Source organism: Phocoena sinus, chromosome 1, assembly GCF_008692025.1.
Source record: "Phocoena sinus isolate mPhoSin1 chromosome 1, mPhoSin1.pri, whole genome shotgun sequence".
In the NCBI taxonomy this organism is placed as follows: domain Eukaryota; kingdom Metazoa; phylum Chordata; class Mammalia; order Artiodactyla; family Phocoenidae; genus Phocoena; species Phocoena sinus.
In genome coordinates, this window is record NC_045763.1 from 24,196,719 (window position 1) to 24,268,571 (window position 71,853).

Below are 71,853 nucleotides of genomic sequence, written 5' to 3' on the forward strand. Positions count from 1 at the left end.
CTTTGGCCAACATGGGTGTTTCTTGATCACCTGATGACCATCTGGTGGCCATTTTTATCACCAAAGTTGAGGGGAACCAGGATCCCTTGGTGTGTTGGGGCCATTGGGCGGGGTATTGGAGGCCTGTGTCCTAGTCCTAGGTCTCCTGTGGACCAGCTATGGTTGTAGGGCAGGTCCCCTCCTCCCTGGGGGTGGGAGGTGGGGGGAAGGGTGACTGTGGTAGAGGAATGTTGTCCCACCTGGAAAATGGGATTAGCCTAGATCTCCATTGTTCCCTTCAGATTTAACAAATCATTTTTTTTAATGAGCTGCCACCAAATCACCACCCCCACCCCCTCCACCTCCCCACCTTCCCCATTTCCTAAACAAACCCTCAAAGGTCACTGTTGGTCCCCATGAGTTAATGGGCACGAACCTGCCTCCTAATCTGATGTAAATCTAAGCCCACCTTATTGTGCGGGAGTTACAGTTCATTTGTACTTTCTTGGTGACGCAGTTCATCTCTGTCTCCAGTGGAGTCTGTAATCCCTGCAATTTCCATGGTGCTAGTAATTATGAAAAAAAAAGTCTGAAGCACAGAAATTCTGCATCCTGTCTATGAGATCACACACTTTAATGGAGTTTATTAAATGTATTCTGCAGTTACTGAGGAGATTAAACTCACTGTGAGGCTCTGGAAGGCAAAACAAGGACCAACTGACAGACTCTTCCAGGAGTCAGGTAGGAATTCAAAAGGAAGAAGCACTTTCTGCTTTCAGAGCTGGTCAGCATCAAATGAGCCCCAGGAGGCTGGGAGAGAGGCCAGCAGGGTCGGGAACCTGGTGTGGTCACTGTAGGGGGCAGTGAAGAGCGAGGGCTGAGGGTCATACCTGGGTCCATTTTCCAATTCTCACCTCCAAACCCCTGGAAAGTGAGTTGATTTTTCTAAACCTCTGTTCTCCTATTTCTTCCTCTGTAAGATGATGACCACCCTGCTTAGCACAGAACGATGTTCCATGAGTGGTCCTCCTATTATTTCGTTATTTAGAGCTGGGAGGGGGCTTCCTCCCACTCCTAGTGTCCTCCGGGAGGGGTGTCCCACAGACGCTCTGGCCTCCCCTTCCTACAGAGCTGGGGAGTTTGAGGAGGAGCAGGACCGATTCACAGGGCCCAACCCTTCTTGCTCTCTCTTTGGGAGCCTGGCTGTCTTCAGGGAGTTTGCCATCTGCCCTGCTTTCCCACTGCCGGAGGTTTTATAGCAATGGGCCCCAAAGCCTGGACCTTGAGGAAGCCTTTGGGGGTCCAGTGGTGCCTCTGATGGTGGGGTGAACACCGTCTAATCCTGGAACTTGCAGTAGGGGTCCACAGGCTCGCAGGTATGAGCCCCATCCTCTAGCAACAGCTTTATCAGTGATAAAGGGAGACCACTTCTCCATCCACCGTGCCCTGGATCCTCTGGTGGCTTTAGAATCAGGGCAGCAGATGCCTCTGTGAGGCCCCCTAAAGCCCCAGCATTATTATCAGAAGGGCTGAGAGCTTAAGACGCCACTGACAAAGCAGCTGAGAAATCTGTTTCTAGAGCTTCCACTCCCCAAAGGCAGGAACCATGACCCATGTCTTTATCACTAAGTCCAGCCGCAGCACAGTGCCCAGCACATAGGACGTGTTCAGTAAATAATGCTGAGTTAATTTTACCACAACGTCAGGGATATGCAGTCTCTTTAAGAAAATAAAGAATGTCTGCGCAACACGTACATATAACTTACTTAATGGTGAAACACTGAATGCTTTCTGACCAAGATTAGGAACAAGGCAAGGATGTCTGCTCTTCTCTCTCCTATTTAACAAAGTACTGAAATTTATATCCACTGCAATAAGGTAAGAAAAAGACATACAGTTTGGAGAAGAAGAAATAAAACTATCTCTATTTGCATATGACAAGTTTCCTGTGTAGAAAATTCGAAAGAATCTGCAAAATACCTCCCAGAACTAAGTGTGTTCAGCAAGGTCTTGGGATACAAAATCAATGCACAAAAACCAATTATATTTCTATAAGCTAACAAAACACGCAGACACAAAAATTAAAAATACAATACTATTTACCATTGTATCAAAGAAAATGAAACATATAGCTATGCACTTAACAAAACGTGTCCTGAATCTGTATGCTGAAAATTATAAATTACTGATAAAAGAAATTTTAGAAGACCTAAATACATAAATGGAGAAACAGACTGTGCTCGTGGATTTGAATACTCAACATAGTAAAGATATCAATTCTCACCAAACTGATACACAGGTTTAACACAGTTGTTATCAAAATCCTAGCAAGGCTTTTTGTAAACATAGAAAGCTTATTCTAAAATTTATATAGAAAAACACAGACCCTAGAACAGCTAAAACAATCTTGACAAGGAAGAAAATGGGAGAAATCACTCTACATAACATTAAGGTGTACTATACAGCTACATTAATCAAGGCACTTAGGTTGTGGTAGAGGGATAGACACATAGATCAATGGAACAGAAAAGAGAACCCAGAAATAGACCCACCCAAATGTGCTCAATTGATTTTTGACAACAGTACAAAAGCAATTCCATGGAGGAAGGATAGCCCACTCAACAAGCAGACCTGCAGCAATTGCACATCTATAAACAACAAAATTAACCTCGATACATTTCATACAGAACTCAAAATGGATCATATACATAAAGGTAAGACATAAAACTTTTAGAAGAACTTTTAGGAGAAAGTCTTCATGATCTAAGCCTAGGCAAAGAATTCTTAGACTTGACACCAAAAGTGTGAACCATCAAAAGAAAACATTGATTAAGCTGAACCTTACTGGAATTTAAAAACTTTGCTTTTGTGAAAGCCCATGTGAGGAGGATTCAAGGAAACAAACTCAGGAGACATAAGAGTGGGAGCAGGGGAGCAGGACTCTCCAGGAAAGTGTCCATGGAACTTGGACCAGGCAAGACAGAGAAAGGCAGAAAATGTTTTCAAGCCACACCTGGATGAAGGTTTTTCTTTCAATTGCTTAATGAAGAGAAATTGGAAATTTATGTAGAAACTTCAGTATTTCATGCATTCCTTCATCTGCTCATGCATCCTGGATTTATTGAATACCTTCTATGTACCTCCTACTTTTCTGTGTACTGGGACCAGAAATGGACAATGTAGACAAGGTCTATCTTTCCCATCTGGGACCCTGTGGTCGCCACTGCAAAGGAAGAGAGGAATGCAGGCATCACACCCACTCTTAACTACCTCAATCCGGGAATAAGTATATTACTTCTGCTCTCAGTCCATTGGCCAGAACTCATCACATGGTGATAACCTAACTGCAAAGGATCCTGGGAAATACAGGAATACTTAGAGTCTCCTATCTTGAGCACAAGCTCCATTATTTTTCAAAGCTTATTACACTAAATTACCCATATGATCAATTGCCTATAGTTTTCATCTCAGAGGCTGACTTGACTTCATCTTTCTCAAGGAATTCAATGCATTTCCTAAATCTATGAATCAAGAAGCTGCTGCAGCTCATGCCACACACAGCCACATGGATGGGGAAGGCACCACACGATGACCACGGTTATGATTCCCTCAGAAAGCGCCACACTAGAAAGACAGCCCCTAGAGAATGTCAGCTCAGCAAGGCACCACTTTTCCTCTGGCTGACAGACGAACACCACCTTTTTCCTGGATGTGACAGAAAGGGCAAAGAGAAAAAAGATTGGGGTAAGGACTGAGTCTCCGAGAAGCGCCTCATTAGTGAGAAGGACCCAGGTGCTAGCTCTGGAATGTTCCATGACAGTGACTGAGTGGCCAGGCTTGGAGCCTGCATTAAGCGTGACAGCAGGAGAATCAGGAGACACGGCCAATGCATCGCATCTCCTCACCTGAGCGGTGCTAACGTTTCTGAGTGACCAGGGCCCCCTTCTCAGGAGGCTGCAGGAAGCAGGAAATCAAAGAACACAGAGTCATGGGCCCGGCAGGGACCCCAGAACAGTCGCCAGTCCAGGCTCCTCATCTTATCAGTGACCCACGATTGTGCTATGCTCTCACATTCATTTCCTAATTATCTCAAAAATCCAGATAAGTGGTATTTGGGTTTGTGTCCCTCAAAAAGGTAGAGGGAAGCCCTAAGCCCAGTACCTATGAATGAGACTTATTTGGAAATAGGGTCTTTACAGACGTAATCAGATTAAGATGAGGTCATTAGGGTAGGCTTAATCCAACAGGACTGATGTCCTTGTAAGAAGAGGGAAATTTGGACACAGAGATGCCCAGGATGAATGCCATGTAAAGATGGAGGCAAAGACTGGAGTGAGGCATCTACAAGCCAAGGAATGCCCAGGCTACAGAAGTTGGAAGAGGCAAGGATGACTGCTCCCCAGAGGCTTCGGGGGGAGCATGGCTTTGCTGACACCTTGATTTTGGACCTCTAGCCTCCAGAACTGTGAGACAATAAGTTTCTGTTGTTTTTAGTCACCCAGTTTGTGGCACTTTGTTACAGCAACCCTAGGAAACTAATACAGCAGGTTGTCACCCCCACTTGTCAGAAGGGTAAACTGAGCCACAGACAGGGCAATGCCTTGCCTAAGATCACACGGCCGTAAGCGGAAGAGCAGGCTGAGGAAGCCGGGCTCTGGCCACCCTCCCTCCAGGGCTGCTCAGCAAAAACATGGCCTCCTCCAAGTGCCCAGGAGAGATTTTGTCCTTGCCAGAGTTCTCTTCACTGTGAGGAGTGGCTCTGTTTTCCCCTCCCAGATGCAAAAGAGAATTGTAACCCAGTTTTGAGGCTGACATCTCATGGGCTACTCAAGGGTGGATAGCAGGTGGGTGACTGAGAGTTCAAGGCTGAGCAAGGTGGGACCACCTCACCGGTCAGTCAGTCCTCAGATTCCTGGAGCAGAGCCTGAGCTCGCAGAGGGAGGGAGTGGCTGGGATGACCTCACCTTTCTCGCTGGATGTGTCTTGTTTCAGTCTCCCTCCCCCCACCCGCCCCCGCCACTAACCAGTTCAAGCCCTAATCCTCTGCCTTCTGAACATGTGCCAGAACCTCTGCACTCCCCACTAACCATTTCCTCCTTCAGCAAACATTTATTGAGCACCTACTGTGTACCTGAGCCTGTGCTGAGGGCCAGTGGTGGGCAACACTGAGCTCCTACCTTCAATTTCATCACATTTACAGAGAATCAGCACATAAATCCATAATGATCCCATGATACATGCCAAGAGAGAACGCAACAGGGACTCAGAGCAGGGGAGCCCGAAGCAGATTGGGGGATGGGGTGGGGCAAGCATCCATGAGGAGGGGGGCTGACCTTGGTTTTGGTGATTAGGAGATGCAGATGGGAAGATGAAGGAGAATGGCGCTCCAGGTGACAGGAACAGCACATGCAAATGAGCAGAGTGCAGAGTCATGGTCAACATGGGAACCAAGCCACAGTAATTGGTTGAAGGGTAGACACATGACTCAGCCTTGACTAATGAGACTCCATCCTGGGACTCTGTGGGAATACTGAGTAAGCAGAGTGCTCTTTTCTCCTGAAGCTGCTGGGAACCTCCAGGAGGAGAGGGGCTATCTGGGAATGAAGCCTACTCAGAGGAAAGCAGAGCCAAAAAATGGGGTGTAATGGATGCCTGAAAGCCTTAGCTGAGCACCTTGATCCAGCTATACCTGAATTCCCTTAAACTGCTCAGTTACATGAGTTTATAAATTCCTTTTTTTTTTTTTTGAGCTTTAAGTTTAAGCCAGTTTGGATGTGTGTTTCTTGTAACAGAAATGGAATGGACCCAATTAAAACAATTATTATTCCCATTTTCCTGCACCACCATTAACCTGCTGGCAGTGGCACACCAGTTACCACCTGGATATTCAAGCCCAGACCTGCTGTCTCTAGTGGTGATGGTCTTGGAGAGAGCTGTAGGAGCTGAAGTCTGAGAGAAGCACAGTGACAGGCCTGCTGCGAGTCAGGGCAAGAAGAGCTCAAGATGCAATTTGCAGAGTCTGAAATCACTCACTGAGCCAGTCTGATTTGAGAAGGGCTGCATGGCAGACAATCTCCACGATTTCCTGGACTCCTCACTGTTCACCTCCCACGGCTGGTCTGACCGTGGCAGTTCCACTGTCAGGTCTGACAGGACTGAGGTGTCCCAGTGCCCACCTGCTACATCAAACAAGGAGGTGGGAGAGAAGTAATTTCACTGCCTTAACATCCGGAGCAGCTCCTCGGCTGCCATCAGGACCGCCTGGTGGGGGATGGGAGAGTCCCTGGGAGACCAGAGGCTCAAATGAACCTTGACAGGTAATCATTCCCCAGAGCAGCGGGTGAGTAGTGATTAGCGCTCCCAGGGAGAGAGAGCGGTGGCCGTGCCTCCGCCAGTTCCCTAAGACACCAGCCTGGAAGTTGCTGAAACCAGTGCAAGGGAGAGGAGGCCCCCAGGTGCTGTGGGATCATCTTTCTGTGACAGCCCAGAATCCACCACCAATAGGCCCTTCTAGATTGATCTTTGCTCAGCGGTTGAGGGTTAGAGGTCAAGGTGAAACAGATGTCTCTCCTTCTACACCAAGGGCTCCTAAGGGCAGGAACCAGATCTCATTCGTGTTGGATCCCCATGACTTAGTACAATGCTGGCACACCATAGGGTCTCATTCCATGTTCCTCGTGTGACTGGATAAATTATGTATATAAGTGTAACTAATGAAGGGATAAGGTGGCACATGGATCGTGGAGGCCCATTCAAGGTTTGGGAGTGCAGAATGGGGAGAGGCCACCCACCCAGGGTGGGCTGTGAGTAGGATCCTCCAGAAAAGCCAGTGCTCTAGCTAGTCTTGAGACACCCTGAAGAAGGAGGATCTGAGCTGGGCCCCTGGAGGATGGGGAGGATTGGGGAACCAAAGGGGGAATGCATTCTGTGGCTGCATACATACATGCCTGGGGTGTGTGCATGCGTGCGTGCATGTGTTTGCTCAGAGGCTGATGGGATTGACCTTGTGGGGGCAGGAATGAGATTCTGATTTCAAGGGACCCACTAGGTTTTCCTAACAGTCCTGGGAGAAAGATGCAATTATACTCACTCTGCAGATGAGGGAACAGAGGCTCAGGGAGGTGGGGTGACCTGCTCTAAGTCACACAGTGGCAGAGCCATGATCTGAGCCAGGTCTGACCAAAGGCTGCCCACAGTCAGCCCAGCTCATCCAGGGAAGTCGGGTCCCTTCTCTGCAGAGGCCTGGAGTTGTCAGCTGCTGTGCACCGTGAGGGGGCAGGAGGGTCTGAAGATGGAGCCCTGGGGGGCACAGACCTCTCCCAAGGGCATTTCTACTTCTGTCGCAAAGGGCCAAGAACAGCAGCTTTCAGGATCAGCTCATGGTGGAGGGGTGGAAGGCTGGGGTCCAGCAGGTGTATGCCCATGTTCCATCCCTGAGTGGCAAGGTTGGATGGTCTGTCAGAATCTGAGTCCTGACTGGTTTCCACAGCCCCGGCCCACCCCACGTGAAACCGTGCACCTCAGATTGGGACTTGAACCCACGTGGCCGGGACTCAAACCCGCCAAAACCCTGAGTCTTCCAACTGAGATCACACACCTGGTTTCAGGACTTAATGAAGCTCAGGTTCTTGATGTCTCATCGCAGAAAGAATTCAGTGAGAGGCAAAGCGATAGGTAAGAAGTGGATTTATTGGGACTTCCCTGGTGGCACAGTGGTTAAGAATCTGCCAGTGGACCCGGGTTTGAGCCCTAGTCCGGGAAGATCCCATGAGCCGTGGAGCAACCAGGCCCGTGCACCACAACTACTGAGCCTGCGCTCTAGAGCCCGCAAGCCACAACTACTGAGCCCACATGCCACAACTACTGAACCCCTTGTGCCTAGAGCCTGTGCTCCACAATGAGAGAAGCCACCACAATGAGAAGCCTGTGCACCGCAACAAAGAGTAGCACCTGCTCACTGCAACTAGAGAAAGCCGGCATGCGGCAACAAAGACCCAATGCAGCCACAAAATAAATAAATAAATAAATAAATAAATAATTTTTTTAAAGTGGATTTATTTAGAGAGAAACACAGACAGAGTGTGGGCCATCTCAGAAGGTGAGAAAGGCACCAGGGTATGGGGTTGTCAGTTTTTATAGGGGTGGGTAATTTCATAGGCTATTGAGTGGGAGGAGTATTCCAGCTATTTCAGGAAGGGGTGGGGATTTCCAGGAATTGGGCCACCACCCACTTTTTGATCCTGTGGTCGGCCTTGGAACTGTCATGGTGCCTGTGGGTGTGTCATTTAGCCTTCTGATGTGTCACAGTGAGTGGAAGTTGACTTGTCCGCCATCTTGGACCCATTTGGTTCTAATCAATTTATGTCATGTCCTCGGGCTCTGTCATTCTTTCAGAGGTTGTGCCCTGCCCCCTTCTCTCCCGTTTCACAGGGACTCACCCACCAGGGCCAGGAGGCAGCTTGTGCTCTGCGGATGGGCATGGGGCCTTCCTATCCACATCCCCACCCTGCCCTTCCCCACGGAGATGAGAGGGAGGGAGCAGAGGCATCAGAGTCTGTGATAAGGGTAGGGCAGCCACAAATCCCACTTGGCCTGGGACAGTCCCAGTTTATGCCTGTTGTCTGGGTGTGATTCATAGCAGTATCCCCTTGCTCTCTCAAATGTCCTGGCTTGGACAGTCATTAAAGGGTCACCTAAGGTGGGGTATTCTCTAAAGAAAAAGAGAACAAACACCAACTGGGTTCCTATCAGTGCCCAGGGGCCCTGACACAATTTCCTTCATTTAATCCTCACAAGCATCCTAGAGCCTATAGGGCTCTTCCCACCCCAGCCACTGTCAGAGGATAGGTAATAGATGTTCCAGGAAAGATCATTTCCTGGGCCAAATACACCTTTCATGGGGTGGGAGAAAACACTGCACACTGTCTGGGGGCTGCTCCAGCAGGGCAGGAGGAGATGGATCTTTGTGGAGCTTTCTCTGGCTCACCCAGGCAGGTGGGGGAAAGCAGTGCATCCTGTTTGAGGCAAAACAACAACAATAAGAATAACAATAATAAATCTTCAATCATGTATTGTGATGCTGAAAATAGAAACTCAAAATAGATGGCCCTTTGTTTTGCCAGGCAGGAGAGAGGGTTTGGAGAATTCCAGCTTGGGCCCCAAGCTCAGTGTAGGGCAGGATGGAGAGAGACCTGCAGAGGGAGGAGAGGGGTAACATTGAGCAGAATCGGGAAACAGAGGAAGCAGGGTCACAGGACCCTAAGCCCTGGGAGACTGGCCATCCCACAGTGCCCGAGAGACGGCTCAAGCCATCTCACCTAATACGGGAGGACTTGGGGACCCCATAGAGACCCATGAGGCCTAGGGGCTCCCTGACTCTACACGAGGGGCCTAAGTCTGCAGTGTTAAGGTGGCAGATGGGATTCATTCCCAGTTCCCCCCTCCCTCCCTCAGCCACATGACCCTGGAGTGGGCAAAGCACATCTCCTGTTCCTTTGATGTTCCGTGTGGCCATGGAACTCACGATGGCCAATGGAATGTGACACTTGCCAGTTCCGAGTCTCAGCGTTAAGAGACACTGTTCGCTCATGCGCTCACCCTCCTCGCATGTTGGCCATGGGCCCCAAGAGGACGGGGAGCCCCTGGGTCCAGGAGAGGCCGAGGAACAGCCCTGGAGCTCACCCAAAGCCTGAAGCAAACCCCACCCCAGGCAGCCTACTGACTCACAAGCAAGAAAGATAAATGTTTGCAGCCTTCAGCTCCTGAGGTTTTGAGGTTGTTATAGAAAAGAAACATAGGCAAAAACAAAACACTAATGTAGTTACTCTCGCAGATTTCACAATGGAGCCCTTTTCCTAGAAGCACCTGCTAGCATCTCTCAGCACATCGCATCCCTCAGAAGGTTATTCTCCTGGAAGGTTATCCTCCTGGCAACCAGGATGCCTCAGCCTTCCCCACCTGCAAAAAATAAAGGGGGCCTGTTAACCAACAACCGCAGAACCTCACTTCCTGCTTGGGTCTCCCCTATTGGCTCTGGGCATCCACAGTGGGCAGGCTCAAGGCTCCGTCCATCCTCAGCGTCCACCTGGCCTCCTCCTGGACTGCTGACCCCTGCAGGCCCTCGGCGGGCACCCCGACTTCTGCCACCAGTGTTGGTATCTCCGGGAGCCTGCACCTCTGCTGAGGGCTGAGGTCTTTCCCTGCTCCAATAGGCAGTGACCCCAGAAGGCCCAGGAGGTGCTGGGCGGGTGGCCTGCTCTGGGGAGAATGCCCCATCTCCTGTCTCTGGATGCTACCTGGCCCCTGAGCTGCACTACGCAGAAGCTGAGGCTCACACAGCATGTCATGAATATAGTCAAGCTCTGGCCTTCGCCTGTCTCCCCATGAAACTGGAAACCTGTCCCTGAGGCTGGGAAGGGAAAGAACACGACGCAGGCAGCACCTCCCACCCCACATCATTACTTCCCTCTTTATCCCCAGGCACCCAGCTCCGGAAACAAATTCTTCTCTTTTCCTTTAATCCAATGTATTTGGGTTCTACCTGCCAGGAGAACTTGGGCCCCAGTTCCTATTCATCCAAAGCACCTCTGCCCATTTAACAGATGAAGAAACTGAGGCCCAGGGAGGCAACACAAGTTACCCAAGTTTGTACGACTGCTAACCTGTAATGATGGGGATGAGCCCATAGCCCTGTGCTTCCAAAGATCTTTTCTCACGCTTCTTAACTTTTCCTAGGAAAAAACTCTTGAAGTCTTGTGTTTACCTTTAAAATTCATGTGACTTGCAATCTACTCCATGATATTTCTATCTTTATTCTAATTCAAAAATATATTTTACATTCCTTGTCACCTGAAACAAAAAAAAAAAGTGCAGCTGCTTCTTCTGTAGTTTCATGTACCCTCTGGTGCAGTGCAAATCCCCAGGGATGAGGCACAGAACACACTGCCTAGAGGTGCGGGGGGAATGTGCCAGGGACGGGGGTGAGCCTGATTGACCTGCTATTAGACACTAAGGAGAACTAGGCTAAGGGGTGTCAACTTAAAAAAATTCACAGCATTAGAGTTGTGAGTTAAGCTTCATTGGGGGCAAAGTGAGGACTGCAACCCGGGAGAGAGCACTTCAGATAGCTCTGAGAAACTGCTCCAAAGAGGTAGAGGGGGAAGTTCAATATATATGTGATTTCGGTGAAGGGGGAATACATACAATCAAGCACATATTTTTGCAGAAGGTCTCATGAGGGTTACTGCTAGTCACGAGGAACAGATGTCACCATGAAGGAATTTAATGCTTTTCTAGATATAAAAAGATGCAAGAATTGGGCTCATAAAATCAGCTCCTGAAAATATCTAATTATCTGAAGACCCGTTCTGCCAGTTTTTCTCAGAGCACAGAGTGCCTCATTCCTGATCTCCACCCTGAATTCCTTTCAGGGAGTGTTGAAGGTCAGCAGCCTCGGTGGCACCTGATTTAATCCTTGTAGAGGTAGATGGCAAGTGCCAATCTGTAGTTGACAGGGGGAAGGAGGAGTGTCTGGGTGTCATCCGCCAGCACCAGGGGCAGAAACCAGGGAATTCAACCTGGAAAACTAATGAACAGTCCTGGACTCTGATGTCTCCATTTTACAGATGTGTTTCCCCTCCTCCCCAGCTCTGACCAGCTGTGGCCAGAGGACTGCATCCCCAGGCCCTGTTCCCTCCTCTAAAGAATGAGGTGCTGGTCCGAGCCTCTTCTCCCTGGGCTGTGCTCCAGGGCCCCCAGGGGCCAGGAAGCAGTGCTTCTTTGTCTGATCCTCCATGAGAGCCCGGCTCTGCCCTGCCAAGTTGGCCCCAATTTCCTGGCCAAGCAATGTCATCCCAAACACCAGCTGCAGGCCTAGGGAGCTGCAGTCCAGCTAAGAGGCGGTCACCACTGGGCACATGTTACCTCAGCGAGTGGATAGGACCTCAGGCCAGCCTGGCAACCCCCTGCGGGGGTCCCAACACAGGTCCCTTCCCATAGCCCTGCCAGCAGCGAGGGCGGGGCGGGTATGGGAGGGGCAGCGCTCATTCCTGGAGGGGCGTTTGGGGGAGCATCACCAGGTTCATCACTTTCCTTAGCATCTTCAAGCCTCAGTTACACGTCTGTAAAATGGGATGAACATTTGTACCAATTCCACTGGGTAGTTGTAAGAATTAAATAGGAAACTAGCATAAGTGCCTGGCACTCAGTAGTGAGTGCTTAGTATACGGTGTCTGATATTAGCAGTAGTAGTAATAGTAGTGGTAGTATTCTCTGCCCCTCCTCTACGTTCACCCATTCACCCTGGTTCGGGCTCCATCTCTCCTCTGTCCTTGCCTAATGAGATGGCCTCCTCCCCAGGTCCCCTGCCTGAGGTGTCCCCTCCCACCCCGCCTCTCCTCGTCCATCTTGCTCACTGCTGCTGACCTTCCTCTCCTTCAAGACCTTCAGGGGCCCCCACGGCAGGGTCGTAACCTGGCACTCGAGGCTCTGCCTCTTGACCCCATCGGCCACCACCTGCATTGCAGCCTCAGCTCCCACCACTTCCCTTCTGGTGACCAGTGCACCAGGCCAACAAAGCTCGTCCTCAGGATCCCTGACCAAGGTGCCCCATTGCCAGCCCCTTGCTCAGACCCTTCCCTGGGCTAAGTGAGCCCTTGTGCTTATCTCCACATTCCACCAAACGTCAGGACCCAGCTTCAGTGCCTCCTCCTCCAAGAAGTTGGCCCTGATTCCTCAAAGTCCTCTTGGCCCTGCCCCATGCTGGCTGGGTTAGGCCTCCCTCTGCCCCCACTTCCATAGCAGTCCAGGACTTTCTTCTCTTTGACTCTCCAATCAGAGTGAATCCACACAATCAGTTTTCACACAGGCTGTTCCCGCAGCTTGGAGGCTCTCGTCCACACTTCCGGCAGGTCTGCTCCTTCCCACCCAGCAGGCTCTGTGTGCTCATCATACCATGCTCCTCCATGACGGGGCAGAGATAGAGAGACAGAGGGAGACAGAGACAGAGACCAATGGAAAGAGGAAGCAAGTACAAGGAGAGATGAGGGAGAAAGAGAGGGCAACAAGCCGTGGGGAGAGAAAAACAAAAGAGATTCACACAGAGAGGGGAAAACAAAAAAAGAAAGAAAGAAAGAAAGAAAGAAAGAAAGAAAGAAAGAAAGAAAGAAAGAAGGAAGGAAGGAAGGAAAGAAGGAAGGAAGGAAAGAAAGAAAGAGAAAGAAGGAAGGAAGGAAGGAAAGAAAGAAAGAAAGAAAGAAGGAAAGAAAGAAAGAAAGAAAGAAAGAAAGAAAGAAAGAAAGAAAGAAAGAAAGAAAGAAAGAAAGAAAAAGAAAGAAAGAAAGAAAGAAAGAAAAAGACACCTCGAGGGAGGTAAAGGCAGAAAAGTACATAAAAAGAGAAAGATACAGAAACACATACATGCAAAGGCACACAGAGAGGAAGAAAGAGAGCCTTTGGGAACAGGTATAAAAATAAGAGTGTAACAGAGGCATAAAGAGAATGAGAAATATATTCACAGCCCCCCACCTCTGCCCTAGCGCACACATCCAGACAGAGATGGAGAGAGAGATACAATTCACACAGGCAGGGAGAACAAATGGAGTGTGGAGGCAGAGGAAAAAAAGGGCACAGATAGCAATACAGAAAAAAGATAGGGAGAGATTAATATGCACAGAGAGAGAGAGAGAGAGTGATGGGGAGAGGCCGTGAGAGAAGCTGGAGGGGACGGAGCTGGAGAGAGGCAGGAGCCAGTAGCGCCCAGAGTATCAGACACTCGGAGTTCACCCCTCTCCTCCGCTGCCCACAGCCCTCTTTCCTCCACTACCTCCTGACTGGTTCACAGGAGCCTGAACTGTCAGTGGACTTCCAAAGGGGTAATACTTATTGGATTTGATTTCAGTAATAAAACACTTGCTGGCCCAGCCATTCGGGTGGGAGAGCTGGGAACAGTGGGGCCGGCTGCAGACACACGCATCAGTCTTGCTGCTGTCCCAACATGAGACCCCAGAGGTGCTGACTGGGGGCTTGGGGCTAGCGGCCCTGAGGGTGGACCCTCTACTTCCAGGCTGCCTAGGGACGTCTCTTCACCCCTGGGAGCCTCAGCTTGTTTCCATGTAAAGTGGGGCACCACCATGTACCCCGCAGGGGTTGTCGTGAGGACTGGAGATGCTGAGAAGTCAAGCACCGCATGTGAATCAGCGTCTTCCCGGGCCTGGGGGTTACACTGTGGCAGCAGCTGCCCTGGTGCCGGCACGTGGTTGGCCATGAGGTCGTGAGACTGACTCAGCTTTGAAGGCCAGAGTCCCGGCAGCAGCCACAGCCAGAGGGTGAAATGATCTGATTTTTCATTTTTAAAGACCCCCCCCGCATAAACTCAGCCTCCCCTTGCCCTACAGTGAGCCCTGACCTGGGGATCAGGGTGGGAGAGGCTCAGACCCCACTAAAGAGGTGAGAGTAGGGCCTGGCAATAAAAAAATGCTGTGTGGCCTTGGGTAACCTCCTGAGCTTTCCTGAGCCTCAGCTCCCACCTCAGGGAGACTCCCTACTTTACAGGGCTTGGGTCAGGCAGCCCAGGCTCTCTGGGCCTCAGTCTCCTCATCTGTACAAAAGGGCTGTTCTCATGTGACCACATGTATGGGGCTGTTGTGAGAACTGTAGGAAATGGTGTGGGTAAGGGGACCTTCCTTGCACCTTCATTTCATGCTCGGTAAATGGTAACTGTGGTGCTGGAATCTGGGACTTTCCCAGCCTGTCAGAGGCTCGGAGTGACCAAAACCACCCCATGTGTGAGCCCAGGACTGGGAAGAAGCACTTGCTGTTCCCTCTGCCAGGAACATGCTTCCCTTTGCTGTAACCAGGGCTTGTCCCTTCGCTTCATTCAGGTCTATGCTCAGATGTCCCCAAAAGTATCACCCACCCCAGCCTATCACTGTCTGCCCCGATCCTGCTTCATTTTTCTGTAAAGCACTTATCCGCCCTGACATTATTTAGATATGTCTTTGTTTAGTGTTTGTCCCCTCCCCATCCCATACAGAAGAAGCTCCATGAGGCAGAGACTTGGCCTGTTCTGGTCCCAGCCCTGTCCCCAGGCCACAGGACAGTGCCTGGTGCATAGTAAATCCTCAGTAAATGAAGAGGTTGGGGCCAAGATCCCTGAGTTCAAGCCCCTTCACTCCCTCCTGCTGTGACCTTGAAAACAATCTTTGATATCTCTGAGCCCAATGTGTCTCCTGTGTAAAACAGACCTAATAATCATGCCAAACCCAGAAGGGTGTGTGACACGATGGTGGATAAGGGCCAGCTGGGGCTGGGTCTTGAGGGGTAAGAGCCTGCCAGGCCATCAGGGAGGAAAAATCATGCAGGCAGAGGAAAAGGCAGGTGCAAAAGCAGGGGCAGGTCCCTGCCTGGTGTGTACCTGGCTGATGTCCGTGCCTCTGTGTGGCTGGCGCAGAGCCAAGGAGTTTGGACCGTGACCCGGGGACACTGTGGAGCCTGGGAAGGGTTTCCAGCAGGAGGTACCCAGTTGGTTTCGTGCAGCTGAGGATCACTCTGGGGCAGAGTGGAGGGTTGGATGAGTTTGAGGTCCAAGAGGCTGTCAGTGTGTGGAAGTGTGGCATGAGGGGGACTTGGCCAGAGGACCAGTGAAGCCGAATGCAGCCTCTGCACCCCAACAACGAATGAAATCTAGGAGACAGAGTTTTGGGTGAAGTAGAAAAGAATAGCTTTATTGCTTTGCCAGGCAAAGGGTGCCACAGCAGGCTAATGCCCTCAAAACTGCGTGACCCAACTTGGAGAGGGTAGTGAGAAGTTTTATAATAATGGTTCAAAGAGGGCATGATCAGCTCGTGGACATTCTTCTGATTGGTTGGTGGTGAGGCAATTGGAAGTCAGCATCATCAACCTTTTGGTTCCAGCTGGTCTGGGGTCTACGTGCTTGTGGGCAGCATACCATCGTTAACCATTAATTTCTTCCATCTAGTGGGGGTTTCAGTATCTGAAAAACAGCTCAAAGATACTGTTGCGTGTATCCCTTGATGGGGAACCAGGACCCTGCCCCAAGGCTGACTATTGTTTCTCTTGACTGTTTCTCCCTTGTCTCCACATCCCTTCCCTTCCCTGATTAACAACCCCTTGAATCTGCCCGTTGGAACTCAGGGAAGGTCATGGAGGCTGAATGAAGCCTATTTCCTGTAATCGAAGAAAATGGGGGACACAGAAAGGCTTTTGTGCCCTGGAGCTCCACAGGGCCCTACTCACCAGGGAGGAGCCTGGGGATCAGGACAGGCCCCAGGTCAGCTCAGAAGCAGCAGCCAGGCCAGAGACATTGATGTGGAAATGTCTAAGCGACAGAACAAGGCTTCTTCCAACTCCCAACCAGCTTTGGGATCTCCCCAGCAGGCAGAGCAGCACTGATGTTTGGGCTTGAAAAGCTGGAATAAAGGAAAGGTCAGCAGGGCATTACCATGAGGCAGCGAGGAAAGGATGTGAGGCAGAAATGTTCGGTCAACAAGAACCAGCTCAAGGAAACCTGACAGGACTGGAGAGAAGTCTCCTCCCACCAGAAAGTCAAAGGGGAAACACATTTGTTTCCACTACACACATGTTTTCAGGAGACCATGTGACTGTTTTTGCACTGGAAAGCCATGAATGGAAAATTCCACCTGCTGAGACAGCCGCTTCTTCCTCCAGGCACCAAACAATGGAAGAAGCTTCTGTCCTGAGTTTACTGGTGCCTGAAATTCAACCACTGGAACCTTATTCCTATGGCTTTAGGCTTTGTCTTTTGTCAAAATGCAAACAACTTCACAGAAGTATTCAACGCAGGCTTATTTTCATTAACTCAATAAATACTTTTTGACTTCCTGCTCTAAACCACGCAGTCCCTAGAGGCTGGGAATAGAAAGATTAAGGCTTGTCCACGTCCAAGCCTTCAAGGAACTGGCAATTTCTGTGAGTAGATACTGAGCAGACCCTGTGGGGCTCCTGGGCACAAAATCCTTTCTGTGCCCCCCATTTCTTGATTATAGGATATAGGCTTCATTCAGCCTCTATGACCTTCCCTGAGTTCCAAAGAGCAGTTTCAAACAACTGCAAACTAGGGAAGGGATGTAACTAGGGAAGAGATGTAACTAGGGAAGGGATGTAACTAGGGAAGGGATGTAACTAGGGAAGGGAAGGGATGTGGAGACAAGGGAGGAACTGTCAAAAGAAACAACAGTGCAGCCTTGGGGCAGGGTCCTGGTTCCCCCTCAAGGGATATACAGAACAATATTTTTGAGCTGTTTTGCAGAAACTGAAACTCCCACCTGGTGGGAGAAGTTAACGGTACGCTGCCCACAAGCACCCAACGTAGACCCCAGACCTGTTGGAACCAAAAGGTTGATGATGCTGACTCCCACTTACCTCACCACCAATCAATCAGAAGAATGTCCACGAGCTGATCATGCCCTCTTTGAACTATTACTATAAAACTTCTCACTACCGTCTCCACATTGGGACACACAGTTTTGAGGGCATTAGCCTGCTGTGGCACCCTTTGCCTGGCAAAGCAATAAAGCTATTCTTTTCTACTTCACCCAAAACTCTGTCTCTGAGATTCAATTCAGCACTGGTGCACAGAGGCCAAGTGTTCAGCATCACTCCCACCAGGCAGGTTTGTATCCTGCCTCTGTCTCATACTAGCTGTGTGATCTCAGGCAAAGGACTCAACCTTTCTGAGCATTTTTCCCCATATGTGAACTAGACTTACTCATAAGAACATACAGAGCCTATGCTATTGAGTGTGGCATAGTGGATTTCTTTCCCCCTTTACTCTCAACTAGACCCTATGAAGAGTGATTTTTTCCATTTCTGCCCTTCCACTGAGGCACTCTAGAAAAAGCCCCAGCCATGGCTAGTCAAAGCAATCAACTGAATCCAGGCTGAACTAAAACTAACTGGAGAGTGGTAAGTGTTTCCATGGCAATGAGCACATAGCAGGTTGTCCTGGGAACTTGCATGGATGCTCTTGGAGACATGAGAGGCTCACTCCCAGTGTGGCCCAGGGGACACAAGTGACCTCCTCAGTTTGGGCTAAAGCAGGGGTGGGGGCAGAACAGACAGACAAGTCAAGAAAGGACAGATGGGGAGATTAGTTGAATGCCGTGTTCAGAGTCCGAGCTGGACAGGCCTTCCATCCCGGCTCAAACTCCATTGTAAGATGGAAAAAATGAGGCTCTGTAGGGGGAAGGGACCCACACCAGCCATACTCCCATCGGGGCAGAGTGGCAGCAGCCACTGGCTGTCCTCCCTGTCTACTGCACCATCCTAAGAGTGGAGCTACATCCCAGCTGATGATAGTAAGGTCCCGTCTTCTGAGCACTTTCTAGGCAGCCAGCCCTGCCCCAGACATTTTGTGAGCAGTCACTCATGTGGTCCTCTACTAACTCCAGGAAGACGGTAATATTATCACCAGGTGAAGGGTGGACGACTGGATGTCTGAGGTGAGTGACCAGTGGACATGGAGTCCTCTGGCCAGAACGGGGTGTTGGAGATGAAGCTCACGACCCACCACATGGACTAATAGGCAGGGGCCAGGAGTTCAGGTGCTTCTCAGACCTCATCTCATCCATCCTCACGCCAGTCTCCAAAGGTGGGGAGTGTTCTCTCCACTGTGAGGAGACTGAGGTTCATGACACTTAGGGGACTTACCTGGGGTTCATGATGCTTAGATGACGTACCTGAGGATACACAGCTTATGACCACATCTGGACCTCACAGGTGCTTACCTCAGGCCCGGCTCTCTTCCAAGTATGATTTGCATGTGTTAACTCAGTCCTCACAACCACCTAATGAGAGAAGGGCCATCGTGATCCCCATTTTACAGATGCGCAAACACCAGCACAGAGAGGTTAAGCAACTTGCCCAAGGTCACAGAGCTTTCCAATGGCAAAGCCAGCAATCAACCAACCCCAGGCCATCTGACATCAGAGCCCATGCTGTAAGTCCAGGGCAGCAGCTGCCTCATAAGCTGGTAAATGATGGAGCAGGACCCAGACCTGGTCAGCCCAACTCCAGAGCTCATGCTCTCTCCACCACCAAGGGCTGGGGCTGAGGAGAGAAGCCCAGGCCCAGGCACCAGCCAGAGCCAGTCAGGCTGTGGTCGGCACCCTGTACAGACTCAGCACAGACCTCAGAGGAAGGCTGGAGGCAGGGAGGCCCCAAGGGGAGGGCCTTCCCAGAGCTGGCACCCCCAGGGTGGGAACCAAGTTGTTACTGACCAGGGTTCTTGGTCTCCTTAGTCAGTAGAAATTGATAAGAGGCCAGACAAGAAATTCAGACAAGGCTCTATTGGGACCCCTGCTGCAGCAGTGGGGAGGCAGAACAAGTAACAGTTTCCCTTGCTTGCTCCCTGAGGTGGGACGAGCTAGTTCCTATATGGGGTGAGGGTAGCGGTGCATCCAGGGGTCAGGCTGGAGGGGTGGCTTAGATGTTCTGCCCACCCTCTTGGTGGTGCTGGGTGGCTTTTTGGTCTTTTTGTAACTTGCTCATAATTTGCCCCAACTGTGCATGCGTGCAGTTATTTTTAGGCCCTTATAGCTTCTTTGCATTTTGTTGATGGAGGAGATGTTTGTCCAGGTGCAAGCACTGCAGCAAAGGGTCCCAGGTCCCAGCCTGTCTCAAAGCTAAACATGCTGAGAGTGAGACATTACAGACCCCTGGGCCTCAGTCAAGGTGGCCAACCTTCCCTGAGTCTCAGAGTCTTCCCCAGACCCATCCCAGAGCAAGGAATCAGCTTCTCCTGGGATGGGATTCAGGGCTATGCATTTCAGAAAGCCTCGCGGTGATTCTGAGGTGGCCATCAGACTCTGTCATCTGGGGGCCCAGTGTTAAACTCCGGCTTGGAAAGTCTGGGGTATCAGACACTAAAGAGAATAATAACAACAATGGCAACATATTGAACGTGCCAGGAGCTCAGCCTGTCCTTCCGTGTGCCTTATCTCCCAGTCCTCACTGTGACCCATAAATGACAGGACTCTTAAAAATCCCATTTCACAGATGAGGGGACTGAGGCTCAGAGAGGGAAGAAAGCTGCCTGAGTCATACAGCTGGTGAGGGGAGAGATGGGGCTCACGCTAAGCCTGTGTGATCTGCCTGGCCAGGCTTCCTTCCTCCTTCCCTCTCTGCGGAGGGTCTGGGCTGGGGGGCTGGGTACAGGCAGTGGCTCCTGCGAGGGCTTCCACCCAGAGAACTGCCTCTGCTGAACACCGGAAACAGCCTTTGCCTGTCTCTTCGGTCCACTCCCAAGTGGGAATTTAAGTTTCAAAAAGACTTGATGGGGCTTCCCTGGTGGCACAGTGGTTGAGAATCTGCCTGCTAATGCAGGGGACACGGGTTCGCGTCCTGGTTTGGGAGGATCCCACGTACCGCGGCGCAACTAGGCCCGTGAGCCACAACTACTGAGCCTGCGCGTCTGGAGCCTGTGCTCCGCAACAAGAGAGGCGGCGATAGTGAGAGGCCCGCGCACCGCGATGAAGACTGGCCCCCGCTTGCCACAACTAGAGAAAGCCCTCGCGCAGAAACGAAGACCCAACACAGCAAAACTAAATTAATTAATTAATAAACTCCTACCCGCAACATCTAAAAAAAAAAGACTTGATGGCCCAGAAGAGAAGATTTTTACATGAAAAAGCAGCTTTTCTTTAAGGTTAGTGTGAGCACAGCAGCATCTGGTAGTGAGGGAGGTGGGAGACGTATAAGAAATTCTGCTGGGCCCCAATAAACCTAAACAGCTTGGGGTGCAAACAACACACTCACAAGAGATACGCAGGTGTCCCCTGGGCCCCAAAGGCCTTAGAAGTTACCAGAGCCTCCCCTCCCTGTCCAGCTGAGGCCTAGACCCCCTCCAGTGGTGAGATAATCATTAAACACTACCACAGAGGACGCTCATTCTATTAGTCTAAAATAATAGTTGAAAGGTTCTGCGACTTTGATTATTTCTCTTCAGCAGAAAAGTGGGGATGGGGCGAGGGAAGACCCACAGAATGTAGAGGCACCATCCCAGGCTGGCAACCCACCCGCTGCATGATGGGTGTCATATCTCTGGGACTCAGGTTCACTATCTTTAAAATGAACTTCAAAAGGTTGGTGGAAAGCTTAAGGGGGGAAGCACATGTATGGTGCGTAGCACAAGGTAGGTGCTCAGTAAATGTTAGTTCTCTTCCCCCAACGCAAGGGGACTGCGTGGGTCTTTGTGCTCTGTCCAAGAAATGGTGAAAAATGGTGACTACTGCAGGGTTGTTTGAACAGTGGTGTGGGGTGCACAGATGCATGTGTATACGTGCATTTGTGTGTATTATGTGTACCACGGTGTGTGTGTGCAATGTGTATGTTGTGGACACACATGTCATGTTTGAGATCTGTGGGTGAAGCTAAGAGGAATGAGGTGACGTGGCGGATGGTGACATGGGGAAGTTAGGGGCCTGCTCAGAAAAGCCTGGGGCTTGTGCAACCCTAGGAAATTATCAGCACAATCTCTTCGTGATTGCTTTAATATGAAATAAGACCTTTCCTGACCTTGGAGTAAAGCTGACATACAGGAAGATGTCCCAATATTATCGTCTAACTCCTGGTCTCCCTGGGGAATGCATAGCAGTGAGCCGTGGAGTAGGCACAGGGCATCTTCCCAGAGTGTCATTTTTATTCCAAGACCAGGGGAAATGCCCATTATTTGATATTAAAGCACTACAGATAAATTATAAAGGATAAAATATGCATAGAGGGACTTCCCTGGTGACGCAGTGGTTAAGAATCCACCTGCCAATGCAGGGAACACGGGTTCGAGCCCTGGCTTGGGAAGATCCCACATGCCGCAGAGCAACTAAGCCCATGATCCACAAGTACAGAGCCTGCACTCTAGAGCCTGTGAACCACAAGTACTGAAGCCCACATACCACAACTACTGAGCCTGAGCTCTAGATCCTGCAAGCCGTAACTACTGAAGCCCACATGCCCATAGCCCGTGCTCTGCAACAAGAGAAGCCACCGCAATGACAAGCCTGCACATCTCAACGAAGATTAGCCCCCGCACAGTGCAACTAGAGAAAGCCCACACGCAGCAACAAAGACCCAACACAGCCAAAATTAAAAATAAGTAAATAAGAATTATTTTTAAATATGCATAGATTTGAAATATTAAATTGAGGAGTTCAAAGAACAAGTATGCTGGTGGCTTCAGCCTCTGCTTCCAGACACCCTGAGGACACAGGAACTCTCCCTCAATAAGAGGAGTGCCCCAGTAGACTCGTTTTGGAATCCCTGCATTTCAGGAAATGGAACATCAGTGAAGAAGACTGAGAAGAGCTGTGATTTGCTCTCACGGGGGTTTTAAAAACTGTCTCTGCAGAGGGACTGGAAATGAGAAAAACTAGAAGCCTGAGAGGAAGCTGTTGCAATAATACAGATGGGGGATGAGTCGGGCCTGGGAGCAGGATGGGGCAGAGGGAACAGAGAAGAGGGTTTACTGGAAAAATATGCCATAAAAATAACTCCTGGAGTTGAGGATGGAGGAATGTGGGGACGGGAGAGGTAGGAGTTTGATCTGACTGGGGTGTTTAGCCCTGTGTGCCCAGCTACGTGTTGGGTAACCAAGCAAGAATGAATATTCTTCAGAGAGTAAAGGATAGAAGTGAAGACAAGGCCCCAGTTGTTGTAAACCTCCAATCTTTTATTCAACTAGGGCAAATTGTATTGATGAAATAGAAGAGGGGGGAACTCTCCCCAATTCATTCTATGAGGACAATATTACCCTGATACCAAAACCAGTCAGAGATATCATACATAAGGAAAACTACAGAACTTTTATGAAAATAGTGCAAAAATCCTCAGCAGAACACTAACAAACTGGATATAAATAAGATTATTCACCATGACCAAGTGGGACTTATCCCAAGAATGCAAAGTTGGTTTAACATATGAAAATCAACATGATACAGCATATTAATAGAATAAAGGACAATCATCTCAATAGATGCATGAAAAGCATTTGGTAAAATCCAACATCTTCTTATGATAAAAACACTCAACAACAAAAACAACAACAATAAAAAAAGAATTTCTTCACTCAAAGTTCATCTACAAAAACCCCACAGCTAACATTAGACATAACAGTGAAAGACTGAAAGCTTTTTCTTGAGATCAGGAGCAGGACTAGGATATCAGCTCTCACTACTTCTATTCAACATTGCACTAGAGGTCTTAGCCATGGCAATAAGGCAAGAAAAGAAATAAAAGGCATCTAAATAATAAAAGAAAATTAACACTAATTGCAGAGGGCATGATATCACAGATGGAAAATTCTAAGGAATCCACACAGACACACACAAAAAACTATTAATTTAATGAACAAGCTCAGCAAAGTTGAAGTAAACAAGATCAATATACAAAAATCAAGTGTATTTTTACACACTAACAATGAACAATCTGAAATGAAATTAAGAAAATAATTCCATTAACAATAGCATCAAACAGAATAAAATACTTTGGATAAATTTAACAAAATAAGTGCAAAACACTCTGAAGCCTACAAAACATTGTTGAAATAAATTAAAGATCTAAATAAATGGAAAGATCTAAGTAAATGGAAAGTTTGTAGACTGGAAGACTAAATATTGCTAAGATAGAGATCCTCCCCAAATTGATCTACAGATTCAATGCAATCCTTACCAAAATTCAGCTGTCTTTTTTTTTTTTTTTCAGAACTTAGCAAGTTTATCCTAAAATTCATATGGAAATGCAAGGGATACAGACTGGCCAAAATAATCTTGAAAAAGAAAATAAAGTTGGAGGGCTTTTACTTCCTGATTTCAAAGTTTACTACAAAACTACAGTAATTAAAATAGTGTGGTATTGGCATGAGGAAAAATATATAGATCAATTAAATAGAATTTAGAGTCCAGATACAGCACTATCTTTATGGTGACTGGATTTTCAAAAAGGATAAGATAATTCAGTGGGGAAAGAGTAGTCTTTTCAACAAATGATGCGGAGACAATTGGCTATTCATATGCAAAAGAATGAAATTAGACCCCTATCTCACTCTGTATATAAAAATTAACTCAAAATAGATGATACGTTTAAATGTAAGGGCTAAAATTAGAAGTAAATATAGGCAGAAATCATCATGACCTTAAATTAGGCAATAGTTTCTTAGATGTGACACCAAAAGCATAGTGGTGAAAGAAAAAGTAGATAAATTGGACATCATCAAAATTAAAAACTTTTGTGCTTCAAAGGACTTCATCAAGAAAGTGAAAATACAAACTATAGAATCAGGAAAACATTGTGCAAATCATATATCTGATAAACAACTTATATCTAAAATATATAAAGTCTTACAATACCACAATAAAAAGCCAAACAATTTATAAATGGGCTTAAGATTTGAATAGACATTTCTCCAAAGAAGATATACAGATGACAAATAAGATCATGAAAAGATGATCAACATCCTTAGCCGTTAGAGAAAAGAATATCAAAACCACAGTGAGATACCACTTTCTAGCCATTAGGATGGCTATAAGCAAAAAAGTAGACAAGAGCAATTGTAGGTGAGAATATGGAGGAATTGGAACCCTCATATACTGTTGGCAGGAATATAAAATGGTGTAGCCCCTGTGAAAAAGTTTGGCAGCTCCTCAAAAACTTAAGCATAGAGTTACTGTACAACTCAGAGATTCTGCTCCTAGGAATATACCCAAGAGAAATGAAAACTTACCTTTCACTCAGAAGACAGAATCCACAGGGCAAGCTCAGCCGCAGGGAAGAAAAGGAGCTGGGGGGACAAGATGGGGCTGATTATTCCTGGGTTGGACTCAGGATGCCAGGAAAAAGACTTTTGATGGGTTTGGGACTTTTATGTCCCTGAAGGGCCTTTTTAGGGTTCTTTTGTCCTGTGTGTGTGTGTGTGTGTGTGTGTGTGTACGTGCGTGTCTACCTTCTTGTGCATGTGAGTACCTAAATAAATATGTACATAATAACTTGTCCTGTGTGATATCTCTCATAGCTAAACAACTTATATCTCATAGTTCAGTAACTCCAGAGGGAAAATCTAGGACAAATATTCATCTGGCATTTTATCCCATTTCATAAGTGTGTGCATCCTGAATTCCAGGTCTCCCCACAGCCCTGTGGCCTCAGCTACTTGAGGAAGATCTACCTGGGCAGATGGCTGTGAGGGGCTCTGCCTTGGCGGGTGCTGAGGGGAAAACCTACAAGGATTACATAAACCCAGGGAGCTGGAAAGTCCAGAGCTCAGTGCATCCATCCTTCTGGCTTTGAAGACAAGGTCCCTGCTGATAATTCCTGTCCAGCCCATCAGGACTGCAGGGAAGCTCCCCTCACCCCAGCCCCTCAGTCCCCAGCTACTCTGTCCCCCAATCTTTCTGGGCCTGTGAGGCCTGGGAAGCTCCAGCCTGAAGATGTGGCGTTGGCCAACTCTGATGGGTGGTCAGAGCCTTGGTTTCAGACATCTGGGTTGGAGTCTGGGCTGCACTCACCACCGTGGGATTTGGGGGATCTTGTTTCACCTGCTGCACCTCATTTGATATCAATGCCGACCCCAGGGAGTACCCAGGGTGTCTGCACATGGTCAGTGCCCCATCATCCCCTCTCCCATCTCTCTAACATCATGCCTATTGTTTATACATGTGACAGTCATTTGATCATGGTTGACACTGGCATTTCTTCCCGACTGACGTATTGACATGAACTTTTGTCTTTAGCTTACTGTTACAATGATTATTATAATCACCACTAGTCAATGAACTCATGTCTGTAATCTCCACTACTATAATTGCTATTAGATAGATACAAATAATCCCTGCTGTCATGAACATTATCAGAAGTAGGCAGATGCAGTCTGTTACCTCTGTACTCTGGGAATCTGTCCTTCAGATCTTTGTCGGCTTGGACAAGCCCTTCCACATTTCTCCATGAACAAGCCCCTTCGTTCTCCTGCCTCCACAGTCAGCAGGGTGGGCTCTGCAGTCCCTCTTGAAGACCACCTCACTCTGCAGATGTGCAGGGACTGGTCCTGCTTTGCTGCTGGCTGCTGTGTATTGAGAACCTACCCTGGGCCGGACGTGATACTAAGTATCTTGCCAGCCTTAGCCTCAAGATAATTCTCATTTCCATTTAACAGATGTGAGAATTGGGGTTAGAACCGTAGAACTGTTGAATGATTTGACCAAAATCCTGCAAATACTGATAAGCCAGACATTGACCTCAGGTCTTTCAGATTCTAGAGCCCACCTTTTCCACCAGTGTATAGAGCCTCCCTCTCCTTTTCCTCATCCTCTCCCAGCTTTGTGCCCAAACCCATCACATGCCAAGTCCCCTTTGGACAGGCATCTTGAGATCTGAGGTTCCACCTTATAGCGAGGGGGTCTGGGACCCCCTGAACCTACAGCCCAGCTCGAGAACTACCTCCTGGGAGATGACACATTGTTTTCCCCTTCACTCCTTCTAGCAGCTCAGATGTGGAACTAGCTCTGCCCTCAGCATCACCTTGCTGCAGACGTGGGAGTGATGACAACGCTGTTCCTAAGGTTACCGTCACACAGTTGTTCCAAGGAGCTTCTTCTGGACATCATGTGATTCTCACAGCATCCTAGGAAGTGGAGCATTTTACCCCCTTGAATGGGGGAACTGAGGCCCATAGGTTTTTGGGGCGTGAGATGCCCCTTAGGAATCATCAACCTCTTCATTTTGTAGATAAAGAAACTGAAGCCCAGAGAAGGGAATAGACTTGCCCAATGTCCACAGCAAATGAGGGGCAGAGCCACACCAGACCCCAGTGCCCCTAATTTCCAGACCAGTACAACCTGTGAGTCATCCAGGGTGTTGGTTGGTTTGTCTTTTTTTTTTTTTTTTTTGGTTTTGGTTTGTTTTTAGTTTCAGCATGATTCCCAGCCCGCCTGCTCTTCTGAGAAGTTGGGGATGGTTGGGGACAGATCTGTTTGGATTCAGACATAAGATTCCAAGATCTGCCACTGACTCACTGAGCATGACCTTGGGCAGCCTCTCCTCTGCCTCTACACACCTCAGTTTTCTTACGTGTACAGCGATCTTTCACAGGACCAGGTAGCTGATTTCGAATCCCCCAGACATTCTGGTTGTGTTCAGAGTGGCCCGTTCCCTCAGGAGTTTCAAAACTGGACATGGTCTCCGTGACCTCTTGGCTTGGGAGCAGCTGCTTCACTTCCCCAGCAATGATTTTACCTCCTCCTGCTGGAAACCCGGCCCCAGGTACTTGGGCTGAATAAGTTGACTTGTAGAAATGATCATTTCCTGAAGCGCGCACATCAGAAGCAGGTAGTTGTTCTGAGTGCTTCTGCACGAGCCCCGGAGTCCAGCTGGGACAAATCCATCCCTCCAAAGCAACATCTGCTGGCTGGTGGCATTGAATTATGTCACACTATAATAGCATCTCCCTGGGCTCCTGTAACCTTTATTTAACTGAAGTTGGAATCTCCCACCAAGAGACCCACTTCCCTGTCTGGGGACTTTTCCTGGCAGGAGGCGTCCTGGGAGCCAACTATGACGGTGTTATAGAGGGCAGAACAGGTATCGATGGCAGAGGGAGGTGCCTCAGGTCCTGGCAGGGGCGTCAGGAATAGGTCCCCCGATAGGAGAGGAGGAGGCAGGGGTTCAGAGGGCCACACCGATGGGATAATTCAGTTCACAGGGTCTGTCACCCAGCGTAGGTGCCCTGGAGATTCATGTCATCATTTACCCATTTACTTTCTCACTCCCTCACTCAGCAAACACTTCTTGGCCAGTGATGGGCCGGGTAACGTGCCAGGTAAAGGGGACACAGGGGTGATGAAGAGCTTGCCTTTACCCTCGAGGGGCTCACAGTCTGGAACAGGAGACAGAGGGTCTGTCTCAAGAAGTGCAAGAAAAGACACCAGGAGCAGGTGGAGGGAGCGCAGAACTGCCTCAGGGGCAGGTGGGGCGGGCATGGGCCTTAGGGTGGGGCCCCCAAAGCGGACCCTGAGACAAGGGCTCTGGTGCCGGTAGTTCATCTGGGGGCTGAGCCCAGGGAGCACGAGTGAGGACATGGAGACACTGAGCAGGGCAGGGAGGAGAGCCAGCATAGCCTGGGCTCATGAGTGGGTTACAGCGGTGGGCACTGGGGCTCAGTCCTGCTGGGGACGCTCTGAGGACCTCATGGAGGACGCCTCGGCACCATCCTGCTGGAGGATGGGCGTTTACCCACTGACTCTCGAGGCATAACTGCCCCCTACACTCCCAGGGAACAGCGTGTGGATGGGTAGGAGGACGTGGATTCGGGGGGGCTGGGAGATTTGAAGGGAAGGATTTATTTCAGGATCATGTGTAGGGAGAGTCGAGCAGCTGATATTCAGGGAAGCCTGGGCTGACGGAGCTGGACGAGCTGAGGCAAGGGGAGAGAGAGGGAAGGTGCTGCTGTGGACAGGCCCCCACAGAGGCAGAAGGAGATGGATCCAGGGGGCGGGAAGAAATTGGCCTCCAGCAGGGGAGGAGCAGTTCTGCTTCTGAAATGACTAAGAATGTATAGAATCATTCACTGATAGAGAGAAGGCATGTGTGTCTCAGGGCTCTACTTTCCCGCAGGGGGAAGGAGTCAGGTCAGTTGCTGGGCAGGGGGCTTCAAGAGGGTGGTGGTCTAAAACAGCGTTTGAGGACTAGAGTAGTGGGTACAGACTACAGGAAGGTCAGAGGAAGGCTGGATGATGCTGGTGCCAGCTGAGGTTGGCAGTGTCACAGTCATTACCAAACCAGCCCCTCCATATCTCAGGACCAGAATGGCAAAGGAAAATGGTCACCTTGGTCCTTTGCTAGGCTTGGCAAGACAGGGGTGGCACAAAGAGAATGTCAGCCAATGGCATGTGCTCCCTGGTCTTCCACGTTCCTAATGCTGAGGGTTGGTCATCGTTCATCCACTCTCTCTACTCTGGAGCCCGTGGTGGTCTCATCCATCCTGCGGTTTTAAATACTGTCTCTGCACTGACAGCTCACAAGTGTGTAACTTCAGCCCAGCCTGCCTCCGTTCCTCCAGGGCCTGCCCGTGCCCACTCTCGGCTCTCTGACTGACATCACAGTGCCCGCATGGCCCGAAGGAAACCACACCGTTTCTCCCCAAGCCTGCTCGCCCCACGGCTCCCCCATCTCAGTTCGCCCCCCATCTCAGTTGCTCAGGCCAAAACCTTGGGTTCACTTTCTGTCCTCCTTCTGTCACACCCCATGTGGGACACCCCACACCCAGTCCTCTAGCAGAGCAGGCCAACTCTACCTCCAAAATCCATCCAGAATCTGACTGCTTTTTCTCCACCGTCGTTAGGTACAGGCGGCCCACGCCTCCGTCATCCCTCACCTGGAGGACCACTGCAGCCCGTAGTGCATGCGTCATGTGCTCACGTCACATGGGCCGGACAAAGTCACATGACGCCCCCAAGCCACCCAGCTATGAGATGGGGAAGGCTAGGAAATGTTCTCTATTCAGCAAAGCGACGTGCTCACTGCACACCACGTTTTCTAGGGAAGAAAGAGAGGGTGAATAATGGGGGTGACGAGGGTGTCACCAAGGAATCCACTTAGGTAGGAGGATGAGAGATGTCAGGAGGTGGCATTTAAACTAAAATCGAAAGGATAAGAAGTAACTAGCCGTGGAAACAGCCTTCTGTGTAAAGGCCCTGAGGCAGGCAAGAGCCGGGCTTGTGTGAGGCACAGACCAAGGGCCACTGTGGCTTGAGGGTAGATGGCCCTGAAATAACTCCCTTCCACAGGCTCTGCTTGCAATGTGACAAGACACTCCTGCCCTCCCCTTGAATCTGGGCGGGCTGGTGACTTCTGCGGAAGTGATGCTACATCACTCCCAAGGCTACATTGTAAAGGTAATACATCCTCCACCTTGCTCTCTGGGGATGCCCGATCATGGATCACACCTCCACAGTTTGAGGAATCCAGAGCCACCCAGAGAAAGGCTACCTGGAGAGGACGGAGGCCCCGGCTGCAGCCCGAACTCACAGCTGACTGACAGGTGCCACCGATTTTCCAGCCACGTGAGTGAGCCACTAGAAAACGATCTGTAGTCCCAAGTGAACCGCGGCCCCAGTACAACAGGGAGCACAAGATAAGCCATCCCCACCGAGCTTTGACACCTTTTGGGGTGTTGTTTGTTAAGCTATGCCTTTTGGAGGGGAGGTTGTTACATAGCACGAGATAAGGAAGGAAACCCCTTCCTGGCTGTGGTGCCTTGGACCAGACACAGTCCGCCTGAGCCCTGTTTTCCCACTGCCAGGATGGAGAAACAACAGTCGTCCTGCGGTGGAGGTATGACCAGGTGAGACCATCATGGGAAGCGTACAGACCAGGGCCTGCACGTCGTAGGTGCTCAGGAAAAGCTGCGGAGGCTCATGTCAGGCAGTTCTGTGCTTGTGTTTCTCCAGCTGCTCCCTGAGCCCCTCCGGGGCTGAGACCTCAGAGCCAGCACAAGCATTTCCTGGATGGACTCAGGAAGGAGGAGTTGGGGTGTGTATCAGGTGACCCAGAGATTTTCCCTGAGGGCAGGGGATGAGCAGAAAGGTACCCTCAGACCGCCCCCCCATCCCTCACACCACAAGGCAGGGAGGTGCCTCACACCCACCGGCCAGCTAACAGGATTTGTCCCCTCATATTTGGAAGACAATCCCAAAGCCCCTCACGTGGGAGGGAAGGGCAGAGCCATCCTCTGCCTACTCCTGCCTCTTCACACGGCTGACAGCCCTGGTCACCGGTCTGTGCAGAAGAGCCCCCTCAGGGTCCCCTGCCTGCATGGCCCACAGGAGCCCCTGTGTTCTGCGAGCCCCACACCTACAAGTACCTCCTGTTTCTGCTGGGCGGAAGGATCTGAGACATCGTGTTTTTTCAAAATCCCTTGGACATTCTAGTGTCATGAAAAAAAAGCCCAGCTCATTTCAGTGTTCACCATGTCCTGTTATGGAGGTCTGTGCATACCCGCTCTCTGTCTCTGTCTCTGTCTCTCTCTGCCTCTGTCTCTCTCTGTCTTCATCTCTCTCTCTCTCCGTATCTCTCTCTCTCTGTGTGTCACTCCCCCTTTCCCCCCACCAACAATATGTTAGGACAATCTGTCCCCTTACAGAGGGACCATCAAGCAGCTTCAAGCAATATCTCAACACATGTAACCAGATTGCCTGGTCTGGGTACACAAACAAGGGCCATCAAAAAAAAGCTGCGTGTGACCGAGCCCTGCTTGGTTCAGCGCTTGTCCAAAAGCTCTGCTAAGAACAAGGTCTCTTAATGACGGGCATTTCGTCTTTGCAGGAGGACATGGCAGTGGGAGGGGGACGCGCAGGCAGGGCTGCAGGAGGCTGGGCTGTGTCCTGACCGGGCCGCTCATGGCAATGGACTTGAGGTGTGCATCTCACCCGGCAGAGCCTCCTCATCTGCAGAGGGGACAGTGACAGCACCTTCCTTGCTTGGAGGATTCAGAGAAAGGTACGAATTATCAATGCAGGAAATGATGGTTCTGTGATGGAAGTGACAGCATCTTCCTGTTTTGTCCTCAGGGCAGCCTGGGAGGCAGGCGTCCTGAACTTGGGACCTGAGGGTCAGTGAGATTAGCTAGGGGCCTGGGCACACTTCTTTTTTTTTTTTTTAAGATTTTATTGATATGGACCATGTTTTTAAAGTCTTTATTGAATTTGTTACAATACTGCTCCTGTTTTATGCTTTGGTTTTTTGGCCACGAGGCATGTGGGATCTTAGTTCCCCAACCAGGGATCGAACCCGCACCCCCTGCATTGGAACGCGAAGGCTTAACCACTGGACCGTTAGGGAAGTCCCTAGGGCACACTTTTTTTTGGGGGGGGGCACACTTCATAGTGACAGAGGTGCTGAGACTCCAGTGTGCTGTGTTCACCTCCAAAGGCCGACCGAACAGCCTGTGTGTGTCCATGGAGGGGAAACTGGGCCCCTGGGGCCGGTCAACTGCCAGGGGCTCCTGGGCCGCCATGAAGTGAGCGCGGCTGCTCCTCTCTGCCCGAGCCCAGGGGGAGGCTGCAGACCTTGGCAGAGAGTGGCTCCCCATACCCCCTCCGAGGGGCAGAGTCAGGGGCTCAAAGCTGCAGGGGGCTGGGCTACAGGTCCTGGAGCTGCTCCCAAGTCCAGGGGGCCTGGGTACGAGCTGCCAGAGTCCAGAGCTGCCGTGCACCCCCTGATGACCGACCTCCTGCATACCACGTGCTGTGTTCACCTCCAATGGTGAGCCTTCCAGGCCCGCAAGTCCCTGAGTTTATCTGTCCTGGGTGTGTTTCAAGTCTCGGGGGTGGCCGTGCCTCTGCTCCACCACCAGCTTCTCAGCAGACCCTGACCCTTGGGCCTGAGTCCTGGAGTCTGACCCATACCCTGACCAAAGGCTTCCTGACCTCCCTGCCACTTGCTGGATGTTTCCCTGTGAAAGCTCATTCCATAGTGGGTCTGAAGCCTGGATTAATTAGCCGTGTGAGTGGTCACTTCTAGATACTACAGTCCTTGGGAAAAATCTGGGTCCGGTGCCTCCTTGACCCTCTCGTGGCACAGAGCCCAGAGCAGGGCATGCGTGTTCATAAGACTCTGTGGAATGAATGGAATATTTGAGGGGCTCAGAGGTCACATCCTTGGAAGCAACATAGGGGAGGAGTAAAAAGAAACAGAGAGGAGAACAATTTTCTGGGCCCAGCTCCACCTTTGGCTCAAAACATGACCTTGAACAAGTCCCTTTCCCTCTCTGGCCTCAGTTTCCTGCACTGGACCATGAAAGGGTTGGAGAAAATGGTCCCCCATGTTGACGGACCAAAGAGTCTGCTGAGATCTGACTCCAGGCACACAGACAGGAGCTGATGCCACATATGGTTAAAGCCACAAATTCTGGAGTCATTTAGTCCTAATTCCAGTCCCCGCCAGCTGGCTCCTTAGACACTTCACAATCTTGGGCAAGTCATTTGGTTTCTCAGAGCCTGTTTCCTTAACTATAAATTGGGTACAATAACAGTGACTATTCAGTGAGAAGAAGAAAGCAAGGTTCTTCACACTGTCTCGTACATAGGAAGCATTCAGTAGGTGGCCCTTCCTAGTGATGATGATGATGATGAAGGTGAAGGTAATGATAACGGTGGTGGTGCTGGTGATGATGGTGGTGATGATGGTGAAGATGACGATGGTGGTGATGATGGTGAAGATGACGATGGTGATGATGATGGTGGTGGTGATGATGGTGGTGATGGTGATGGTGGTGCTGGTGGTGGTGGTGGTGGTGCTGGTGATGGTGGTGGTGATGATGGTGGTGATGGTGGTGGTGATGATGGTGGTGGTGATGATGGTGAAGATGACGATGATGATGATGATGGTGGTGGTGATGATGGTGGTGATGGTGATGGTGGTGCTGGTGGTGGTGGTGCTGGTGATGGTGGTGGTGATGATGGTGGTGATGGTGGTGGTGGCGGTGGTGCTGGTGATGGTGGTGGTGATGATGGTGATGGTGATGATGGTGGTGGTGATGATGGTGAAGATGACAATGGTGATGATGATGGTGGTGATGATGGTGGTGATGATGGTGATGGTGATGATGGTGAAGATGACGATGATGATGATGATGGTGGTGGTGATGATGGTGGTGATGGTGATGGTGGTGCTGGTGGTTGTGGTGGTGGTGCTGGTGATGGTGGTGGTGATGATGGTGGTGATGGTGGTGGTGGTGGTGGTGCTGGTGATGGTGGTGGTGATGATGGTGATGGTGATGATGGTGAAGATGATGGTGGTGGTGATGATGGTGAAGATGACAATGGTGATGATGATGGTGGTGATGATGGTGATGGTGATGATGGTGAAGATGACGATGATGATGATGATGGTGGTGGTGATGATGGTGGTGATGGTGATGGTGCTGGTGATGATGGTGGTGATTATGATGGTGGTGATGATGGTGAAGATGATGATGGTGAAGATGATGATGGTGATGATGATGGTGGTGATGATGATGATGATGATGAAGACTTCTGCCCCCCAGTTTTACCTGTTGCCATATTCCCCAATCGATGTGGTCACAGAGCAGGACAGGACCACAGGGATTATCTTTTCAACCCCTTCATTTTATAGCTAGGGAGACAGAGGTCCAGAGAGGCAGAGGGGCTGGTCCAAGGTCACACCTCCAAGTAAGGACAGTGGGGATGTTGCCCCAGCCCCAGCCCTGGCCTCTGCACCACCTCCAGCTGGAAGGTTCCTCCTTGCTGTCCTGGATGCTTCCCTTCCCTTCCCTTCCCTTCCCAGACAGGCTGCAGCAGCACCGGGCCCTTGGTTTTCTTGCTTGTCCCAGAAGACTGATTATGAGTCTTCATCACTGGGTTTTAATCATCCTGGAAGGCCCAAAGCACCTACCAGGGCCATGTGTCTGTTCTATATTCCTCACAGTAAACAGGTTCAGCTTCTTTAGTCTCTGTTCACAGGAAAACCCCAGGCTCCTGGCAGGGTCCACACCCTCTTACCTCTCGGAGGACTCCTGCACTCAGGAGGAAGAAAGGTCCTTAAGAGGTCAGGGGAGCACCCCCTGCACAGGATGGGGCAACTGAGACCTGGGGTGGGGGGCGGGACCTGCTCGAGGTCACACAGCAGGTCGGAGGCTCCCAGCCCACTTGTTACCGCAGCACTGTTGCACATGCTGAGCCTCAATGAGCCTCTGAGACCGTGTTTCCCAAAAGGGGTCACAAGGTCAAGTTCACCTGTTCCTCACCCACATTCTGCCCCTGAGTGTGGAGGCATCATGGGGTTTCTGTATGGCTCCCCAGGTTCCCCTTTCTGGTCACTTAAAATAAATAGCTTCAATGTTGAAAAATGGTTTGACCTTGTTACAAAAATGACACCAAAATATAAAGAGTCTAAAATCTCCAAAAGTAACACCATTAACACTGTCAGGAATACTCTGTGGCTGCTGCTCCTCCTTCACCCCTCCCCACCCCCTGAACCATTGTCCCCCGCCCCTCCCCTGCTCTGCCCTGCTCTGTGCTGGGAGGCCGACCTGTGTGGACTATATCGGGGTTTCTTTGAAGATGGACTTTCATGGGTTTGGACCAGTGGGAGGCCCCACAGGAGCCCAGAGGGCAGGAGGAGAGGGTGGGGGGAGAGGGAGTCAGGGTCTCTGCTCCCTGCTCCATCTCTGCCTCCACCTGGGGTCTCTGAGTGGCTGTGCCTTCCCTGACACCACACTCACTGACCTTCCCCAGGATCACGTGACTAACTATGGTCTGGGAGGTGACTCCCCAGGAGAAAGTAATGTACTGTTGCCACAAGAAGAATGGATGCTAAAAGCTGAAACAATAGATGTCATTAGAAGAGGGGATAGCTCTGTTGGGTTTTGAAGGATGAATAGGAGTTCATTAGATGGACAAAGGGGAAGGTATTACAGGCAAAAGGAAGGAAATCAGCCGGAGAGTCTCAGCATGAATGAACTCAGAGTAAACGGTTCAGTATCATCCTCAGAACAAGCCTGTGAGAGGTGAATTATTACCCACATGTCACAGATGGGGAAACAGAGGCTCGGGAAGGTGAAGCTTCTTGTCTCAGGATCACACAGTGAGTAGCTAAGCCAGGGTGTGCGCCCCCCGAGCCTGTGCTGGCTCTTTCTCCTGCTCCATTTGCCTCTGTCATTGTCGCAGCGAGGCTCATGGCTCTGCCTGGTTGGTTCCATGTGATGGTCAGCCCTGTGTGTACGCTGAGCGGGTGTGTTCTCTGGGTGAGCTGGGTTAGTGGTCAGACCTGTCTACGTGCTGACTGTGCGTGTTCTCCGGGTTAGTGGTCAGGCCTGACTGAACACTGAGCGTGTGTGTTTCCAGGCGAGCTGGTCTAGTGGGGTGGCAGGGCCAGTACGCCCCTCAACATGACTCATGAACTAATTATCCTGCTGCAGAATATCAGGCTCACGGGCTGCGACCTGGGCGGCCTGGGCTGCGACCTGGGCGGCCACGGGATGCGACCTGGGCGGCAGGCTGCTCCCTGGCCCTGGAGACTGAGCCCAGGCTCCTGAAGTCTCATGTTCTTTAGCTGGAACTGGGGGTGGGAGGGACCTGGAGGTGCCAGCAGGACAGGATCTGGCAGGGCCAGGGAAAGACCCCATGCACCCCCAAGTCAGCCCTTCTCTCCTTTGGCCCTTCCCCTGCTCATCACTTTCTTCCTGAATCCCTTGGACCCAGGAAAGGACACCGTGGCTGCCTCTTCCAAAGCTGCCTGCCAGTGCCTGGACCAGAACGAGCAGTGAACACACAAAAAGAATGACGCATACAGTCTCCAATCCCTGCCCTCTGGGTTCTTTGTAGGCCGTGGACACCCTGGATGGATCCTGAGGGGGAGGGACAAGAACCAGTTTAGCTCCTAAGAAAGGTGTCCCCAAAAAGTCTCAGTTGACCTGGCTGCCAGCCAGGTCGCTGCCTGGGCCCCGCCTGCAACACGGCTTCCTCACCCTTGCACCCTGGCCCTGCCTGCCCAGGTTCCGGGAACAGGACTGCTGCTGTCTCCCCAGCTCCAGTGCCCCACCTTCACTTCCCTCGGGACTCTGCTTCCCACCACCAGGACCTCCCAACACACCTTGTGCAGGGGGCAGAGGGTCATGGTGGGAGGGTGATGACAAAGACGGGGTCCCCTTCACTCTCCAGCTCCTCCCCGACCTGCCACATCCTCCCCTTCTCCTTCATATTCGTCGCTCCCTGGCATCATGGGACAGTCTTTTCCTTCGTTTGTCAGCCTCTAGACCAGAAGCGCCATGAGGTGAGGCAGTGTTTGGATCATTTTTCTGTTCACTTCGGTACTTGTGAACAGTGCCTTGAACAGAGCCTGGCACGTAGTAGGTCCACAATAAACATTTTTGTGACGAATGAATGAATAAAAGTAAAGATCTCCCAGTCAGGTGGGGGGTGCCAGGGGATGGGGTTGGGGGAAGAGTAGCAAGTCCCTCACTGTGGTTACAGGGATGGTTTGAGGAGGCATCCTGGAGCTGGGGACCCACCCAGGCAGCGCCACGGAGGAGGACGGCTTGGATAAACACTCACTGGCCCACTCGCCCATCCCCTCTGTTCATCAGACCTTCCCTGAGCACCTCCTGTGCACCGGGCCCTGGGACGGGAGTCAGCGCTGGGCCCAGCAGAGCCTGTCCCTCCCAAGAAGCTCCCCACCAGGGGAGGGAGACAGGCCTGCCCCCAGGCACCTGGGATCAGGGAGATACATGTCAAGGCAACACAGGCAGTGACTCCCGCTGAGCCCCAGTGGGTTATAACTCACGTTTCATTTCACGATTCCTGAGGGTGGGGTTATTGTTTCCATCTGACAGGTGGGGGAAATGAGGCTCAGGCCCCTTGACGCCAAACTCCACAACCCCCCTCCAAAATCTGTTCCTGTTTGGGTTCCCGATTCACCATCACTTACTGATAGCAGAGCTGGGCCCTGGAGTCACAGAAATGGATGGCATGGGTGTGGCCATGATGAGCTCCCAGTCAGGGGAGGAGATAAACCTGCCTTTCCCAGCACAGCCCAGATGAGACAGGGAGATGTGACCTCACAGACACAGAAGACAGTGGGGCTCAGAGGACCAGCCTGGGGACCCTGGATGCGGGCCCCTTTCTGTCTTTACCACCTCAGTAGAAGCTCGGTTATAACGGCAGGAAGGAAGGAAGGAAAGAAGGAAGGAAGGGAGGGACAAATGAATGAGTGGAGAGATTGATAAATTCTTACTTGGGCCAGGGGAAGAGACCACAAGAAAGCTACGAACCTTAATGACTGTGCCCTTGCCCTCTCTGGGCCTCAGTTTCCCCTTCCATAGAACAAGTGAGTTGGTCCTGAAGGACCATGGTCACTCACCCTTCTGAGCCTCCTCCATTTGAGGCAAGAGGAGGAGCTGAGAGATGCCGGCTGGTTCCTGCCCTGACTGCAGCCATCAGCCTGGGCGCCATCCAGGCTCTGAGGAGGGCCATGACACTACACCCTGGAATGGAGCTGCTGCGACAGCTCTGACGAGGATGCATGATGTGAGCAGCAGGGCCCCCGGGGAGGCCAGGCTGACACATGCTCAGCTCAGCTGTAATCCCACGCTCCAGACAGATACATGAACGACTGTGATGAGGGCAATTTTAAAAGCTGGTGTTACAGAGCACTCATTTAATCCCAGCAACAGCCCAGATAAGTAAGTCTGTTAGGACTCTTTGGTCAGAGACAAAATCCAAAGTGCTCAAACTGAAGAGGGGGTTCAGTGTCCCACAGAACTGTGATGAGCAGAGACAGACCTGCCTCAGGCATGGCTGGATCCAGGGGCTCAAATAAAAGCACTGGATCTCTTGTTTCTTAACGTCTTTATTGTGCTTCTCTCTGTCTGTGATGGGAATTGGAATGGACCTTCCTTTCCCTTTACGGCTAGAATTCTTCACAGGGAGGGGAAGGGAGGGGAGGGAGGAGTTGAAACCCTTGGCAGCTCCAAGCTTGCATCACCCAATCTGGGACTCCATAGACAAGAAAGAGCTTGCCTCTCCCAGCAGCCAGATGTCAAATCCTGGCAAGGATTCTGATTGGCCTGATTTGGGTCACAGGCCCATTCCTTAGGCCAGTCACTGTTTCCAGAGGCCGGGATACTAGAATTGGTCCAGCTGGGCCTTTAGCCGTCTCTAAGTGTAGGAGATGGGGTGGGAGTTGTGATTAGTAACCCTGTCTGAATCTCATGGCCTGGGGAGTGCAAGAAGCTTGGTTTCCTAAAGGAATGGGGGCTAAACTGAGAGGAGAGGGAACAACAAGGTAACAAAACAGCATGCATCATTTACAAAGGAGGGAACTCGGTCTTAAAGGATCGAAGTAACCCTAGTAGGCTAGTAGGTGGCAGAACAGGAACCCAAAAGGCCCTTCACTGCTAACCACTAAGCTAGTGTTTCCCAGGGACCCCACCTCTGTCACATCTCCAGCTCCCCCCAAACCCGAGTTCCAAAAGGTTTAAACTCATAATTCCAGGCAGAACGGAACGATTCTCAAAGCTCCGGCACTCAGGCCCCTGGAAGGCCCTGAAGCTTCAGATCTAATCTTCATGATGAATTTGATCTGAAGTTCCCTTTTCCCCCTCTGACAGAGCATGCTCGCCGCCCTTGGCAATTCCTTGCCGACTAAGCAGTGCTGAGAGGAGGCGCATCAAAGACCAGGTCAGCGTTGCCGGGGGCACTGTTAGCAGGGAGATACAGGGAGCATTAAGGCAGCTGAAGTGTGAGCTATCTGGTGTTCAAGCACATTCTCCAGCAAGGCACACAGCTCACAGCACTTAGACACAACCGGGGCCTCCCCAGCACCCGCTTCCCGTCCCAACCTGCCAGTTTCATTTAAGGGATGTTCCACAGCACCTCACAGTTGAAGCTCAGTCCAAACCCCTTCATTTTACAGATGAAAAAACACAGCTCTGAAACACCCAGACACTCATTCAAAGTCAGAGAGTGAGTTAAGGGTGAAGTATGAACCACCCAGGAGGGATTTCCCTGGTGGCGCAGTGGTTAAGAATCCGCCTGCCAATGTAGGGGACTCGGGTTCGAGCCCTGGTCCAGGAAGATCCCACATGCCACAGAGCAACTAAGCCCGTGCACCAAAACTACCGAGCCCACATGCCACAACTACCGAAGCCCGACCGCCTAGAGCCTGAGGTCCGCAACAAGAGAAGCCACCGCAATGAGAAGCCTGCGCACCGCAACGAAGAGTAGCCCCTGCTCGCCGCAACTAGAGAAAGCCTGCACACCGCAACGAAGACCCAACGCAGCCAAAAATAAATTAATTAATTAAAAGGAAAAAAAAAGAACCGCCCAGGAAGTGCACATTGGGTGCCAGGCACTACGACAGGCACTTTGATATTTGACTTAATCCAATCCTCAATCATGATGATTCCCATTTTATTCATGGGGAAACTGAGTCTCCAAAAGGTTACCTGCCTCTCTCAGCATCACACAACTATGAAGTAACAGAGCTGATTCTGAACGGATGTGTTTGGTATAAAAGTCAAGTCCTGAGCCACTGTGCTGGTCATTTGTCCAGTCACCTCTCTGCTCTCCTCTTGGTGACCATCATCTGTGTGATGCTGGACCCCTGCAAGTGGCATTTCCCAGCATCCCTGGACCACTGGTCCCAGTGAGCTTCAGACAATGGGAGGTGCGAAGCCTGGGAGGTTGGAGGTGAGATGCCCTGTTCATCTCTCCTTCTGTCATGTCAGCAGGAGCAGCTGCAGTGGCCCCGTCTCCAGCAGAGGCAGTCCTTCTCCCACGGTTCCTCCAGCCCTGGCGGCAGCTGATCCCCACTTCCTAAGCCCTGGGTTCCCTCTCTTCCCTTTTTGTGCCTTCACCCTGTCAACCCTTCCACGACCAGTGTCCATAAGAGCCGTCCCCTCTGTGCGATTACTAGTGGAGCTTCTGTTTTCCTAAATGAACCTTGGGTTTGCCTGAGATGCAACGTCAACTGAAGGCAAGACTTGAGCAGACCAAGTGGCCGTTGCACTTGACCGTAAGTGTTGGTGCCAATGACAAGAAGTATGGGGTGAGATGGCTACCTCTAACTGTTTTGGAAAGAAAATGACAAGCTCAGGACTTTAAATTCTCAGATCAAAGTATCCTCAGAGAACCAGAGATTTAGGAAGGCCTGAAAGAAACGTCTTATCTCTCGTAACCACAGGCAAGACACAGCTGAAAATCAGGCCCCAAATTTAATCCACAGCACATTGCAATCCAGTCCTGTGGATGGCGGAATTACAGTAGAAGTTGAATTTGACTCATAGCCTTGGCAAATCCCATATGTGTAATCAATAAGGCATTGAATGAAAAAGAGAGGGATCCTGAGAACAGTAAGGAAAAGTCAGATGAAACTGAGAACCCTGAACCCCCAAGTCTCCCCAAGCCTCCTTTGCTATTTATGGCAGACGCTGCTCTCGTTTAGGAAAGTAATCTCCCCTTGTTTGGAGACCCTGTAACCCTAAAAGATGTTGAGGTGGGGGCTCTTATCATACTCTTTACATTTTCCATTTGACTTGCCTGTGTGTCCTGTGCAGAAGGCAGATGGATCTTGGAGAATGGCCATGAACTGCTATAAACTTACTCCAAATGCATCTGCTATTCCAGATGTGGTATCTTTCCTGAAGGAGAAAATCCCCTAGCTCCTGGTGCCGTCCACAGCCAGTGTTCTGGCAACTACCAAAAGGAGTTTGCTTTAGTTCAGCAGGGACAGCAGGAGACCCTGCCTTGCCTCAGGGCTGCACCAACTCTCCTGCTAGGACTGATCTAGACAAGAGGGACTCAATGACTCAGCATTTCACGCAATATCATGCTGACTCACCAGACTGATGACGTTATGTATAACAGACCTGCTGGGTAGGAAGTGGACAGCACCCTAGAAGCTTTAATAAGACTTATGCGAGGCAGATTGTGGGAGTATACACCATTAAGTTTAGGGGTCTGACACCTAGGTGAAGTTTCTGAGGTCCAATATTGCGGGCCATGTTTGGATGTTGCCTCTATAGGGACAGACAACTTGCTTCTCCTTGTACTGCCTTCCACCAAGAAAGACACACAGCACTTGGTGGACTCATCTGGTTGTTGGAAGCAACATCTCCCACCTGTAGTGTGTGCTGCTCCAAACATTTTTACTGATTTTGAGTAGGGTCCAGGGCAAAAAAGACTGCAGAAAGTCTAGGCTGCTGTGTGGCTAAGGCCTCATGATCAAACCTCTGATGATTCCCCAAATTGCCTGTGACAGATGGAGTAGCTACGGAACCTGCTGCAAAGTCCCAGCAGCCCAGAGCCCCAGGGTACTGGAGTGAATCTTTGCATCCTTCCAAAAATATCCTACACAGAGCATCAGGTGACCGTAAGACATTTTAATCCCATGGTGAGGCAGGTGTTATCTGATCCACTGAGCCATAAAGTTGGACATGCATGACAGTAAATCATCACCAAATAGAAATGGTGTGTTCAAGTTCATACTCCAGTAGACCTTGAAAGCATAAGTAGGTTGCCTGTGCAAGCAGTTCATACTCTCCCAGCACCTGCTCCTTCACTGCCCCAGTTCCCTTCACCCACGCCAGTGACCCTACGTGAGGCTCCCGATGACCAGTCAAATGACGGAGAGCAGCTAAGTCCTGATTGCTAGATGCTTCTACCTGATACTCTGCACACTTGTGGACGTGGATTTCTGCAGCATTTCAGCCCCACTCAGGAGTATCCCTGAAAAACTGCAAGGAAGGAAACTCCTCCCAATGGTCAGAATTTGGAGCAGCCTGAGCAGACAGAGGGCCAGAGGTGATGATCTACAGTGGTTCACAGGCCACATCTAGAGATTGGAGGGATGATGGGGATCACAGAAAGAACAGGATTGGAAACTGGAGGAAGTACAGATATATCAAACACATCTCAGCCCTTGCCCCGAGGGGGGCCCCGGGCTCAGCTGAGAACACAAGGCATGGTGACTTGTCCAGGCAATGCTCTAGGAGGGACAATGCATCAGTGAACACAGCTGACCTAGCCCCACCCTCCGGGACCTACATACGGTAAATGTCAAGCAGTAGCTATACCTACTTTTTGTGCATGATATCATGTAATCCTCCATGTGATACCTCCAAGGAGGAACTATGATGATGCTATATTACAAATGAGAAACTGAGGCTCAGGGGGCTAAGTGGGTGGTCCCAGGAGCAGGTAGGATTTGCACTCATTTCCACCTGACTCCTATCCCGTGTCCTTCGCTCCTGTGACATATGTGGGAAATGACATTTCCTGGGGCTGTGGGTATCACCTTTACATGGACACCTGATGGATGAACTTGACCCTTTTGACCCATTACCTCTCAATTCCTATGGAATCAGTGCCTATGGGCTTTGTGATGCACCCTTCTCTCACCCTCACGGCAGCTCTGCCAGGGGGTGTCATTATCTCCATTTTCAGCAAAGGAAACCAAGGTTCAGAGGATACCTGAGCAGAGACAGCAGCCAAGGGGGCAGAGACAGAGACAGAGCTGCAAGGATTGGACTCTCCTCCATGCAGGTCACCCTCTGGACAAGGATGCCCCTGAGTCCCTTACATTCCACAGGCCTGGACTAGACTCTCAGGTCCCTGGCACCACCTACAAGCCCTGCAGTACTATGCTCCCACCTGTCACCTTCTCCCCTGCCCACCTGCCCACCTGCCCCGGTCACTGGGCTCTTTGCTCCTCCTCAAATACACCACACCTGCCCCTCGCTCTCCCCTCGGCCTGCAGTGCCCCCCACCCTGCCCCAGCATCTCCACTGTCTCAGTTTCTCACTTTATTCGGGTCTCTACTCAAATATGCATCCCCCGAGAGCCTGCCCTGAACACTGTCTCAAATACAGCCCTCCCTCCAAGGGCTCTCTGAACCCTCGCGCTGCCTTATTTTTTGTAGCGTTTATCATCACGTGCTTGTGTTCCCTGTCTGGTTTTCACTGTCCTAGATTGGATTCCCCCAGAAGCAGAACTTGAGAGGAGGATACTAGGGCAAGTATTTATTTAGGAGGTGAGGCAGCTCTGCTAGAGGTGCCAGGAAGTGAGACAAGGAAGAGAAGGGAGCACGATTAAACCAGCTGCCACTGCGGGCTCCTGGAGTTAATCCCCAGGGGACCCTGGCAGATGGTCCAACCCAGCCTAAGGATTATCCCACCTGAAGGGTGAGGGAGCTGGGGCATTTATACCCCAACCCTGGAGAGTCGTTGACTGAGAGCTGCAGCCAGGGGCTGTCAATTCCCTGGCACATCTGGCCTGCCACCTATTCAGGCAAAGTGGCATTCCTGGGAAGAGCCTTCCTTCTTGGACTCCAAGACCTGGCTGTCCCGCAGTAGCCTTTCCCAGGACTCTTGGGCAAAATCAGGTACAATGGGAGGAAGCCACAGGGAGCACCTGGGAACTGGGTGGAGGTGCCAGGAGGCCAAGGATTGGGAGAGGGAGACACTGGCATGAGCCAGACCGACACCGTCAAGCGGTTCTGAGGGTCACTCCTCTGACAGATGGTGACAGCTCCTGCTCTCTCACCTGTCATCAGGAGGCTGTGTGACCTTGTGCAGAGCCCCCACTGGAAATCAGTGGGGGCATTCGAACAGACAACCCTAGGAACTCCTCCCTCTAGTTCCCAGTATCCACTGTGGCTCTGGACATGCTCAGAGCTCTCCTGGGTGCTGGCATCTTGCGTCCTCCCAGGCCAGGGTCTCCTCCAGCACAGGCCTGAGTCTTGCAGTTCTCATTTCCCTTCCGTCCAAACTGCACTGCAGCTTGGGCCTGACCCCACTTGGAGGTCACCAGGAGCTGTGACCCTTTCAGAATCATGAAAGCAGAGTCCCCAGGACTTCAGGGTGTGTGTGTGACAGAGGACGACGTATCGGGAAACCAGGGCCACAGTGTCCATCAGCCAATGGGAACCAATCGGTCACGCCTATGCTCACTCGGGACCAGATCCAGCAAATGTCAGAGCCGGCAGGGAGTCCAGACCACCAGCCGTGCCCCTCCTCGTTCTGCGCTCTGGAGTTGAAAATGCACAGAGGTGGGGTGAGTGCCTCAAGGTCACAGGCCAGGTAGAGCCAAGCCTCACCAGAACCCAGGACTCCAGACTCCCGTCCTGGGCACTTCCACCGCCCCTGCTGCCCCGCGGTCTCTGCTCTCCGGCTGCCCTGGACTCGTCCACCGTGGCATCTTCGGCAGTAACTCTGCACCTCCTGGAGCCCGTCTGCATCTGATTAAATAACCACCAGGGGTGGGGGGCAAGCGACACCACGGTTCCCAAGAGGAGATCTGAGATGAGGAGTGACAGCCCCACAATCCCATCAGCGCTCAACCTCCACACGAGGGAAATTCAAGTTCACAGGGGTCTGTTTTTATGCTTCAAGAACGTTTTCTACGAGAACCAACTGGCATTTTCTATACTTAAGGCGTGATAACTGGTCGTATAGACCTAAGCTGTCCCTGTAAATCTACATTAAATGCCCAGGTTTCAAAGTATTTAGGACACTTAATTAATGAAGTATTAGCACAAAACCACTACTAACCTGTTCACTTCATGTCCTCCCCGGCCCCAGCCCACCCTCCAGACGCCGCACGGTCTTTCTAAAATGCACATCCCACCAAATCTTTCCAGGGCTTCCCGTCCCCCGGGGCTCCCACTGCACTCGGGGTCAAGGTCAAGTCCCTTCTCGCAGCCCCTGAGGCCCCTTGGGACCCAGCCCCCCCGCCCCCTCCATCGTCTCAATCCTTCGTCACCCGCCACGACCTGCCTCGGCCACACAGACCCACTTGCCACCCTGCTAACTTGTGTCTCTCCCCTACTCTCTCCCGGGCCTTTGCACAAGCCAGTCCCTCTGCCCTGAGAGCCCCCCTTCACTGATCACCTCCCCCGGGGCCTCAGGTCTCTGCAGCGATGACCCTTCTCAAGGGAGGCCTGGCCTGCCTGCCCTGAGCTCCCACAGCCCCACGTGCCCGTCCTCATGCAACTGACCACCCAGAATGGAACCACCCAATTGTCCATCTGCCTCCCCCATCCAACTGGGAGTAACCTGAGGGCAGAGGCACAGCTCAAAATCACTCTGCAGCCCCAGCCCCTGGCTTCAGGCCTGGCCCAGTCCGGGGCTTCGTTGCACGTTGACTGAGGGGTAAAGAATGTCAGGCTGGCAGCGTGTCCCCACGATTAGACTGTGTGTCTGGCCCCATTCATCACTCACCAATATACCCTCATCTGCTCAGGCTGTGGACAGCAGAGGCAGGGATCCCTTGTAACCAGAGAGGGTGTTCCCAGCTCACCTCTGAGGAGTGGTTTTGATTGGCCTAAACCAGCTATGGTGATCTCATCTCCTTGGCCAATAATTGGTCTAGGAGTTGCTATCTTCCACCCAATGAAATAGAAGCAAATCCTAGATGAGGCTTCTAGGAAAGAATTCTTTTTCTAAATAAAAGCGACAGTCTCAGTTGATACAACTCTCTTGCCCTTTGCCTGAAACCTTCCTCCTGCCTGCTATCCAGACATGATGTCTGGCTGGAGCTACAGCAGTCATTTCATGACCATGAGGCTACCAACTGAAGGACAAGAAGCCACATATACTAAAGATGGCAGAGCAGAAAGAACCTGGGTCCTGTGTGGCATGTTGAACAGCTGAACCAGGGCCAGTGGTCACCCACATCTGGACCTTTTTTCAGGTGAGAAAAACAAGCCACTGTTTTTTCAAGCCACTGTTAGACAAAGTCCCTGTTACTTACAGTTAAACACAGTTATAACTGATAGAGGCAGACTTGGACTCAAATCCCTTCTCTGACACTGATTAGCTGTGACCTTGGGTAAGACAGTAAGACCTATCCAACCTTTTCAAGTTTCTCAAAATGCAATTTATTCATCTGTTAAAATGAAGTTCATGGTCCCTACCCCATAGGTGTGCTCCAAGTGGGGAGGGATTGAGGCTGCTTTGTTCAGTGCAGGGCCTGTGACAATACGAAGAATTGCTAAATGTATCAAGAGCTCACCATGTGCAGACATGGATCTAAACAGTTTGCATGAATCATCTCCCTCAATTCTTATCACATTCCTGTAAGATCAGTACTAATATTAACATCACTTTTTTTTTGGCAAATGAGAAAACTGAGGCACAGAGAGGCTGAGTCACTTGCCCTGGGACACACAGCTGGCAAATGGCAGAGATGAGATGTGAGCCCAGGCAGTCAGATCCCAGAGCTCACACTCTTAACCATTGTGCTATGCTGACCTGGCATATAGCAGGTGCTCAATAAGTGCCCACTGACCAGATGAATGAATACATTGAGACAGGTGCTGGAGGACACACGGGCTTCTGATTCAGTTCCTTCCACCACTGCCCCGGCTCGTGAGGGGCTCCTGAGGAGACCCTGGACCCGGTGGGCAGTGGGTAGAGCCCCTGAGCCCACTCTCCACCCCCCACACACACCCGTACCCACACTCACACTCATCCCCACCCTGACCAACACACCCCCAAGGCTGAGCCTCCCCCAGGCTCACAGGCCCTTAGGTGTGTCACTGGCGCATCTCAGTCCTCAGACACCTCCTCAATCCCTTCTGTGATTGAAACAACACATTTGCTCCCATGTTAACTTTTATTTCTTATTGATTTTCTCTGCCCTGTCTCATCCATGTCCATTTTTATCTCCTTAAAGTAGAAGCAGCAATTCAGTGGGAGAAGCAAGGGAGTGTTCAAACAAGGGCCTCTGTTAATGGGGCCATCGCCCTTGATGGGGGCAGAAGGGGCCCACCCATCACTCTGGCCACACTTGCTGGGCTGGGAGAGCCCGGGAAGGGGGCTGCCATCCAGTCTCCCATTGAGGGGGCGGGGTGAGCTTGGCTTCTGGCGAGCTACCCGGTGAAGTCCCAGGTCTGGGATGGGGGTGTCACCTGGGGTGACAGAGGAAAAGGCCCTGACGGTGGCTGCAGGGGCATATCTGAGTGGAGGTCGGGGGAAGGTTGGGGTGGGAGCCTCAGCAGGGGTCAGACCGGGTGGGTAGTTACAGGGAAGGAAACAGAGGTGAAGCCAGAGGCTGGGCCCCAACGGAGGCAGAGACTCTGAGCTGTGTTCACAGGGCCCGGCCCGGGGCCTTGTTCACCCTCCCGCACCCCTCCCCCCGCCAAGGAATGTGTCCCAGCTCCTCTGAGTCGCCGTCCCCAACAGTCCTCCTGAGGTGGGGCTGTTGGGTGGTCGACCTCTGTGCACCCCCAGAGGGAGGTCCTGTGGGAGAGAGCTCTGTGCTGGAGCGTGGGGGCCTGGGCCCACCTCTGGGTCCCCCATCTCACCTCCCTGAACTGCATTTCTTCCTCTGCAAGAGGAGAATAATAGTACCTGCCTTTGGGGGTGTTGGAGGAGGGCAGGTCGTGAGGTCGTGTCAGAAGCACTTCACACAGTGCCTGGTGCACACAGGACTCAACAAGGGCAACTGTGACAATGATGGTGATGATGGTTGTGTTAAGTCAGGGTTCCCCAGAGAGACAGAACCAATAGAGTGTGTGTGTGTGTGTGTGTGTGTGTGTGTGTGTGTGTTCGTGCATGCACACGCGCGCACAGAGAGAGAGAGAGAAAGATTTTAAGGGCTTAGCTCACAGAGTCGTGGAGGCTGGCAAGTCCACGATCTGCAGGGCAGGCTGGCAGACTGGAGACCCGGGGAAGAGCTGATGTCATAGCTCAAATCTGAAGGCCCATCTGCTGGCAGGATTCCTTCTTCTTTGGAGAAGGTCAGTCTTCTTTCTCTTAAGGCCTCCAGCTGATTGTATGAGACCCATCACGTTATGGAGGTTGACCTTCTTTACTCAGAGTCTACTGATTTAAATGTAAATCTCATCAAAAATCTTCTAGACTAGTGCTTGATCAAATATCTGGGTACCATGGCCCGGCCAAGTTGACACGTAAAATGAACTACTGCAATGGTGATGATGACAGTCGTGGCAATGACAACAGTGCTGATGATGACAATCAAGGAGAAGGAAGAGGATCACGAACTCTGCCCAGTGGCTGGAGGGGAAGGCAGAGAAGCAGGAACCCACCCCTCCTGGTCTCCATCCCTGCAGATCCACGAGCTGTTCTTTCACTGCCCCTCACTCAGCATCCCGATTCCCAGGTCTCAGAAGACACCAAGAGGGCTTGGAAACCAGGACTCAGGAGTCTCCTTCTCAGGGTGTGGCCTTCCAGCCCCCTGCCTGCTCTGCTTGGTGGCAGCCCTTGCTCCAAGGCCGTGAGTGAACCCTTGCTTCGTGATGACATTGCTAGAGGGTGGCCACAGGGCTGGGAGCCAATTCCACTCTGCCTCTCTACTTAGGGACATACCTTGTTCCCACCAGGATAGCAGATGGGGCTGACAATCTAGAGATGCCGCAACTGTCCCCCCAACCTGTACTGCTCCCCCATATTGCCTTCTATGTAGGAGAAGATACAGGAAGCCCCTGGCTCTTCTGAATTCCTTCGAGAAGGACTTGGGGGCACAGGTGGCTGATTCTATCTGTAGGTATCAGCCACAGTTCTGCTTTCCAGGGAAAGTCTTGGAACAGAGACCGGGGAGATGAGGGTAGGCAGAGTGCTTCAGGTAAGGCTCATCCTCCTTGCTTGTAGTGGGAGACCACAGCAGCTCTGCCCTGAGATCAGTTGGCTTCTCTGATCTAATTAGCAGTGTGGATAATTAAACCCTACACACTAACATGAGCCTGCTCCCCTGAGAGCACTTCAGCTCTCCTACTGCTTAAATATGAGATGGTTCCTCTTCTCAGAGGCCAGGGTCAGGGATGCAAAAACCAGAGATGGAACTGTGATTACCAGTCTGATTACTCAGCAGGAGTTAATAAAAAATAAAATAGAAGCCATCCCCCCACAACGAATAAAAATAATTGACAACACTCTGAGTTATTTCTTTATTTCTGCTCTATTTAAAGAAACAAGGGCATTTTTATTTTTTACTCCTTTTCTCTTCTCATGGTTCCACTTATTCATTCAGATCCTTTGCTGAGCACCTACTTGTGACAGGCACATGCTGGGTGCAGGGAGGAGAAATAAACAAGTCAGACAAAGTACCCACTCTCCTGGGGCTCATAGTTCTTGAAGGACATGGCAACAGTCATACAGACAAATGTGGAGGGGTGGGGCCAAGCGTGCCATGTACAGGAGGCAACATGGGAGGATCATGAAGGGGACTAACTCAGATGGGGGTCTTAGGAGCTGATATTTAAGTTGAGACCTGAAGGAGCTGGGTACCTGAAGAGTTGCGGGCAGAGTGATCTATGGAGCAGGAACAGCATGTGCAAAGGCCCTGGGGTGGGAAGGAGGGTGTCAGAGGGACGAAGGAAGGGCACTGGGGCAGAGTGTGATGAGGAGGGAGCATGAGGAGGGGAGCAGAAGCAGCCAGACCCTGCGGGGCTCATGGCCTTGGCCAGCAGGACTGAGTTTATTCAAGTTTCTTCGGGTGATATTAAAGGGTTTTAAGCATGGGGGTGGTCTGATCAATTTGGGGCTACTGCTAACCCTGATTGACACGGTGGTGGTGGTGGGGTGCCTAACTGCCTCCTCCCAACCCCATCATCAGGAAGGTCCGAAGCCTTTGCATGGAGCAGTCTGGGGCCACCTAGAAGAGGCATCACAATGTAATGTGGGGCAGAGACGGAAGCTGGACCTACAGCTACAAAAGCCACTAAGGATCCACGGAAATCGTGAAAGAGATTTGGACTCCCCTGGGGTTCAACCCAAGAGTATTGAGGTCCTAAGGGCCTCCTGGATGTCTAGCCTCACTCCAAGGAGGCTCCCAGTGCAAGTCACATGTATGGCTGACCTGACCCTCTGTGTTTGACATGAAGGATGTGCCTTCTCCCTGAGAAAATCCATCTGTCCTGGGGAGCTCAGAGAGGGCAAATTGCTCTCCCAGACTAAGCTGGCACAACATGGCCAGGGCAGCAGAGGAAGAACAGCGTCAGACAGATCTGGGCTAGGTCCCACCATCACATCCTAACTGTGCAGATGTGGACAAAGCTCTCCCCTCCCTTGAGCCTTAGTTTCTGCATCTGTGAAATGGATACAACATCTAACCACCACCTGGTGGCATTGCCTGATTCAAAGCACAAACTCGCACACACACAGACACACACACACACGCACGCACGCACAAAACCACATAAAAAAAATACAATAAAACCAAAAAGGTACCTTATGATCCTCTAGATTGTCTACCCTGCTCTCTGGGTGCCCAGCACCAGGGCTAGGGGTGGGGGGTAGAAAGTGGAGAAGATGGCTATTTTCAGCCTGGAGGAAAGTTTGTCCACAAAAGACATTCCTCGTTCTTAAAAATATTTCTGTGGCAGCCAGGATGTTGGATATTTTGATCTAGTATCTGGAATTGAGACTTCATGGGATGCCCCTCAGCTTTCTTCCCCAGACCCAACCCGCAGTTCAAAGGGAGGCTTGCATGAGACCTCATGCTTCCTCCTGCCCTGGCTTCACCGTGGCTGGGTCTGCAGAGCTGACTCCTCCTGGCTGCAGGCAGGTGGAGACGAGGGGTGAAAGGAGAGAGCTGGTCCAGCACCATCACCTTCCATGCCCTGACCCTGCCCACTAGTGAGCGTGGCCCAATCAGTGTCCCGCCTCTGACCAATCAGATCTGCATATCTTCCTTCCTTGGGGAGAATGGAGGGGGCTGAGAAGGACCATGGAGTGAAGGGCAGTTTCTCCCCAACAATAATGAGTCAGACTGTAATAGTGGCTATAGTACCGACTTAAAATGCACTGGAAACAGAGGTGAAGAATATTCATTTCATTTGGAAATTGAAGGAAGTTACATGGAAGGTCTGCCTTTGACCTTGGCCTTAATCATGTGGTAGGATTTCAATAGGCAGAGATGGGGTTCAGTATGGAGGCATGAGGGGGGCAGTGCAGGGCACAATTCAGGAACCCTGAGGGTCTGGCATGTCTGGGGGAAGGGTACAATAGATCGGGCTGGATTTAGGAAAAAGACTCCAGTGGAATAGCAAGGGCAGGTGAGAGTAAAGAAAGAACACGTGAACAGGGGAGGGACAGAAACAAATGCTCCTAATCCAGCAGCAGCCCAGGACAAGCAATTGATGTGTGGGGGAGAGGGGCTAGAGTGGGGTTCAGAGCGTATTATCTGGAACAGCTTCAGATTACTAATAAGCTTTAGACAAGTAGAATCACAAAATCACAATTGCACATATTTAAACTGTACGATTTGATAAATGTTGACATGTCTGCACCGTTGAAACTATCACCGCAATCAACATGATATCCATCACCTCCAAAGTTTCCTTGTACCACTTCCTCCCCTCCCCCAGCCTCACCTTGTCCCCAGGTAATCACTCATCTGCTTTCTGTGATAGATAGATACATAGATACATAGATAAATAGATGATAGATTAGCTTTTATTTTCTAGAGTTTTATACAAATGAAATTATATAGTATGTGCTCTTTTTTTGTCTGGTTTTTTCACTCAGCATACGTATTTGAGATGCATCCACGTTGTTGTATGCAATAGTTCATTCCTTTTCATTGCTAAACAGTGTTCCGTTGTATAGACAGACCACATTTTTTTATCCATCTACCTGTTGATGGATATTTGAGTGTCTCTATGTTCGAGTTATTTAAAATAAAATTGTTATTACTATCTGTGAGCAGTGTAGATATATGCTTTCTTCTCTCTTGGATAAATACCTACTACTGAAATGGATGGATCCTAATGGTTAGGTACGCATGTGTGTTTAACTTTTTAATATACCACCAAACTTTTCCAAAGTAGTTGTATTATTTTACATTCCTAACCCCATTGTATTAGAGTTCTAGTAGCTCCACATCTTCAACACTTGGTATATTCAGTGCTTTTAATTTTGGCCGTTCTAATGGGTATGTAATGGTAGCTCATTGTGGTTTCAATTTACATTTCCCTAATGGCTAATGACATTGAACATCCTTTCATGTACTTATTTGCCATCAATATGTCTCATTTAGTGAAATGTCCCTTCAAATCTTTTGCCCGCTTTTTAATTTAATTTAATTTACTTATTATTGTTTTGATAGTTTTTTTAATAGTATATGTAAAAGTCCTTTGTAATTTATATGCTTTGCAAGTATTTTCTTGCAGTCTGTGGCTCGTATTTTTTTCATTTACCTAACAGTGTAGTTCAAAGAAGAGAAGTTGTCATTTTGACATAATCCAATATACTATTTTTTTTCCTATGCTTTTCATGTCATGTCTAAGAAACGTTTACCTGATCCAAGGCCACAAGGATATTTTTTTTTCTCATGTTTTCTTCTAGATTTATAGTTTTAGTTTTATATTTAGGTCTCTAATCCATATTGAGTTAATTTTTGCATAGGGGGAAAAGCATAGATGGAATCTTGGTTTTTGTTGCTTGTTGCATATGTATATCCAAATGTTCCAACACCCTTTGTTGAAAAATTTCCTTTCTCTAATTAATTACCTTTGAACTTCCATCAAAAACAACTGTCCATATATGTGTGGGTCTATTTCTGGAATCTCTGTTTCATCCCATTGATCTATGTATCTATTATACTTTGATGACAACATCACATTTTTGCTATTGTTGTAGCTTTATAATAAGTAATGAAGTCAGGTAGTGTTAGCCCTCCAACTTTTTTTTTTTTCTAAGTCATGTTTGCTATTCTAGATCTTTTACATTTCCACATGAGTTTTAGAATCTATTTGTCATTTCTATTAAAAATCCTCCTGGTATTTTGGTTGAGAATGCATTGAATCTATAGATCAATTTGGGGAGAAATGACATCTTAAGAATATTGAGTCTCCCAATCCATGATCACATTTAGTATTTGGGTCTTCTTTAATTTCTCTCAACAACATTTTGTAGTTTTCAGAGCATGAGACTTGCACATATTTTATCAGATTTATCTCAAATAATTTTTAATTTTTGGTGCAATTGTAAATGGCATTTTTTTAACCAGTTGTCCACTTCCAGTATACAGATTTTTGTATATTGATCTCATAGCCTATAACCTTGCCAAATTCATGAATTTTAGTAGCTTTTATTTATTTATTTATTTTTTGTAGATTCTATCAGATTCTCTACTTAATCATGTCATCTGAGGATAAAGGGAGTTTTACTTCTTTTTTTCCAGTCTGGATGCCCTCTAGCCTTTTATTAATTTTCCATGTCTTATTGCACTGGCTAGAACCTCCAGTATAATGTTGAATAGAAGTGGTGCGACCTGACATCTTTGTATTTTCCCTGATCTTAAGTGGAAAGGATTCTGTTTTTTATCATTAAGTCCCATGCTAGATGTAAGTTTTTTCATAGATGCTCTTTATTAGGATGAGAACATGCCCATATTTCATCTTTGATAGAACTTTTAATCAGAAATGAATGTTTGATTTTATCAAAATTTTCTGATTATATAATTTTTCCTTTTGGTTTATTAATATGGTGAATTATATTCATTGATTTTCAACTGTTAGAGCAACCTTGCATTCCTGGGAAAAACCTCTGCTGATCATGATGTACTATCCTTTTTTATATTGTTGAATTTGATTGTTAAAATTTTGTTCAGAATTTTTGCATCTGTGTTCATGAGGAATACTGACCTGTAGTTTTTTGGTTTCGTTTTTTCTTGTAATGTCTTGGTCTGGTTTTGGCATTGGAAAAACACTGGTTTCATAGAATGAGTTGGAAAGTATTTCCTCTTCTTCTGTTCTCTGAGAGATTTGTGTAATTGGTATTATTTCATTCCTGAATGCTATGTAGAATTCTCCAGTAAAGGCATTTGGGCCTGGAGATTTCCTGGAAATTCTGGAAGATATTTAACTACAAATTCAGTTTCTTTTATTGATAGAGGGCTATTAAGATTATCTATCTTTTCTTGAGTCCGTTTTGGTATATGTGTCTTTTAAGTAATTTGTCTATTTCATCTAAGGTATTGAGTTTATCAACATAAAGTTATTCGTGATATTCCTTTCATATCACTTTAATGTTTGTAAAACCTGTAGTGATATCACCTCTCTCATTCGCAATACTGTAACTTTGTTTTATCTTTCTTTTTATCCTGATTGGTTGGGCTAGATGTTTATCAATTTTATTGATATTTTTCCAAAAAAATTAGTTTCTGGTTTTATTGAATTTCTACCCCTCTCTTTTCTATTTTACTGATTTCCAACCTGATTTTATTTTTACTTTTCTTTTTCTTGCTTTAGGTTTAAACTTTCTCCTTTCTCTGGTTTTACAGTGAAAGAAGCTAAAGTCATTGATTTGTGTCCTCTCTCATTAAATTCCAATATAGACAGAGTATGTATCATGTATGACGTTGAATGCATTCAAAAATTCTATTACTGTTTTATGGCCCAGAATATGTTCTGTCTTTATAAATGTTCCACATACACTTGAAAAGACTATGTATTCTGCTGTTATTGGGTGGAGTGTTTTATAACTGTCATTTAGGTCAAGTTGGTTGATGGAGCTGTTCAAATCTTAGATATCCTAATTGACAATTGGTCTACTTGTTCCACTAATTATTGAAAGAGAGTATTGAAATCTCTGACTGTAGTTGTGGATTTGTCTATTTCTCTTGAAAGTTCTATCAGTTTTTGCTTCATGTATTTCTACGCTTTTTTATTAGGTGCTTAAACATATGGGATTGTTATGTCCTTTGGAAGAACTGACCCCTTTTTCATTATGAAATGCCCTTCTTTGCTCGGACATTTACATTGTCTAATATTAATATAACTATTCCAGTTCCCTTTTAATTAGTGTTTGCATGATATATTTTCCTTCTTTTTTTGTTTAACCTATTTATGTATTTATATTTAAAGTACGTTTCCTTGTAGGCAGCATATAATTCTTTTGAAATTAAAAAAAATACAATTTGACAATCTCTGCCCCATTTTTTGGTAGAGTTCAGACCACTTATATTTAATGTGATTATTGATATGGTTATGTTTAAGTCTGTCAGTTTTTTATTCATTATCTATGTGTCCTATCTTTCTTTGTTCCCTCTTTCTCTTTTCTGCCTTCCTTTCAATATTTTTTATTATTCCATTTTATCTCCTCTTTTGGCTTATTTTCTATAACTTCCATTTTGTTATTTTTTGCTTGCCTTATGGCCTATATGATATAGCTTTAACATGTAACAGACTGATTTCAAGTAAAATTATACCATTTTGCATATAAGAATTTTACGATAGTATACATCAATTTCCCTCCTCTCAGTCTTAACACAATTGTCATATATTTTACTTATACAGATGTTATAAATGTATGCACATTTGGAACAATATAAATACATTGTTATAATTATTTAACAGTCAATTGTCTCTTTAAAAGAGTTAAACAATAAGGATTGTATATTTACCAATGTAGTTATCATTTTTGCTCTTTATTCTTTTTTTAATCATTTTTGTTATGTGATGTGATTATTTCTTTCAGCTTTTGTATGTCTGAAGGTCTTTATTTTGCCTTCACTTTTTTGGAAGGTATTTTTGCTGGGTAAAGAAATCTAGGTTAACAATTTTTCTTTCAGTACATTGAAGATGTCATCACTCCCCTATCTTCAAATTTACATAGTTTATGAGAAGAAATTGGCTGTTATCATAATCCGCATTCCTCTATGTGTTATAGCTTTATTCTCTGGCTGTTTTTGCTGTGTCTTGATGTAATGTCCTTCATATTTCTTGCACCTGGATCTGTAGGATTGTAGTTTTCATCAAATGTGGAAAAATATTTAGCTATTAATACATCAAATAAACTTTTGTGCACTTCCCCCTCCTTTGGGAACTCCAGTTGTATGCACATTAGGCTTCATGAAGTTGCCCCAAATCATTAATAATCTTCATTCTTTTTCCATTCTTTTTTTTCTCTGTGTATTTCATTTTGGATAGCTTCTATTCCTATGTCTTCATAATCAGTCATTTTTTCCTTCTGTAATGTCTAGGCTGCTGTTAATCTTACCCAGTGGATTTTACATCTCAGACATTATAGTTTTCATCTCTAGAATTCAATTTGGAATTTTTATTATGCATTCTGTGTCTCTACTTTCTAAACATCTGGAATACAGTTTAATGATTATTTTAACATCCTTGTCTTCAACTTCTAATATTTGTGTCAGTTCTGGATTGGTTTCAGTTGATTGATTATTTTAATCATTATGGGTTGTGCCTCCTTGCCTCATTTTATGCCTGATAATATTTGTTTGGGTGTCAGACATTGTGACTTTTCCCCAGTGCATATTGGGTATTTTTGTATTCCTATAAATATCCTAGAGCTTTGTTTGGGGACATAGCTAAATTACTTGGAAACAGTTTGATCCTTCTGGGTCTTGCTTTTAACTTATTGTAATGGGCTGAATAGTGTCCCCCAAAAAACTCATGTCCATTTGAAACCTCAGAATGTGACTTTATTTGAAAATACAGTGTTTGCAGGTAAAATTAGTTAAGATGAGGCTATACTGGATTAGAGTGGGCCCTAAATCCTATGACTGGTGTCCTTATAAGGCTCTGAAGACACACAAACAAGAATGTCTTGTGAAGATGGAGGTAGAGATTGGAGTAATGCATCTATAAACCAAGGAATGCCAGGGATTGCCAGCAACCATCAGAAGCTAGGAGAGCAACATGGACTGGGTTCTCCCTCACAGCCTCCACAAGAAGCTAACCCTGCCAACACTTTGCTTTCAACTTTCTATCCTCCAGAACTTCAAGAGAATAAATTCCTGTTGTTTTAAGGCCCCTAGCTTGTGGTCATTTGTTATGGTAGCCCTAGGAAATTAATACACACGTGTTAGGCAGATCCAGTGCGCCTTCTAGTCTAGGACTAATTCTTCCCACTGAAGCAAGACCCTTTGGAGTATTCTACCCAGTCCTCCATGAATTCTGAGGTTTTTCAGTCTAGCTGGTGGGCACACATGTTATTCCTGGTCATGTTCACCCTAATACTCTCGCATGGCTCTTTCCCTGGCACTTCTCTCACACATGTGCTCTGATCAAATCCTCAAGGCCAAGCCTCTGCACAGCCCTGGAGTTCTCTCCCTTTGTGCAGCTCTCTCCTCTCTGGTACTCTGTTCGTGCAACTCCAGCTGCCTTGCCTCCCCTGACTGTCCCTCTCCTCAATTCAGAGTCAGCCAGGCTCCACCTGGGCTCCTCCTCCCTGTACTGACTGAAAGCTCTCCTAAGGCAGTGAGTTGGGGCAATCACAGGACCCACCTCACTGGTTTCCCTTCTTCTCAGGAACCACTATCCTTCGTTGCCTGACATCCAGTGTCTTAAAAACCAGTGTTCCGTATACATTTCTTTTTTTGGTTGTTCAGGTGGGAGGATAAATTTATTCCCTGTTTATCCATCTTGGGCATGAGCACAAGTCCCAAAATCATAATATCTTAAAGCCCTAAAATCTAAAGGAGTCTTATAATATAGGGATAGTTCAGCAGAATCTCAGAGTCTTAGGCGTTTAAAGCTACAGCAATTGGAATCTTAGCTTGCTCAAGGCACTGGATACTTTCTGAATGATCACCTCCAATAGTTAACAAGTATAAATTGTTCCACAGGCTGGGCTCAGTACTTTGCACAAATTCTGTCCTTTTGTCCCCATGACAACCCTAGGGAGTGGGAACTATTATTTTGTCTGACTTTCCAGATGCTTAGTGAGTGTAAGTCATTGCTGAAGGTCAGACACCTTGTAATCAACAGGGTCTGGACTCAGCCCAGATCTCTTGGCCTCCAAAGTGCATGAGCTCAGCCTCTCTGCTGGTTTGCCTCCTGCGAGGCCTCTCTGCTGAGTGCTCACCCTTCCTCTGTGCACACCTCCAGTGATGGGGAGCTCATTATCCTTCCCCAGGGCTGCCTATCCATCCCAACTATAGACACATCTCTCCTGCTGTTCCTAAACCTGCCCTGGGAGACCCCACAAAAGAACATAATCTTCACCTGGGGCTCCTGTAAGGAGGGGAGCAGCTGCCTGAGGTGGGATGACGATCACACAGGAGGGGGGAGTCAGGTTAGGGAAACCCCAGCTGCAGCCCCTCCCTGGCGATAGAGAGGGGGGTTCATCCTGAGGGAGGGAATCAGCCAGAGACATTGGGAGCAGGATGTCTCAAAGACAAGTGAAGACAGAGCGCAGAACACTGGGCCCTGGGGGTGAGGGATGGATTATAATACAGAAGCGCAATTCTCCAGCAGTCAGAGGCATGCGGCCTAGTAAGATCGGACTAGGAAGTGCTGTGCCTTTAATTTCTTGGCTCTTCTCCCTGAAAACTTATTCTACAAAATGTGCCTTTGTGCCATCCATCCTCCCAGATGGCTTTTTAAGTGAAGCTGTTTGTTAAGTGGGAGAAGAAAAGGGAGGGGTGGGGGAGCAGGAAGGGGGTGGTGGAGCCACCGCAGCCCCCAGGGCTGGAGACAAAGTGGGAACAGCAGCGAGTGGGAGGGCAGAGCAGGGAGAGTCGGGGTGGTCCAGGAAGGGGCGGAGCAGGCCTCCCTGGATGGGACCTCGGCACAGCAGATTCACGTGACCAGAGTCCCAGGGACAGTCGCTGGCAGTGTCCCGGCCCCACTGAGTGCCCAGCTCTGGGTGAGCGCTCTGGACTCATTGACCCAACATATCCTCACACCTGTGTACCAGGTCCGGGGACCATCCTCATTCCATGCAGCTCAGAGAGGTACAGGCCTTCACCCAAAGTCACACAGCTGGTGAGAGGCAGACTCGGGATTCGAGCCCAGGACTGTGGGACTCCAGAGCCCCAGCTCTTAACTGAGATGTCACACAGCCCCTCCCAGACTGTCAGCTGGAAGAGCCTCAGAGATCAACCCCACCGCAGTGCTATCACCCTCGGTGCCTCAGTTTCTCCATCTGTACAGTGAGGCAGTTGGTGCAACTCCCTGGTTCTCAAGCCTGACTCCACATCAGAATCTCCTGGGGCTTTTCAGCAATACTGAGGCCTGGGCCCCACCTCAATATCTGGATTTTTTAAAGCTCCACCCTATCCCAGGACATTCTAACTTACACAGGGTCACACTGCACCCACTCAGGTGAATTCTCAAGGTGAGTGTTTCTGGAGCCGATTACGGGAGAAGGTTGAGGAGATAGGATTGGCCGTGACCCCACATCTGAGGCAGCCCAGTGAGAGGGTCTGTGATGGATTCCATTTCCACCTCCACATCTGGAGACCTCTTTTGTCCCCTCCTCCTTCCTCATTGCAGCCCACTCCTCTCTAAGCCAGGCGTCGAGAAGCCATGATGGATCACCGCTGTCCCTGGCCACAGATGGATCCTCCACCACCCGGCGCCAGCTGCCCCAGCCCGGTGTCTACAGCGGGGGCTCAGTGAATGGTTATGGATGAGAAGAAGAAGGGAGTGCCTGGGGACGGGGGTGCCAAGAGGAGGATGTCACAGCAGAAATGCCAAACTGGCTTTCCTCATGTGGCCCTGTTATAGGCCTGGCCTGCATTTTCCCAATTTTGAAATGAATACACACACACACGCACACACATGCACACACACGCACACACACACACACACACACACTTTTGTTGCCTTTTCCTCCCTAAGGACAAGCTGGATTTGTCAGGTTCCTTGGCAATCCCCAAACGAAGGCGGGAAAGGTAGGAATGGCTGGGAAAGGGCAGTGGCGGCGATGCAGGAACATCACTCACAAACGGGGGCTTTGTCTCCCCAGCGGAAGGGGCGTCTGCCCATTTCCCAGAGGGGCAGAGCAAGGCAAGGTGTGAGGCCACGGCCAGAAACTCTCAAGGTAGAGGGAGAAGCCTCCCTCCTGCCCACCTGGACCAGGGGCCTCAGAGCTCAGTCAGCCCCCACCCCTAGCATGTTCCTCCCTAGGGTTTCCTAACCCAGAAAAGCACTTGGAAGCCCTGAGAAGCCCCATCCCCTTCATTACTCCCCTAAAGTTGAATTAAGTCATTCCTACCCCCATTCATTCACCAAGGCCCACTGTGTGCCCTCCGTACTCTTGGGACACAGCCATGATCGAAGCAGCCCCGTCCCTGCCCTGTTACCTAAGGATCACTATTTAACGGGGAACATAGATAAGTGTACAGGTGATGAATTACAGCTGTGCTGAGGGCTGTGCTTGGTGCCGGGAGCTGCAGAGCAGACAGAGGAGAGGAGACCCCAGGTAGAGGGGCCAGGGGTGCAGAGACCCACCCCCCGGTGGAGAGAGCTGGGGGTGCTTCTCTGCAGAAGGAGGCCCCGGGCTCCCAGCTCTGGGCAGCCCCATCAGCTTCACAGTGAGGCTGGGTCCTTCCGGTCCACGCTCACCTGACTGAATGCTGTGACCCCATTTCCAGTCTCTAAAATGCTGTAGTAATTCGCGGCCCCGCCCACAAGTCGGCTGTGCCCCTCAGGCCCCCGTGCTTCCGCCCGCTGGCCTTCTCCTTCTCCTCTTTCCCAGCCTCCCCTAAGGCCTGAGATCCCGCAGGGCCCCCCACTCTTTTGGAGGTTGAGGGTCCCCTGGGATCCGTGGAGATGGGCTTGGATTTGACACTCTGACGAGAGGCCGCTGGCGTCTCCCGTGCCCCTTTGGGGACAGTGTCCTGGTCTGTAACTGGACATCATCACCCACCACAGGGCATCCAGAGCCGGGGAAGTCTTGCAAACCCTGACGCTGCGCCCTGCTTGGGAGGCCCAGCGAGCGGAAGCAGTGTCACCTCGTGAACCCGCAAGGACTCGGACGGGGACCCTAAGAGGAGGACGTCCTGTCCCATGAGCCTCCATCTTCAGGCAAATGGGTCCCTGCCCACCTATCCTCTGATCCCAGACATGGGGCCTCCCTGGACCAGGACAATGTAACTGGACTGTGGTCAGAGCCCAGGAGCATATTCTGGAAGCCCAGGTAGAGGCAAGAAGCTGGGGGAGGGGAGCGAGGGCTCCAGTCAAATCCATTTTCTCTCTGATGCTGGTCCTGATGCTGCTTCTGGTTCTGGGTGTGGACGGACGGTAACTCTGGGAAAACTCCGGAGGACAGGGACAGTGGGGAATCCAACAGCCCCGGGGGCATCTGATCATGCTGCTGTTGCTGTGACAAGGACAGGGCTGATAATAGTGTGCCGGGCACCGTGCCAGCTCTACGTCCTCCATTTCCCGGCATCCTCACTACAGCCTCAGAAGGAAGTGTCCCATTTTAGATGAGGAGACCAAGATTCAAAGAGGAGCTGCCTCTTGCCTGTCCCCAATTTAGGCCCCTCTTGGCTCTAGCGTTGCCTGGAACCTCCCAGTTTTCCAGCTGATACCACCTCATCTGTAAAATGTAAAATATGCCCATGTTCTGAGGTTGGCATGGCAATGGTGACTGTCCCTTTTAGAGCAAGTCTTTGGAGGCGGGTGATGGAGTACCAGGTCCTCCAAGGCCAGCCTTGTCTGAGGTGCCCATTAAAGAACAAATGTGGCCCAGCTGCACACCACCTCCGGACGCGCTGAGGAAATTGTTACAAGGACAATGAAATGAAGGGAGAATCCATCAGCCTGGCGGGGGGCAGGGGGATGCCCACCACCTTGCAGCCTGGCTCACAGGGGTGAGGGGTAGGGAGGACAGGGCCTCTCAGGGGCTCGTCCTGAGACAGGAACTGCTGGGTTCAGATGATTCTCCTGGCTCAAAATTGTTCCGTGAGATCCAATTTCAGGAATGTTTTAAAACTGCTGGCAATAGAGAATATCTCTCTTGTGAACTTGAAATGGTAAGAAGGTTAGTCTGCAACTATGAGGGCCTTCAGGAGAAGAACTGTCTTAAGTTTAAGCCTAAGTGGATTTGTGACACCTCAAATCCACTTTGGAGTAATAATAATAATACCAAGAACAACGTAGAGGGTCTGTACGTGCCTAAGCTGTTCTGAATACTCTACCCATACATTCCCTTATGTACTTCTCAGCATAGCCCTATGAAACAGGCACTGTTATTCCAATTTTACAGAGTGAGAAACTGAGACACAGAGAGGTTAAGTAAAATGCCCAAGTTCACACAGCAACTAAGCCCCAGAGGCAAGATTCACACCCAGGCTGTCTGGCTTCAGAGTCCCTGTCCTTAAGCACCTTGACACAATGTATTGATACCTTCATGAAACACAGGGAAGAGAGACAAAGCAATAAATATAAATGATGGAGAGTTTGAGCAAAAGAAGTCAGCAAGAGAATTACACGGCCAGCTTGTCTTTTAAAGAGCACTTGGTTATTCAGGCTTCAGCAAATAGTCACTGAACACCCACTGGGCATCAGGCCCTGTTCCGGACACTGGATGGGCTGGAGGGAGGGAGACTAGCCCGGAGGTGATTGCAACAGGTTGGTAAACTGAGACCCAGAGGAGAAGGGATGCGCCATGAGCACAGCAGGTGGGGTGGGGCCAGTTCCTCTGACTCCCTGCCCAGAAATGCACCCCCAGGCTTCTTCTTGTTCTTGTCAAGAGGCTTCCTGGAAGCCCCAGAATTTGATCTGATTATCAGATTGCTGGAAAACAAGAACCATAGGCCAGGGCTCTGGGTGCAAATGACACATGAAGTATAAATTGAGGCCAATCAAATCAGTAAAACAAAACCACCACCGGTAATACTCAGTGCTGTTGAACGTGTGGTGAGGCAGGTATTCTCATGCAGAGCCGCTATGGGGACTGTCAGTCAGGCCAAGCATTCAGGGAAGTGATTAAGTAATAAAGGTCATGAGGCTTAAACATATGTGGTGATTCCACTTTTAGGAATCTGTCCTGAGATAGTGATCAGAGATTCAGGCAAAGATAACGCCCCAGGAGGTTCATCACAGCCCGATGATGTAAAAGAATGAAACACTGTAACCCTCTAAATATTCACCCTTAAAGGCTGGTGATAAAGTTTGATGCATTTGAAGGTTGGTTTATTATGCAGTCATTACCATGTTGCTTTTGAGGAGTTTTTAACGATACAATAGTGAATAGGAAAAAAAACCATATAAATGCATAATCTCAATTATATTATCACAACTATAATTCAATATAATTTCAGTTACAATACATGTATAAAATTAATACATGCATGATAGAAGATTAGAAGATGATAATTAAAATAACAAAAATAATACAGCCTGCTGTTTATGGAGTACCTGCTATGTGCCTGGCGCTGCGTTAAGTGCTTTACATGTATTAGCTCATTTAACTTCACAGCAACCCTGCATCATGGGTACTTTTCTTCCATTTTACAGATAGGAAAGTGAGGCCCACAGAGGTTGAGTGACATGTCCAATGTCACAAAGCTAAGAAGTTGAGCCAGGAGTTCACTCCAGGTCTGGCAAACCCCAGAACCCTTGTAATATCACAATTAATTACTCTATTTGCCAAGCTGGGGAAACCAAGGCAAGGTGGCAGTCGGCAGAGCCTGAGAACCAGGGATCTTGTGAACCATACTAAGTCTTTGGACTCTTCATCAGGGAGGCTGTGCAGGGACTTAAGCAGGAGAGGAACATGGACACTGGCTGAGCCCTTGAGGATCCCATAGACCAAGGCTGAGATGGGTTACTTATGAAATGCTTCTGTCCCCCTGCTTCCTGCTTTGTACTTTATGCCCTGCACACCTGATACTGTTTCTTCCCTCCATGCCTTTGCTCATGCTGTGCCCACTGCCTGAAATGCCCTCTCCTCTACCTGCCTTGATGGCCTGGTGAATTCCTCTGCCTCCCTCAGTGCCTCAGCTGAAATGTCACCCTCTCTAGGAAGCCTGCGCTCTTGTGCCGAGGTGGAATGAGTGCCTCAGGCATCCTCAGGAATGGTCCTTGGTGCTAGGTGTTGCTGTGGTTTGTTTTGGTGTCTCTCCTCGTGAGGCTCACGGGATGGGGGCTGTGTCCTATTCCGCTGAGACGTGGTATAATCTGGTGGTCAGAGCCTGGGCACTGAGGGCAGACAGCTCCAGTTCTAGCTCAGCATCACCACTTACAGTTTGATGTGGAGCAGATGCCTTTTATCATTTAGCATCTCTGTTCCCTAGTATTTCAGATGGGGTGATGCTGACACCTACCTGTCAGGGCCTGTGAGGAGGGAGGGAGTGGGTGTTTGTGGAGGGTTAGAAGGCACAAAACAAGCATCTGCTGTTATCTCTCCCTGACTCTCCCAGGCCCTCACAGAGCCTGACCCAGAGTCAGTAAACATTTCTGAATGATTGACCATTTTAGCCTGACTGTGACAACCATTCAAAGCTCCCATCTCCAGGAGCCTAAGCCCTTTGCTCAGTGTCTCTGCCATCTCTACCCAGGAAGCTGGCTATGTCCCCTCACCACCGCCATCCTGCCTATGGCCTTGGATACTGACCACACAGAGGCACCAGTGGGGCCCCGGCTCTCCGGCTTCCAGTTGAGCTTGGCCAGGGGCGAGAAGCAGCAGGAGATCAGAGGCAGAAGCAGTCAGTGTTTCTCTCCCTGTCTCCCTCGCTACCATGTCTGAGGATCACCCCTCTCCCAAAGGCCACAGCCCTTGTGGGGCGCCCCTCCCCCTACGCAGCTCTCTAGCTGGGTTCTAGCTGCCCCTCCTTCAAGCTCAGGCAGGGTGAGGACTCCCGCTGCTGTCAGCCTGGGCCCTGCCCCCTCCCAGTGGGCTTCTCTAACTCCGCCCACACCCTTGTCAGCAGTGTCTCCTGAAGTGCCCGGTGTAGGGAGCCCTCTGTCCCCTGCAGGGACCCTGACCTAATACGGCACCGCCCACCTCTCCCCTTCACCACCCTGCACTCTGATCTGTGTGCCCGCTAACCTTGACGCTGCCTGTGCCAGAAGGGGCTGTGCCTCTCTCTCCAGCTACCCACACCCTTCCTGGTTCAATGCATAGACTCACCACTGACCTCAGAGCCCTCATGAGTCCCACACCAGGGCATCTCCCACCTAATCTGGTGTGACCTCTCATGTTTGAGCGGCTGTCGGAGGGAAGCAGAGCTTGGTGTACTTGGGGCAGAAAGCCCTGGGTTCAAATCCCACCTCCGCTCTGCACCACCTGTGTGAGCTTGGGCAAGTCACTCTCCTCTCTGACCTTTGAGTTTCTCGCCTGCGAAACAGGCGTGACCATATGGACACCTCGTGGCCTTTGGGGGATGAAATGAGGTGACAGATGCGAAGCCCCGTGTGCACAGCAGAGGCTCAGTACATGGTGGTGATGATATTGCTGTTGAAATGGTGACGATTATGACAATTACGATGCATCTGTCCTCCCGCGCAGTGAGCCCCTAAGGGCAGGGACCGCATCTGATTCAACGCCATGTCCCCAGGGCCTAGCTCAGGGCCCAGAACACAGTGAGTGCTCAAGAAAGGATGCTCACCATGCAGCCAATTCATTCCACAAAATACATATTGACAGACTCTGTTCCAGACGCTGGAAATGCAGCGGTAAACAGACAGATACAAATCCTTGCCCTTGAGGATCTAGACAGCCCTGGGGCGGAAGCTGGGACTGAGTTGCCTGGAAAGAGGCACACATCCCAGAATGTTAGAGAAGTGGGGGGACTGGGAGATATAGCAGCCCTCCAGAGACCCCATCCCAGAGCCCCTCAGGCACACCTGAGCTCACCAGTAGCCGCTGGGGACAGTTCCTGAGAACTCTCCCAGCTTCCCTCCGCTGTTCTGGCTTTCTCTGCCCCACAGGAGCTTGCTCCGCCCAGGGGTATGATCGACTATAGGGGAGGGGGATTTCATACTCACACAGGTGACCCTCAACCAATAAGGGGCAGGAGTCAGTTGAGACATGTACCACATGGTTCCCCTGTGGGTCCCTGGCCGGATGGCCCCACTGCCCACACCAGCAGTATCCATGCTCCGTGCACCTTTATCTGACCTTTCTCCCTTCCTCTCTCTCTTCTCTCTCACTTGTGTGTGCTGAGGTCACCTCCCAAATAAACCACCAGCAATGCAAAACCTTGCTTCAGGAACTGTTTTTGGATAGCCCAACTAAGACAGAGGCCATCCGAGTCCAAACTCATCATCGTACCTCTGAGGAAATATGTCCAGACAGGACCAGTAACACCCAATTCACAGGGCAGTTTGGGGCAGAGCAGGCTCCCCACTGCGACCACCCACCATGGCCACTACGAAGGGCGGAGTCCACAAGCGGACAGGACTCTGCCTTCCCCTCCCTGAGCCACATGCAGAGGATTTTAAAATTCTTTGGTTTTACATCTAAAAGATGAGGGGAACAGATATCGCAATTACTTTTACATAAGCGCGTTCAGGAAATGTTGAAATGCTGAAATATTCCAGTACCACCCACTGCACCCTTAAACGTAGCCTGTGTTTACTTCCAAATGGGGTGCCTCCTCAGCATTTTGATCTGGGCTGCTGTGCTGCTCCGTACAGCTGGGGAAAGACCATCATCTCCTCCTCTTCCTGCCTTCCTTTTCTGGGGTCTGAGGCATTTCACACTCACCTGTTCTTGGAAGGACCTCCAAGCTTCATCAGGCCCCACCCACTGGGTCTGTGAGCAGAGTTGTGGTTTCCTCCGTCCTAATGGATCCATGGAGTTTCAGGGAGGTGCAGTGACCTGCCCTGGGTGCAAAGCGAGGCCAGGGCAGAGGAGGGAATCTAGTCACGGGCTCCTCCAGCTTCTGGGCTCACTGCTTTTCCTGTCCCATTGCACATTTAGAAGTCAAGTCTCACTGTTCTTCAAACACACGGAGTGCATTCCTACCTCAGAACCTTTGCACTTGCTGTTGCCTCCGTCCAGACAGAAACACACTACGCCCCACCCCCCTTTTTAATGGCTTGCTCCTTTTCTCACTCAGGTCCTGCGCAGAGGTCTTCTCATCAGGCTGATCAGGGGTCAAGGAGGAATGCCCTGATGAGGTGGCCCTGGAGCCAATCCAGCCTGGAGGCCACTTATTGGAACATCGTGGAGGAGACTCAGGAGCTGGTTGAGGGTCTGGCCAAGATGATGATTAAATCCTAAAATCTTGTGATTCTGACTTGAAGTTTTATGGTCTTAAGAGTCTATTAAGTGATGATTCTAAGATTGAGGGGTCTAAGACTCCAGGATTTTAGGGCTGTTGAGTGCTGAGGTGCTGAGATCTCATGTGTGAGCCTTTGCTCCTGGAGGAAGAGCAGTCAGACGCTGCCTCTGGCCGAGAGTAGGTTTTCCCTCTCTCCCCCCAGTGCTGTGTAAATGTGGCTCTTTGTGGCATAGAGAATGCAAATTGATTCTGCAGTTCCAATGCCAGGCACTTGCCTTATCTGTGTGTTCCAGTTTCCAGAACAAATATTAGAAGACAAGGCTGTGGAGATTTTCTGTGTGTACATGAGTTAATTCCTCCAGCCAGGGGCTCGTCCAGACACGGATTTTAACACAGAGTATCATTCCCGCACTCACTGCAAGGCAGGGCTGGTGACTGGGCTGCAGCGAGCCCAGCAGAGGGACGAGGGCCCTGTCTCCCCAGGAGGGAACTGAGGGGGCTTTTTGTGAGCAGAGGCTTGGGACCAAGGTGGGGCGAGGCAGGAGGGAGGACAGCCCCAGCGGGTCTGGGCCGTGTGCGCGGATGGGGCCGTTCGCCGCGAGCATCTAGGGGGTCTCTGCATGAACCCCGGGGTCGGGCTCACCCGGGGCCGGTGCCAGTGGGGTCTCACCAGCGGGGGGGAGGGGCAGGGCAGCCCCCACCTGGGTCAGATACTGTGCTGGACCCCGGATGGGCTCTGAAGTCAGATAGATGGGGCAGCGCTCACCAGCTCAGCCCTGTGATCTCTTTAAGCCCCTTGGGATTCAGTTTCTTCAAGGGGACCAAGGGTCCTATCCTCCCCATCTGCCTGGTGGTTCTGAGGGTTAGAGGAAACCTCCAGGCGTGGAGCATGTAATGAGCATCAATCCCACAAAGGCCCCCATCACACCTGCTTTGGTGGGTGGGGGCGGGTGCTGCTTGGAGTGCTTTACAAAGGTTCCCTCCTCCCCCAGCCCTGGGAGGGGCGCTGTCATCACCCCACTTCACAGATGAGGAAACCGAGGCACAGGGAGGTTAAGTAACTTGCCCAGCATCAGGCCATTGCTCTAAAAACCTGTGAACAGGTATAGAAACATTTAAGTTTTTCCAGCAACCCTCCTAGCTGGGTGCCCAGGAACTGGCCAAATTTCAGCCTGGGCTCCCAAGAGCCTGGCCCTCGCTCCGCTGTGACGGATGCTTGGCTTGTAGCCGGGTGACAGTGAGATGCAGTTGACGCTCCCAGGCCTTTGCTCGTGCTGCGCCCTCTCCCTGGAACACCCTTCCCCCTTGTTTATCCAGGAAACTCCTACCCATGCATCAAAGCCCAGGCAGGCCCCGTGCTCTGCGGACAGCCCCCCACCCCTCCCTGCACCCTCTGCAGCCTCCTGGACGGCACAGCTCGCGCTGCGGGGCTTCAGTCCTCAGGACCTGCCACCCTCTCTGTTCACTTGTCGCTTCCTTCCAGCAACAGCCGTCGAGCCTGGCCCCTGTCCTAAGGCTCACATTCTGGGAGGGAAAACCAACCCCACGGTGTTGGTATTATTGCCCCATTTTAGAAAACCTCCTACCCACCAGGTTTGTCATTTCCTGAGGCCACAGGCTCTGGCAGCAGGTAGCAGTCCGGGAACTCTGAGCCCCTTCCAGGCTGCCAGGATCCCCGTGTGGGGCGATGGAGCAGCAGTTCCCTCTGGGGGCTGTACAGTGCCCCCTCCTCTCATCCATGTCTGTCCCTCCTTCCCGCAGCCCTGAGGTGCCTCCTTCTGTCACAAACCACAGCACTGCTTCTCAGTCGTGTTAATTATGAATGGATCACAAGAGGCTTACCTGAGATTTACGATAATACATTTAGGCACCAGGTGATTAACTCAAAACAACAGGCGATGCACGTGGAACATATTAATACACGAACCTGGCAGGCGGCCTTTCATTCCTGGACCTTTCCCTTAGAGACTCAGCAGTGGCCAGCGGCCCAGCTTGTATCGATTAGCAAAGCGTTAAAAATTTACGACAAGTTGGAATTAATTGGCCCCAGTGAGGGATGAGTTTGACTCAGGCCAAGATTCCATGGCCCCCATGAGGTGAGCCTGGAATGGGGAAAATTCTGTAAAGGAAGCACCAGCCACACGGACACTGAGTCCATTGTCCCTCTAATGCTCTTACAGGGTCTATCCTGGCCGGATTCAGGCTGCCGCCCTTGCTCACCTGCACCGTGGCCCCAGCTTCTCATCTTGCATGCTCCGACCCACCCTCCTCGCCGCGTGGCAAACTATCTGGAAACCCACCGTGGCTCCCTGTCTCCCCAGAAGGAAGACCTTAGCCTGGCACCCACCCTTGCATCAGGCCACAATGTCCCTGCCTGGCCTGGGTTGGACACGCCCAGAGTTGACACCCATCCTATTTGCAGAGCTGTCAGGACCCTCCGCCTACCTGGGGAGAGGGGTCAGAAACCACGCGTGCGTGAAGGTGCTTTCTCTGAGTTGGGGTCACCTCCTTCACGTTCCCTGCCCTCTCCTCCATCCCAGCATGAGGCCCACCCCAGCTCACAGGTGCTGAGGGCAGGAGAGGGCTGGGTGGACCCTGACTCCAGGCCTGAGGCCAGACACTCCTTTGCGCCTGACCTCTACCCCCACATCTGACCCATCAGCCAGTTCTGAGGTTCTCCCTCCAAAATACGTCCCCCTCTGGCCTTCTCCATTTATCTCCCGCCCTGGTCCAGGCCTCCCATCTGCTAGAGTCCCCCTGCCTCCACCCCTTCCCGGTTCCAAGCCATGCCCCCCTCAGAGGGGTCGGATCACATCACTTTTTGCTAAAAACTCACCCCTTGCCTCCAACTAAACTTAAAATAAAATGCAAGCTCCCTACCACCTGGCGTACGGGATCTGGCCCCGCCCACCTCCACTCGTTTGCCTCTGCTGTTCCCTCCACCAGGAGCTCCTTTCCTTCTGCTGGCTCTCCTCCTGGCCTGATCCTTCTTGTTCTCAGGACTCAGCTCCAATATCATGTCTTCCCCAAACACCGTGCTAAAGTGGCACCTCTCCTGCACTGGGGGTCCCCAGTGTCCCCCTCCAGATCCTTGTTCCACCCGTCCCCTTGCTCCGTGCTCCCAGATGGCTGACCATATCGTCCACATCCGGGGGCCCCTGCACCCCTCTGGCTTCCAGGTAGGTTTGGTTATGGGGAGCCCCAGCAGGAGATACGGGAAGGAGGGGAGGAAGGTCGGGTTGATTATCCCCCCGGGGTCCCTCCCTGCAGAGCACAGGGCTGGCTCCATCCCCAGACTGCGGGTTTCAGCTCCAGTCAGGTGACCATTGCAGACACCCTCCACACAGCTCTCTTCATCTCTGGGTTCAGGTAATTGCTCCTCCCCGCGCCCTGTCAAGCCTGAGGCAGTAACTCAGCTCCTTTTCTGGGGTTTCCTTACTCCCTGCCCACACCTTCATAAACAGTCTCCTTTTAAAACTCTCCTCAAATACCTGATTTGACTGTCATTTCATCTGTCACCTGCTGGGGCCCCGGCTGACAACGCTGTCCACCCTCCTCAATTCCATTTCCCCACAGAACTTCTCACTTTTCAAAACTATTGCTTGTTCATTATCTGTGTCCCCCCACCAGAATATAAACTCCATCTGAGACGGGGACTTATTACATCATAGGTCAGAGGAATAGAACAGACACGCCCTTGCATCTCCAAAAACGGCACTCAGACTCACAGGAAAGCCCAGCCAACTCTATGAAAGTTTCTTGTTAGATCTCACTGACTTTTAAATGCCTTCACGCGGCATTTCCCAAGCTGGGATCAGGTGACACTCATCTGGGAGCTGTTAACAGTTGGCAACCTTACACTGATGGTCCACATTGGCCTGATTTTTCTCGTTTCACTGAGAGCCTGTGATGATTTCATCCCAGGCTGCCCTGCCATCAGGTTCAGGTCTGTGCACTGGCTCAGTCAGGACTGGGAGACCTTCAGCCACAGTTCCCTCCAGACCCCGAGGGGCCCAGCGTGACTGTGGGCTTAACTTCATCCCCCTCCACCTCCACCCAAGCCCACACCTCCTACCCAGACCTGCTCCTCCCCAGTCTGTGCCAGGCTTGGAATTCTGGGCCCAGCCGCCCCAGGCCCTGGGATCCACGTGACTAAGACAGACAGGGCTTCAGCCCTAGGTCAGGAATTCAAACCCTGGTCTCTGTCTTACCACCAACTCACTGTGTGACCTGGGGCTGGTTGCCTCCCCTCTCTGGGCCTCAGTTTCCGCAACTTCTCCTGCTACTCCTTCTGCGTGGGATTCCCTTCCGTGTGAGCACGTGGGACCAGACACTCCCCTAGCATGATCCCTGCTCCGGTGCTGAGGTCTTACCCAGCAGCACAGATCCTATTGACAGTCATCTCTCTTTGGGAGGTGAGAAAGGAGGAAAAAAATGTCCTCCT

General features: G+C 50.1%; 1 long non-coding RNA gene across 1 annotated transcript; it reads right to left on the reverse strand.

Annotated features, from left to right (window-relative positions):
• Positions 1-15,541: 15,541 nt before the first annotated feature.
• LOC116743711 lies at positions 15,542-37,982 on the reverse strand. Its single transcript, XR_004346861.1, has 4 exons — positions 37,876-37,982; positions 24,731-24,787; positions 18,744-18,803; positions 15,542-16,406 (listed from the first exon to the last, which is right to left on the reverse strand). It is a non-coding gene; the product is annotated as an uncharacterized LOC116743711 (long non-coding RNA).
• Between the last annotated feature and the right edge of the window lie 33,871 nt (positions 37,983-71,853).